This window comes from Mytilus edulis, chromosome 12 (genome assembly GCF_963676685.1).
Source record: "Mytilus edulis chromosome 12, xbMytEdul2.2, whole genome shotgun sequence".
In the NCBI taxonomy this organism is placed as follows: Eukaryota; Metazoa; Mollusca; class Bivalvia; order Mytilida; family Mytilidae; genus Mytilus; species Mytilus edulis.
The window spans coordinates 13,046,525-13,118,613 of NC_092355.1; the positions used below are offsets into that span (position 1 = coordinate 13,046,525).

Below are 72,089 nucleotides of genomic sequence, written 5' to 3' on the forward strand. Positions count from 1 at the left end.
TATCAAAAGTATAGATAAATTTATTCAACCCCACAAACAAAACATTTCATTGGACCTAATATTTGTAAATTACAAGTTTATCAAAAGTTTTTCAGTTTTCCCAGGACATGATTGGTCATGCTGGTCTGGTAAAGATCAACATTAATATTTTTGACAGGACCAAAGGAACTTTTACCAGACCGAGGCTGCAGACAAATCTGAGTCTATTCGCTCTAGTACCTGTTCACACCCAGGGTCAATTGGCCTTGATTTTTATTTTTATTCTTCATGTTGTACAGGTGCATTATGTTTATTATTTGAACAGAAAATATTTTGGTTTTGACTTTTGAGAAAAATTTACTGAATATTTGTTTTGCCACAACCAATTTATTTAATATTTTACCCTAGATTTACATAGATCTACATGTACTAGAATTCTGGAATTCAAAATGTACAATGCATCTTTTTTTTATGTCTCTTAACAACCTTTATGGAAAAGTGTTTCTTGAATTAGTGATTTAGAAAATCACTCATTTCAGTAAGTCTTCTGACTGGTATACAGTTTTGTAATTTGGAGTTTAGTATGTATACATATATGACGTCCATTATCAGTGAAGTTACTGAACTAGCTAGTATATATATTTGTTTAGGACGCGCTGAAGGACGCCTTCAGGTGGGGATATTATTGCTGCATTAGAAACCTATTGGTGACCTTCTGCTGTTCTCTTTGACATATTATGGGCTGATCCATGGACACTCTGGCCACTCTTTCATGGAAAAACAATGGATGATTTATATACATGTATATAGGGTCAAATCACTGTAGAGTGAAGCATGACTGAAGAGGCCCACCTTATGGCAGTCAGCGCCCCCTCCCTTATGAAAAGTTCTGGATCCACCACTTCATATTCCAGGATTCACAATTTCTATTTTTTATTTTTTTTGCATATACTTTTTTACAATTTACAGTTTGTACAATGTACATCATTGCTTTTATTTAATTTCAAGGCCAAAATGACTTGTTTATAAAAACAAAAACAAAAAGAAAGTTTTCAATATCAAACCACAAAAAACAAGTATCACAACAGTCAGTAATCAATGAGAATTATAGTACTCTATACTTCTTCTTCTTTAGGGTATCAGAAGTCCATCATTATCTGAAGATTATTTGCTGTAACAAGCCTTCAACTGTAAAATGTTTCAAATTCGTTTGAAGAATATACACCATATAAAACTCTGAATAAGTTCATTCTACTTCAATTTCGTGAATATTCATATATATTTTTATGTTTTTAAATGTAGGGCGAACGGTGACTCTATACCATGTAGGGGCGAACGGACCTGATATCGCTGCAGTGCAAGTAGGCGATACAAAACATAATGATTCATGCAATATAATGCTTTCATAAACTTAATAAATCTTACCTGTCACGGCTGGTAATCTACACACGCAGAACATTTGGTTCTGCAATGAAAACCGTGAGAGGATTTTCCGGTTGTGCTTGAGTGGAGTAATTGTCACCGCTTCAAAAGGTATGTACATTTCTAAATCTCAATTTTCTTATTCAATTGATCAAAATATTGAAAATCGGAGAATGCTATGCTGTGGTGAATACGTTAACGAAGAGATACATGTATCATTTCCTGTTGTACGTAGAGTTGAACTTCTACAAAATCAGTTGTCCCACGAGAAATTGCCTAAAAAAGTGACATTTCAATTTTGAAAGGGTTCTATTTACAGACCTACAAGTTCAAATTTAGTTTTTTTTCGTGCAATGGGTATGAATGTTGTTTTTGGCGGCGTGTGCGCTGTCCTGTGTTGATAGACGTCTTAATAATTCCAAAAACTACATTTTCCCATGAAGTCATGCGTGAGGGGATCGGTTCTGATTGAGGACATCGTGAATGCGTGAGGGGAAGTACAAACATTTTTTTTAATCTTTGGCTTTGTGACTTTTGTTGATTCAATGAATAAATGTGATCAAATCAATGCTGATTAAAAAGCACAGATTTATCCTTATACATTAATAGACATAAACTGATCACTGATTCAATGAAATCAAACTATTAATTGTTTGTACAATTTCAGAAAATGCCATTGTTCAAAGGAAAAAGGAAAAGAGGACTAAAATTGACTCTCTTCAAAAAGCCATGGAAATACAAGTTATCCCCGCCCTCGAAGTGAACTAAATCCTCTGGGAACTGTAAAAATCAGTTGAAAAAAGCCTGCTTAATGAAAATTCATGTTATACACATTTATGAAAGAAGTTATATCTCCCCTAAAATAGTTTATTTAAAAAAAAAAGATGATTCTAAAAACATAAAATTTGATATTTGTTTAAATATTTTGATTTTTACAATAAATCACCAAATATATATTCTTTATATGAATAAAGTCTAACTTTTGAATTGCAAATCTGTCTCCAAATTTGCAGATGTGGACAAATAATCGGTCTAGTTTTTACTTGTAGCAAGAAAACAAAATCGTTGACAACATTTTTTATCTTTCTTCTTCGTGAAACATTATTAAACCTAGGTTCCTACAATTATTTCATAATCCAACCTCATAAACTTTTTTAAGCACACTCACATATGTGTTTTTTCATGAACAATGTAGCCAAATTTAGGTAGGTTTCAACGACTCATAGCTTGAATATAAAGATATGATTTGTACCTCCCCTCACGCATTCACGATGTCCTCAATCAGAACCGATCCCCTCACGCATGACTTCATGAAAAAATGTAGTTTTTAGAATTATTAAGACGTCTATCAACACAGGACAGCGCACACGCCGCCAAAAACAACATTCATACCTATTGCACGAAAAAAAACTAAATTTGAACTTGTAGGTCTGTAAATAGAACTATTTCAAAATTAAAATGTCACTTTTTTAGGCAATTTCTCGTGGGACAACTGATTTTGTAGGAGTTTAACTCCACGTACAACAGTAAATGATACATGTATCTCTTCGTTAAAGTATTCACCACAGCATAGCATTCTCTGATTTTCAATATGTTGATCAGTTGAATAAGAAAATTGAGATTTAGAAATGTACATACCTTTTGAAGCGGTGACAATTACTCCACTCAAGCACAACCGGAAAATCCTCTCATGGTTTTCATTGCAGAACCAAATGTTCTGCGTGTGTAGATTACCAGCCGTGCCTGTAGAAAGTCATAAGTTTCTCTGTCTTTAAAGGTTACTGATATATCCAATTTATATCGATGGTCTAATAAATATGAGAAATTAATTTTTGTACGAACGGATGCTGAAGATGAAAATATCAAATATGGCGCTTGTTCCTATACCACGTGATTACTGTATGCCCAACAGGAAGGGACCACATACGGGATCTCTTTTTATACAAAGGCTGTCAATCGTATTTTTAAAAATCATTTGTCAAACTAATATTAACAAAAATTCGATTGTTTGATTCCACATGCATGACAATTAAATTTACGCGATAACACACAATAACGGTCTTAATTTTATTATAGAGGTTTCCCTAGTTTCGCCTCAATAGCTAATCATTTGGAAAAGTTTAAAACAATGATTTTTAATAGAATTTTCTAAATCTTTATTTTTTTGGAATTTTTGAGAATGATATCATACAGATAGGAATTTTTAATAGTTGATCACATTTAACCAAACTTATTTTCGATCGTAAAACTTGGTGTTGATTAAATTGTAGATCTCGTAACGTTCTGATTTTTCAAGTAAAAGCTACGCTTCACATTTCTTAAACCGTGCATCAATATTTTAATGTTTTATATAAATTTCTTAAATGTCACGTGTTTTGTTCATTCATTTGTTAAAAATTGTGAAACATGCGACTTTACTTATAATATACGCATTTAACTAAATTCGATAAAATTTGAAAAAAATAAACGACATCAATCAAAGTTGTTTTGCTTGAGTGATTTCCTGTACAAAGCTCTGGTCTCAACGATGTTTAAAACGAATTGATGCCAGTTTGAAATAGTTTAACGGGGGCGTGGCCTATTAGTTTGACGTACATTACCACTAACTTGATTTCAATTGATTCACCGCAAAGAAATCTATTTGACTGGCGTTAAAATGAATTGAAATGAATTGAAATGAATTGAAATTATTTTTTAATTTTTGTCAATCTTTATCAAATGACAATCAATCTCATTAAAATAGCGTTAACACGTTTTTGTCCGTTCAAGCTAAATTCGGGTTACTAGTGATAATTGTAAAATCTTCTTGATGAATTGAAGATGTACAACTTTACTATCGGTATAATACTGAATATCAGACAAAGGTATATCTAACTGGTCGGATATTGTATGTCCTATTTCTGTTGCTAGCAATACTCCACATAGTTCTAAGCGTGGAAGTTTGTGACCGTGATTGGGTGCAACCTTTGCCTTCCCCATAACAAAAAAAAAATTCTTATCGTCATCTAGTTGTATGTAACCAACTGCGGCTATTGCCTTCTCTGATGAGTCGGAATAAATGTGAATCTTCCTTGTTTTCGCTGAACTAAATGAAGTAGATACAAACATCCTTTTGAATTTTACTTTTTCCAAATCAAAGAGTCACGTTCTCCAAGATTCCCACTCGTTGCAAACCTCTTCCGGGAATCGTTCATCCCACATGATCTGTCCTGTCATAACTGTGATCCGTGATCATAGAAATATATTTTCTGTGAATTGACAAAAAAATCAACTCGTGAATCGTGATGAGACACCCCCCCCCCCAATCAGGCCCCTCATTAATAAGATACACATATCACATTATCTACACTCCGGTTTAGGAACTGGTCGAGGACTGAATGCATAAACAAACCAGTATTGGTAAACTGAGAGAAGTTGTCTTGAACAGTAGGTAAACATCAATCCATAAACATTGTCATGTTTGCAAAATGAATGATCCAACTAAAATAATATGGCACACACGTTTTTTTCTTTCTAACAAATACATGTACGTTTTATGGCCAATCTGTTTACCTTCAAGATAATATTAATATGGTACTAAACTTGTATGAGAAACATATGACAGCAGAGACAAACACATATGTAAAATATACGTACGGTGACCTATAGTTGTTAATGTCTGTGTCATTTTGGTCTCTTGTGGACATGTACAGTTGTCTCATCGGCAATCATACCTCATCTTCTTTTTTATATAGAAATCTTTCAAATGGATAACTCGCCATCCAGTTCTGATTCTTAAATAAGTATTGAATTTCAGTCAAACCTAAGGAACATTTAAAATTTTAAATTAGAATATGATTAATGGGCTTTCTTTGGTACAAAGATGAATAATTCAAGATTTAATGTATGAAGCAGGTCATGTGATCAATTATGCATTAACAACTATTATCATAAATTAAAAATGGAAAACCCCATATCAATTAATATATAAAATTAAATAACATTTAAGGTAGATGGGTTGTCTAAATTATAATTCATAGAATATTTTAATAATTTGCCAAAATGTAGTTTATATCATGCTTTTTAAAAAATAAAAATAAAAATAATGAGTCACTGGGCTTATTTTCATACAAAAAATAAGCCAGATTTTGTATAGATTATGTATATAAATATTATAATATATAAATATATGCTATAAAACGAAAACTGCACCCTAAAGTTTTGAGATAAAATATGAGAAGATAGCTTTAATAATATGCTTTCAGATAAGAAAAAGAAAAAAATGAGGTTACTAGACCTGTTTTCTTGCTAAATAATAATATAGAGAAATTCCTTACACACTCTATTGTAAAAGTACCTTTGTCTGAATTATCTGCCCTTACATTTGAGTTGCCTTCCCTTATATGTCAAAGTTTGAAAAAAAAATGAATAAAACAAAAGTTTCTTATTTTTTGTAAAATACAACCATAAATATGATAAAACATCTCATTTTACATATTAAAATGTATTAAAATGAAAATTCTTACACATGTACTCTCAAAATTTTACACATGTACTCTCAAAATTCTTACACATGTACTCTCAAAATTCTTACACATGTACTCTCAAAATTCTTACACATGTACTCTCAAAATTTGCACATTCTATCAAAGAACTAGACCGATGTTTTCTGGTATTTCAAAATCACACATGGAGGAAGACACCCTATCTACCTTAAATATACAAGTGTAACCACAGTTGTGTCACAAGGCTGTATATTTTGGATTTATTAATATTCTTGTAATACCAATTTTTATGGATTTTTTGGGGTATTGGTCAACCAGGAATGTAAATGTTCAACAAGTGCCAATCTGCCAATCATGTGTAGGTTTGAATACAGACTTTGATTAAACAAAAACAAAAACATATACCCACGAACATACAACTTTTACTCAATACAAGAAAAATTGGAACCCACAAAAATGATATGTACCCACAGTTATGACGAAGTTAATATTATAAAAAGTCGCCTAAATGACAGCACATACGTACAACTGTAAAAAAAAAACCAAAAAACATATCTATGAAACTTGAACTTGAAGTTGAACTTTTTAATTTAGATAATAATAACAATAAATATAATAATATCAACTTATAATAACTATTTTTAAAGAATATGTGAATATCACGTATTTTATTTAACTTTGCATCACAACAATATATATCAAATCATATAAATTACTTGTCTACAAATACAATAGTAAACTGCTAACACTCCGGTGTTGACATGAATATCAATAATGTGGTCATTTCTATAAATTTCTGGTTAACCAAACTTTGAATTTTTCAAAAAAACTACGGATTTTCCTATCCCAGGCATTGATTACCTTAGCCGTATTTGGCACCACTTTTTGGAATTTTGGGTCCTCAATGCTCTTCAACTTTTTACTTGTGCTTTATAAATATTTTGATATGAGTGTCACTGATTAGTCATGTGTAGACGAAACGCGCGTCTGACGTACTAAATTATAATCCTGGTACTTTTGATAATTAATTACTAACACAGAGATATATATCGCCTTTTTTATCAATAGTAAAATGCAAATGTTGAAATTAAAATAGCAATTCACATAAACCTTTAAACATGCAAAATATTCAAATTCAATAAACCATGACTGAGGGGACAGGGACAAAACATCTCTCAAAATATGAGATGTGCTAATGCTAATACAATGGCATACCAAATACCATTAACCTATAAACTGACCTAATCAAAAACTAATACATTGTTTACGACACCGCCGCCACCACCACCACATATGCCCAACGACACATTAAACAGAAAACCTATGTCTCGCTTTTTGACCCCGTTAAGGCGAGACAAAAATCATGCACAGTGTAAAGCTGTATTCAGAGTACTATCACAATTTGAACTACTTTATTTGGTCCTCAATGCTCTTCCTCTTTGTTCTTTATTTGGCCTTTTGAACTTTTTGGGATTCGAGCGTCACTAATGAGTCCTTTGTAGACAAAACATGCGATTGACGTAAATACAAAATTTAATCCAGCTGGTATCTATGATGAGTTAATTCAAATGAAAATAACGATCACCATGCAATTGCATAAATGAACTGAGATTCCTACGGTAATTGAAGCACCCCATCCCCTAATAGCGGCAAGTGTACAGTGGAATCAATGTACACTCCTGTTCGGAATTATTAGAGAAGTGTCAATTACATAACCTAAAATCAAAAGCCAATAAGTTATAGATAACGCATATTTAGGGTTTTTCTTATCGTAAAGCACACAGAGGGGTGTCAGGATTGTTCAAACAAAAGACCGAACGTATGCTGATTATTTTATGCCTTGAAGCATATTTCATTGAAACATGGTATCGTCCGGGTTAGTTCTTCGAAAGAATGACCTTTCGTTCTGAAAGAAAATAACTCCATGTAGGTAAATAATTGTACATAATTCAAATATTTGTCCATTCAAATATAAAAAAAAAATAGTTGATACATAATTTATGTTGTGATACAAATTCTAGATTTATTACATGTATGATCTTTTTTATCCATTTACAAATAGGATTTATTTGGATAACCATGCTTTGTCTGACTACCGTAAGAAACCACTGCAGAATACGGTGGAGGGTTTTCTACAGGAGCTGTGGGAAAAGTGTACTCAGCACTTTGATTTTGAGGGTGAAACATGAGATTTCCCCGATTGTTTATTGACGATTGGTGCTGAAATGAGGGTCTTTCTGATGAACTTTGATTTTGTGATCTAAATGCTTGGTTGTCATGAGCATTTGTCTGTTGTGTTGATTCTGTGTTGAAAGCTGGACTTCCATTGGATGATGATATACTGGACTTGGTTCTGATATGACTATAGACACAACCGGCAATAATGACAACAATCAGTACACCGATGACAATACCAGCTATCGCTCCAACTTTTATGCCTCCAGCTTCATCCGTGTTACTGTTATCTTAAAACAAATATTACAAGAATATAAGGCCCTGCTTTTACTGTAGAAATTAATTTATACATGTATGTTAGAGTTAAGTTCATGTATGTTATTGTATTATTACATATAATGGTGATATTACTTACACCACTGGTGGTAAGCGGATGGTCGTAACTAAAAGTTACGACCATCCGGAGATGGGCGACAACTCTAGGGATAAGTTTTTCTTTTCCGATTTTCGTGCACTAAAAGGTTCATTTGAACCATACCGCTTGTCTCGTACATACTATTCGGCAGTCCGGTGATATTAAAACCAAATTTGATGCATTAAAACATTCCAATTTTCGTAAAATAGTCATTCAAAAATTCAAGCATGATGGTCGTAACTTTAAATGTGTGATGGTCGTAACTTCAACTATAGTATTTTGGATGATGGTCGTAACCGACACAAGATGGTCGTAACTTTGAAAAATGACCGTAACTCGAGTATTTAGACAAACTTGTATTAATGTATTTTAATTGTTAAGGTAATAGACTCAGATGTAATATATGATTTGCTACAAACAATACTATTTGTAACTCTGGTAATGATATGCAGAAATCAAGCTAGAGAATTATTAAACATACACATTTCTGATGGATTTCAAACGCACATCTTATAGGAGCAATAGTGAAAACTAATAAATAAAAATAAATAAATAAATAAATAATCTTTATTTCAAGAGGATGATCCCATTAGTTAAAACTAACCTTCCTGAGAGTCCTCAAAATAATAATAACATAGTTATAAGTACACACAGTATTATAAAGTTATATTATACACAATATACAATTATTATTGAAATAATAATGAAAAGGCATATTAATTTGCACAATTGATGAAAAATTTGTAACATTTTGTTTTAAAAGATACAAGTGTATCACTCATTTTGATTTCATTTGGTAAACTGTTCCATATTTGAGAACCTGAATATGTAAATGTTTTCTTTAAAAAAAATGTTTTTGGTTTTGGAAGATTTAATAGTTTTTTATCAGCTGAACGTAAGTTATAGTTTTGATTATCAGTAAAATGAAAATTTTCTTCTAAATAGTTAGGAACCATACCATTAATTGATTTAAATACAAGTATTGCCTTTTGGTATTGAATTCGTTTTTCCACATTTAACCAGTGTAAACTATTAAACAATAAACTGGATGATGTGATTATGTCAGCTTCTACTATAACCCTAGCAGATTTCTTTAATAATTTATTAAGTTTATCTATTCCACTCTCACAACAACTTCATATATTGCAACAATAATCAAATAATGGCAGAATATAAGCATTAAAATAGATAATACGTATATGCATAGGTAAATATTTTCTTATCTTTTGTAATAAGTTGATTCTATTTGATATAGTAATTGACATTTTATCTTTTTGCTGACTCCAATTAAAGTTTTTGTCAATATATAAACCAAGTAGTTTTTCACAATCTACATTTTCTATTTGTTCATTTGAAATATTGATATCAAAACTGTTTCCAGTTAAACAAAGCCATTGTTTTGAACCAATAATCATTGATTTACTCTTTTTTGGCATTTAATTTCATACAATTTTGCGAGCACCAGTTTTCAATTACATGAATATCATTTTGAAGGTTAGAAGCTAACTGAATTACATCATTACCTTTACAATGTAATGTAGAATCGTCTGCATATAAATCTATTAATGAATGTTCTATATTAAGACTGTCTAGTGGTTGTTCCGTAGATAAGAACTCCGATTTGTTTGACCATACATGCTTTTTAATTGGGACATACGGTTTGAACCCCCCTTTTTGCTGTAATCTGTCGTTGTTATATATTATCTTTTTTATAAGTATTGTACATCAATCAGACCGTTAGTTGTTTGAATTCATATTTGTAATTTTGAGAATTAAAAATGATTATGCGGTTTTGGTTTTGCTCTTTGTTGAATGCTGCATGGTGAACTAACTATAAATGTCTAGGAATATAACTTTAACAAACTAAATAATATATTTTAAAAGTCTTCTTCTTCTGTGGGCTTTTTAAGGACGGCTTTCCTACTGGAAATTGCGCCCTATATGTTCCTAATGTTTTTTTTTCAACAACAAAAAAAAAAAGAATTTACTTAATGTTTTTTTTTTTTTTTTATGACTTTTGTTGTGAATTTTACAAGAACCTAGTGTGTCGCTCATTTGTTGTTTTTAATCAGGTGTTACTTATTTGCTTATGAAATATACGACTTAAGTTTTGATCAGTTGCCCCAGCCAGTGGTCCCGTGAGAATCGTGTATACGCACTATCCCACGGAGGTACTAACCATGGTAGTGTAGGTTAATTGCAAACTGGAACCAGACATTGACCTGTTCTCTGTCTGGTGATCAGTCAGGCAGAGGACATGCCACTGTCTAGATTCCGTAATGCAAAAAACTGTTTCATGATATACCCCCCCCCAAAAAAAAGCCAAATTGTATATATATGTATATATATATATAAAGAAAAATAAATTAACTTATTTCTATAATAAAATACGGGACTTTATACTTTTATATTAATTTACTAGGATGCTCAAGGATTCCAGTTTGAATTGTACTTGCTTGTTTTTCCCGTAAGTACATTCGATGTACTTGTGCTGACGCCATTGTTAAACAAGCTACATACACGACAATCTGGTTAAATATTTAACATAATTTCATACCCTGTATATCACGACTACCATGTCAGGGGGTGACCACTGGTTGGCACCGCTAATCTACTTGTCTATATGTTGTGTCGATGACTTAACATGAATTAATACTTGAATAATAAAAAAAAGTGTAATAAATTTAGCAGCTTAAATATGAAAATGAATGTATTGAAAATTAATTCTGTAGCTATGTAAGTAGTGATTTCTTAATCGAGGTCGAGTTGAAAAATTAAAGATATCGCTCTCTTGGTGAGTACTGTTCCTTATCTTCACTGCATATAAATCTATTAATGAATGTTCTATATTAAGTGGTGAATCATTGATATATAAAATAAATAACAAAGGGCCCAGGATAGAACCTTGTGATACACCAGTTTTTTCTGCATTTAGTATTAGACATGACGTTATTGACCTTAACTTGTTGGCTTCGTTCAAACAAGTATGACTTAAACCAGTCAAGTGTACTATTAGAAACATTATAATATTCAAGTTTTTTCAATAAAATTATATGATTAACCAGATCAAAAGCTTTCTTTAAATCTAAAAATATAACTCCATTTATCTCTCCATTATCTTTTTTTGCTAACCATTCATCTACTAATTTAGTATGTGCAGTAGTATACGAATGTTTAGTTCTGAAACCTGACTGTGTAGTATTAAGAAGGTCATTACTATTTAAAAATATATACAAACTATTAACTATATGTCGTTCTATGATTTTAGATAGACAATCCAAAACTGCTATTGGTCTATAATTATCAGGATTACAGGCATTGCCACTTTTAAAAATTGGGCATACTCTTGCAGTTTTAAAAATACTTGGAAATTTACCATAATTGATGTTTAGATATATGTCAAAGCTGGTAAAATGACATTGCTGCACATACTCAAAATAATTGGTCCGACATCATCTAAACCAGTTGCTTTCGACTTGTCAAGTTTTTTTAAATACATAGTTTAAATACATCTAAAATGCTCATTTCTGGTATAATTTATTTTTCACTACCCCTTTGTAACTTTGATTTTACAAATTTATTAAGTGCATCAATTTAATCAACTCGCATTAAGCCAAAAAGTATGTTAGGGTTGAGAATTGATATATTTTTTACTGTACGTTAAGGCATTAAATTATTAAATGCACGTGTATTCCCTTATATTTGTTTTTAGTATTTTTTATTTACGACTTTTTTTTTATATCTGCAATCATGTCGGCAGATGAAATTATTAAACGTACAGTCTGAACAATCATCTTTAAATCATTTATTGCAGCTCTTATGTCTTAGAGTTTTTGAGTCTTTGTTTACTCCTTGACTTTTTTAAAATTGTTATTGTCTTAAAAACTATTGGCCTTCAAATATTCGTCTTTTGGTCGTTCATGAGGAAATAGAATCCACAAATGCACTTCTGAGTCAGGGTTGAGTTCAATATCGTAGCTGCTACGTAGTGCTACGTAGATCTTGACGATTGAACATGCAGCTATAGACTAGTTGTTACATAGATATTGATAGCAGCTACGTAGCCGCTACGATATTGAACTCAACCCAGGATTTTATTACGTGTTGTTATTTTTTATCGATTACATAACGATTATATATTGCTGTATAGTATTGATATTAGTTCTAAGTATTGGTACGGAATGAAAACTGAATCCATGGTGTCGCAATGATCATTGTGTTAACTTCGAAAGTAGGAAAATTGTTGATATATATTTTACACTGCTACATGCACTGAATTTAAGAGTAAAATAAAATACTTGTTTGTAGCCAGGATAATGTTACAAAGACTTAGGTCAAACTAAATGTACTGCGGCAATTATTACATACAAATCCCGGTATGCAGGTTGAAAATCATGTGTAAGTTATATGTTTACATTGTATGAATGGCTACAAGCTACTCATGGACTTCGTCATTGGGCATTACTGTGCACCTGATTATCAGCTTGATTTCACCAAACAACAATATGACGTCTAAGCATCCAGGCTAAAAATAAAGCGTATGTTCTTTTTAAAACTCAGGTACGGACCTGCGAATGCGCGGGTATGCTCTAGTCTCGATAACGACCTTCATAACCTATCAATATGTTAAGCTTATTTTGACTCCTTATTAATACTCTTTCGACTTAATGTATCATTCTTCAATTGAAGATTTAAAAAAATCAACTAGTAAGTACACCCTTAAAAAGTTTATGTTTGCAATAGATGCGAATTCCAATCGGAAAAAAAATTAGGATACTGCTATTTCATGTGATGTCCAATTTGTTAATTTGTTTCTTAAACTCATTTATTTTGTAATTAAAACAATTAAATGTATTTGATACATTTTGTGCTTTTTATTTCTAACAAAGAATGATCATAACCAGAGCTGTGTTTCTTGTTTTAAAATGATTTCTCCACTTTTGAGAAATTTACATTGTTAATGAATTTAACCGCTTACATTAATTCAACTATTTGCCTCTTTATTAATTTTATACATTATATTTTAAGAATATATGACTGTTCATTTCATTTTATATTGTTTCGTTCGATTCGTTCCAATTTTCTTCTTTACAGGTATCCCTCTCTCCATCTAGTTTTTATTATTTGGTGAAAACAACTTCACAAATATATAATATGATATATGATATATTCATATAACAGAAGACACGTTTAGAACTCTTGACTGGTTCGGTTACATTTGAAAAATTTGGAATTTTAAATCGAACTTTAATCAAAATTCCCCAAAACTAATATTTGAAAACTTTTAAAATTTCTGATAAGTGTTACACGCATTGAAATTTCTTTATTTTACATTGTATGTAAAAAATGAAAAAAAAATCTTCAGAAGTACATCATATGAAATACTAGTATGCATATAATAAAAGACACGTTTAAAACTCTTGACTTGCCTTATTCGGTCTTATTTAAAACAGAGTTACGACCATCACAAATTTAAGTTACGACCATCCTCAATATTTTGTTTTTTTAGTTACGACCATCATGCTTGAATTTTTGAATGACTATTTTACGAAAATTGGAATGTTTTAATGCATCAAATTTGGTTTTAATATCACCGGACTATCGAATAGTATGTACGAGACAAGCGGTTTGGTTCAAATGAACCTTTTAGTGCACAAAAATCGGAAAAGAAAAACTTATGCCTAGAGTTGTCTCCCATCTGCGGATGGTCGTAACTTTTAGTTACGACCATCCGCTTACCACCAGTGTTACACAGACAACTCTGGTTTACTAAATACTGACGAAACAGATGTTCATATACTGTTTTAGCATTTTTGTTAACTTTTTTAATTATACATAAATAAATTCCACATATACCAGGATTGAATTTTGTGTTTGCGCGCGACATGTCTTTTGTCTATAAAAGACTCATCAGTGCTGCTCGAATAAAAAAAGTTAAAAAGGTCATGCAAAGTACGAAGTAAAAGGAAGTTTGATGATCTTTCAGTTGGTTCATGAATTTTATTATAACTTCTGTATATTGGTCAACATTGTTGCTGTGTAAATTTATGAAATAAAACAGTTTGATGAATTTGATAACTTTTTTAATGTGGCAAATACTTTGTTTGTTTGAACATTCATCGTTTTTAAGTTATCCAAGCTAAACATAATGCACATAATGCACATGACTTTTCGTCACCTTACATGACAAGATAAATAGGACAATCACTTTAATCACAACAACCTTTCCATAATTATTAAAACATGTTTTCCCTTTTATAAGTGTCATACATGCAATGTCAATTAGCGTGTTGTAATACCTGTAAATCATACATGTCATAGTCGCCGTTTTTAATAACAATAAACAACTTCGACACAACAGACAATATTACCTCCAACATTATTTCCATATGGGTCTTCAGATCCAACTTGTCCAAAGTAACAGACACTCTGTAAGGCACAATATGGCTGCTCTAGATCCTGGTCTTTAGAACCTCTAACACACCAACTGCACCCTGCCACACCAAAACAATCCCTAGAATACGTATAATAAACAAACATCCAATGTTAAAAACACTTAAAGTTATTGTGTACTATGTTCGCAAGGACTCTCTACCAAAACACAGGAAGACAACAGTGGTGTCCACTGCAAAGAGGTATCTTTCAAATTTTTAAATTAGTTTGATCATTGAACATGTTTAGTTGAAAGCCTACTAATTTTTAAATAAAAAAGCGATATTTTTTCACCAATAGTTTGATTAAAAAAGAATTTTCTTCCGTAGTTGTTTATAATCCACGAAAATATATGGATCCGCAACTTTTTGATGTGAAATTCTATCACATTAACTTCAAATAATTTTTTTTCCATTAATAATCAATGTAAAAATAAGTATTTTTTTTATGAAATTATATAAACACATGGCAAAATATTCAATTCTGCAAAATATTAAAAATATTCTATCTGAGGAAATATGTACAGACGATTGACCTTAAATACTTGAATTCAAGAGAAAAAAAAACCCGATGACTGCTTTACATTGGTTTCAGTTTAAATATATTTCAGAGTGTTATTTCGGTAAATTCCAACATTTAACCAGCATTTTTGAGATTTACATACAATTGAAAAAAATGAGAGATTATTAAAAATTAAGAGGAAAAGAATTCTATCAAAATATAAAAAAGTGCCTTTTAAAAAAAACTTATTCTGTTTCTTTTCTCATTTTGCATATTGAATAAAAACACCTAATACATTTCAGCGATGTAAAATAACAAATGAACAAATAAATTTTATTATCATATCCAAATTGTTAATTAAACAAGCAAAGTTATTGGAATCACAAAAGAGTACAGGAAAACTGTAAAAGATAAGTCATTTGTAAAAGAAAACTTACGATTTTTGTGTTCTTGTGGAGCATTTAGGATCAAAGCAAAATTGAAGATTTTTAATCTTTTCTTCGTCATTCAAATTTTCTGTCTGTAGTTCTGGGTCTCTAGGACTACATGTTTGTGCAGCATCACTGCAAAAAAGCAGTAGAAAAAGAATTTATATATCAGAGTTGCTAAATATAAAAACATATGTATTGTCAATCATTGTTTAAAAAAAATTATAACTGTTCAAAAACTAATTGAAATACGGAACACATATTCAACAAGCGAACAAACAACACATCATTTGATTATTAGTTTTGCTCTGTCAGAAGTATTTGAAAGCAGAAAAAAAGATAAAACATTTCTTCGAATTGTTTAAAATCACCTAAATTTCTTCGTTTTATCAAAAAGTTTGCAATGTTATTTTTAATCAGTCTGTCAAATGACTCAAGATAAGTTATTTACTAATAATTTTAATAGAATAAGGAGCAAAATACTTGGTTGAAAAGGAAATCAATTGTGTATCTATTCAAATGGTACTTCAGAATGGCTTATTCTTAATATTATAATGAACATCAGAGAGAGGCTATATACTTAAATGTCGGCTGTGTTGTTTAAAAATAAATTTCTTTGCTTTATAAAAAATGATGCAATGTTATTTTCAATCAGTCCTTTCGAATGCCTCTGGATAGGCATTTGTTTTTAAATAAAATGAGAATAACAAGACAATAAAATATTTGAACATTTTTTTAATTGATTGCAATTATTTCTTAATTCGAATGAAAATATTCAGTAAAAAAAAAAACTTTTTCAAATAAAAAAAGAGGTTTAGCTTGGTGTCTAGTACGTTAAAGGGTCGATCAGCAGGAAACACAATACTGGTTTTACCTCTTGGAATTTTCAGTTGTTTCCCTTAATTGAATTCCTTTTGAGTCTATCTGCAATTACAAGCAATGTTATCACTGGTTAGATATGATCTAGTGTATACTTACCCTAACAGAGTATATGCATTAGTGCAATAATCAAAATCGGCATCTTTGTAACACAAACAGTCACATGATCTGGAGCTGCATTTATGGGAATCAGGTGATATTCCGTAAATCTATAAAATTTAAACACGATCATGATAACAACATGATATATCTATTTGCTTAAATAATAGATATATAGCTACAGAAACAAGAATGCATCTGTTTTTGTACCAAGCATAGACTGCCATGGAATTCAAATTGTAAGAAATAAGAAACTATGTGTGATAAACATAACGGTCTGAAAAGCGCACACATGCTACGACTTACCAATCTTGAGCTGGTGACATCATATGAAGTTTATCAACCTGCTCGTGCATTTTTCATTGTTATTCTGTTAACTCAAAATAATTATCTCAGATACCTGGGACGAACTCATTTCACAAATGATTTCTTTTGTCTACTTATTGTACCTCGAAGTTAACCCAGTGTAGGTCTTTAAGTTGAGATTCAATTTACTAAAAGTTCATAAGGCATGACTTATTAGATAAGCCCCCAAAAACTAAGGGAGTCCGAAATAGGATCTTGACACCCAGCCAGATACCATAATTTACAATTTTGTTTATTCAAAGTGCTTTTGGTTGCTTGAAAATCTACGGTCAATAATCAAACGGTATTTTAGAGGAAATACTAACCTGTCCCGAACCGGGAATTTTACTAAAGAAGTCCATATCTCATCTATTTTTAGTGGCCGTTAATGATTGTAAAGTAATGTCTTTTGATATTAGCATTCGTCTACCATGGAGAAAAAAGAGGAACGGGGGGCTAATTGCTAAACTTTTGACATAAGATCATGGTTCAATTTTTTTTATAACGGCATATATATATTACTTCTAGCAAACTCTCTGCCTTATTGTAAAAAATGCCACTCTAAAATTATAATCATTTGCTTCAGGTTGACCTACTTTTCATCTCGTCGTGAATTTGCATGCCATATTTGCCACTGGACATAAAGGAGGAATTAATTTACTAGCTTCATTTAGTTATGTATAATCATTTGCCTTCAGTTGATAATTGTCTCAAACACTTTTCCAATTTTTATATATGTCTTTTTTTTTATCTACATTTGAATTTTAAAGCGTAAATCTCATATAGCATTTCTTCCATCATTTTTGTCGAGCCTGCGACTTTAATCGCAAATACCAGACATAGCTATCCTACATTCAATAATATTGATTCACTCTAAGGGTCTTTGCATCGTAAATAAACACATGTATTCCAAAAACTGTTGTTGGCATGATACGTATTATGTTCTTCTCATATATTTTATGATGGTATAATTTTAAATCCCTAATATAACGGGAAGGATTGTACTTGATTTTGATGTGAATTGTCTATTCTGTTTTATTTTCTATGAAGTGCTTTATTTTTTAAACTGCATGTAATACCACTGAATAAAGATTGGTATTTTAAATTCGCTTTCTTGCAACACAAGGTAAACAATTGAAATGGAAGAAAATGACGAACTCCCAAACTCGTATGACTTTGACCTCGGATTAATAAATAGATATGTCAGGTCCCTCCAATTTCAAGAGATCAAGGTGCGACTGTATAGGTATTACTCTTTGTTGGAGGCTGTACGGAGACCTATAGATGTGTTTATAATGACTTACACTGCAGCACCTTGTAGCAGTTGTGTAGACTCTCTGTTTTATGACAATAAATATATTGCTGTTAGGAACTGGACTTATCTTGTATTTAGCATATGAATTCATTCTATCAATATCATTTGTTACAACCTGAAAAAGACAATAGGTATAAAAGTAATACACTTGATTGTTTGATTTTTTGTGAGTAGGTTTCACTTTCAGCAATATTTGCTATTTTGTGGAATCCAAGTTTTATAAATGGAGGCCGGAACTACCGACCATAGTAATCTAGTAATCATAGTCAATTAAAATTAGAGTCAAATGCACCTACCCCAGTAGTTGATGGAACGAACTGAAAACCTCATTGTTGACAGGCTATTATAATAGCAATTGCCTGAAAAAGGAGTATAATTCACTTTCGTCCATTTTAAAGATATTTGTCATTTTTTTCAACTACTTTTCATTATTCTATAAGTGGCGCGTCTCCTTCCCATTGAATTCCTGTTGAGAAGTTATATTGTATATACAAAGAACATTTCAGCAAACATATTGGTCGGCGAAAATCAAGATTTACCCTGTATGTAAACTGCTCCTTGATAGTTTCAAAATCTATACATGATGCTTTATTCATCATATTGTTGTTAATAAGGTCTTCAGCTATTGCACTTTCCTACAATAGAACAACAAACAAATGATTTATGCATTTGTATTCAAAATATAAACTTAAATGCCAGGTAGATTAACTGCTTTTTAATAATTAATGATAAACAAAACTTTCAGCACTTACTTCTATTTATTGGCATCCCATGTTTATTAATGGAGGAAGCGGGAGTGTCCAGCCAGAACCACCGACCTTTCGGGAAACTTATAATCCTTGTCATTAAAAATTAGAGTCTCATACAACTTTCACATTTGGAATTTGAACTCACAACTTCGGTGTTGGCATGCTACTGATAATTAGTGTAGGACTAGTTTGATTTCATAACAAGAATGTGTCCCTGTACAGGGATGTCTCATTCGCACTATCATTTTCTTTGTTCAGTGGACAGTGAAATTGGGATAAAAAGTCTAATTTGGCATTCAAATTAGAAAGATCATATGATAGGGAACATGTGTACTAAGTGTCAAGATGATTGGACTTCAACTCATCAAAAGCTAACTTGACCAAAAACTTTAACTCTGCAGCGGGACAGATGAACGAACGGACGCACAGAACAGAAAACATAACGCCCCCTTCTATCGGAGTTGGGGCATACACAATAGGTATCGTAGTATCTGACAGATGTGACAAGATCTCAAATGTTACAACTTAAGCTGCTGGTCAAATACAACGTCCAGTGTAACATGTGTAATCCGACAAACTGGGGGACCTGAAAAAAATTTCGGATTAAGCAGGGTGTCGGAATACTCCGGTTTTTTCTGGAAGTATAGGCATATTTTGGGACCACGAACATGTGTCGGTTAAAGCAGGATGTTTGAATACTCAGGTGTCGGATCAGGCAGTTTGCACTGTAATTCTCATTAGTAATTTCTGAGAAAAGTGTGACGAAACATAAATGTTTTTTGGACAAATGAACTGACAAATGGTTAGACTGCCAAGATGATTGTAATTTTAGGAGTATTATATTCAATATAAGAGGGCACTGGTTCCCAGATGTTTCCTAGAACAAACACTTGTAATTATAATATAAGTAACAGACAGCATGTGCCCTCTACACACATGTATACATTTTTTAATTTCATATTATTTTTTTATTAATTTTTTAAATGAAACTTTCAAAAAGGTTTCTATAGTGAACTCAAGCCTTTATGGTTTAGTTTGATATACAAATTACCAAAATAGTTGACTTTTTTACAAAGTTGCAGACCTATTACATGTATTAAGTCTAACAAATGTACGAATTCCTTATAATATTTTTCTGACTGTGTCCAAATTAGTCGTTCTATACCTATTAGCTTACCTTATAAATAACATGGACATTTTCTATTTCGGGTGAGGTAGAATCAGGATTAGCAAAGTCTTCATGTATAACTATGTAACCACTGCTGTCTAATACAAAACAACTGAAAAGTAATAAGATCAGGATATAATTTGGATAACCACAGCTATCTTTTGCAAAAGGACAAAGGACACACATTATAGACATAATTTTCTATACTGCTGATTGTGACTTTTTACCCAGTCAGATTTGCTCTAAATCCTTTAGTTTCAGAGAAATAAACCTAAAACTGCATTTTACCGCTATGTTCTATTTTTAGCCTTGTCGGCCATCTTGGTTGGCGGACTGCGCCATCGAACACATTTTGTAAACTTAACACCCTGATGATGGTTGTGTCTAAGTTTCGTTAAATTCGTTTTAGTAGTTAAAGAGGAGAAGAATTTTGTAAAAGATTACAAAAATTTACGAAAAATTGTTAAAAAAATTACTATAAAGGGCATTAACTCCTTAAGGGGTCTATTGCCAATTTAATTATGTTAACTTATTTGTAGATCCTACTTTGCTGAACATAATTGCTGTTTACATTCTATCTGTATCTATGATAATATTCATGAAAATAACCAAAAACTGCAGAATTTCCTTTAAATTACGAGTTCAGAAGCAGCAACCCAACAACGGGTTGTCTGATTTGTGTGAAAATTTTAGGGCAGATAACACATGACCTTATGAACAATTTAGTCCATGTCAGACTTACTGTAAATGCTTTAGTTTCAGAGATAAAAGCCAAAACCTACATTTTACCCCTGTGTTCTATTTTCTGGTGGACATCTTGGTGGATGGGCCCGTTCCTCGGACATATGTTAACACAAGATACACCAATAATGATTGTGGTCAAGTTTGGTTCAATTTGGCCCAGTAGTTACAGGGGGGTGGTTTTGTAAAATTTTTGGACCAGGTGAGCTAAAAACTTTGTACTTGTTTGGCTATTTTGATCTCATTTTCACTGATGAGTCTTATGTAGACGAAACGCGTGTCTAGCGTATTAAATTATAAACCTGGTACGTTTTGATAGCTATTATTCTTGTGTTTCTCTGTCCTATCTGATCTCCCATGCACTTGTATTGTAGTCCTGTCGTGTAATGTTGTCAGTTTAATTTTATATTTAACATTGCCATACAAGTGGGAGGTATTGCTAGCCACAAAACCAGGTTCAACCTACCATTTTTTTTTCTTAAAATGTCCTGTAGCAAGTCAGGAAAATGGCCGGTTTAGTTTGTAACCCGGATTTGTTTTTTGTCAATCGATTTATGAATGTCGAAGAGGGGTATATTACTCTTTTTTTCCTTTTTTCATACAAAATGAACCAAGATGCAAAGCATTTTGACATTCCAGCAAAAAAGGATAAAATTTCATTTTTTATAGTAGAATTTGATGACCTAGAATTTACACTCACTAGGTCGATACCACTAATGGTGAATATTTTCTGCGCATGAGTATCACCAGCCCAGTAGCCTGCACTTCTGTGAAGACATGAATTTTCATTCATAATGGTCATAATTATAAATTAACTGTAAACAAATATTTTGATTTTCAAAATACTCAAGATTGTCTATCCCCGGGAATAGCATGATTGGATGACCTTAGCTGTATATGGCAAGACGTTTTGGAGTTTTGGGTCCTCAATGCTCTTCAACTTGCACTTTATTTGGCCCTTTTAACATTTTAAATTCGAGCGTCACTGGTGAGTCTATTGTAGAGGAAATACGTGTCTGACTTACAAAATTTAAATTATTGTAACCATGATGAGATATTTTGCAATACATTGAAAGTATTATCTAGTGATAAAAAGGGTGGAAATAAGGTGATTTTTTGTCAAAAAAGGGATATTTTGACTGTCTCCCAGGTAACTGGTTCATACAGGAGATTTCAAATTTTGTCGATAAAAGTGTCGTATCCCGTCTAAAAGTGCATGCATGCTATTAGTGAAAGTTTGAAAAATTCAAATCATTTTACGAATCTTAACAGTTAAGAAAAAAAAATATAAACTGTTAACAAAGAAATATGTCTCGCCTTTTGTAATTTTCAATGCATAAATGCAAATATTGAATCAAAATGTCAATATTTAAACATATAAACCACACAAACTACTCAAAGTCCATGTACTATGATCTCAGATGCAGAATCTAATAAAGTTATTGGAAATGATAAATGTCAATGCTTAATGAAGAGCTGCGCTATAAGCGCATGATATGTCCGTTGCCCTTTTCGCTTGTCTTTATGCTTTAAATGATTAAATTTTTTGCACATTAGTTAGGCTGTTAGTTTTCTCATTTGAATTGTTTTACATTTGTCATTTTAGTGTCTTTTATAGCTGACATTGTGGTACGGACTTTGCTCATTGTTTAAGGCCATACGGTGACCTCTATTTGTTCATTTTCTTTTAATTTGTAAAAGGTAGCTTAAGTCAACAGATATAAACATTTCACCTAAGTTTCATAAAATTTTGAGAAAGTGTTAGAGTGATTGTTCGAAAACTGAAAAATCCAACCTTTTTTAAGCATACAAATTCATAACACGGAAACGTAAAAATCTGAAATTTATAAAAATCGAAAGGGAGCATAAATCAATAGATATAAACAATTCACCAAAGTATCATTAAAGTAGATGGAAGCATTTTTGAGATATTGTCCAAAAACTAGAAAATCCCCCTTTTTTAAGGATAAAACTTTATAAAATGGAAACGAAAATCTGAAATTTATAAAAATCGAAAGGGAGCATACGTCAATAGATATAAACAATTCATTAAAGTTTCAAAAGTTGAAGGAAGCATTTTTGAGTTATTGTCCAAAAACTGAAAAATCACCATTTTGTTTTTAAGGAAAAAGCTCATTAACATGGAAACTAAAAATCTGAAATTTATAAAAATCGAAAGGGAGCTTACGTCAATAGATATAAACAATTCAACGAAGTTTCATAAATGTTGGTGGAAGCGTTTTTTTTTAAATTGTCCAAAGTGTGGACGACGGAAGGACGGATGGACGGAAGGCCAACTGTATACCATAATACGTCCCGTCTTAGACGGACGTATAAAAAAACTGTATACCAAATACCATCAACTTCTTATAACTGGTTACCTAATCACAAACTTTGACTTCGATATGGTCTCCACTGAGGTGAGATGCACTAATGTAATACAAGTGCATACCAACTATCATTGACCTATCACTTATGGTTCCCAATAAACTGAACTAATCACAAACTGCCAAGGCCGCCGTCGAAAACAATATTCGAAAAAGACCTGAAGTAGACCCTTTCATGTTTTCATTTTATTTTTCAATGTTCACTCACCTATACTGTTGTATATTTAACTTACATGAACTGTTGTGCTTTTTGACTTACCTGTACTGTTGTATATTTGACTAACCTGTATAATTGTATATTTGACTTACCTGTACTGTTGTATATTTGACTAACCTGTATTATTGTATATTTGACTTACATGTACTGTTTTATATTTGAAAGAGGGACGAAAGATACCAAAGGGACAGTCAAACTCATAAATCGAAAATAAACTGACAACGCCATGGCTAACATGAAAAAGTCGAACCGACACACAATAGTACACATGACATAACATAGAAAACTAAAGAATAAACAACACGAACCCCACCAAAAACTAGGGGTGATCTCAGGTGCTCCGGGAGGGTAAGCAGATCCTGCTCGACATGTGGCATCCGTCGTGTTGCTTATGTGATTACAAATCCGGTAGGTCACATTCATGAAAGGGAAGGGGTTTGTAGTTACGACGTGAGGAACATATCCGATAGCATTTGTGAAACGGTTATTCCATAACGGTCAACCAACTCGTGATGGCGTCCGTAAAATTTACGAAGTGATGATTTCAAATTCACCATTTGGAACTCTTGGTTTAATAACTTCCTTGTGAGCAGCAAACCTCTATCAAGGAAATCATGATAGGAAATGCAAGCACGGGAATATCGTATCAATTGGGAGCTATATACACCGTATGCAGGTGCTGCTGGAATGTTGCTATTTAGAAATGGAAAGTTCACAATTGGAAATCTGAAATCATCTCTTTTATCGTAAAGTTTTGTTTTCAACCGACCCTCATTGTCAATTTCTAGATGTAAGTCAAGATATGAGGCCGATTTACCTGTAACTGTTTTGTAGTTTGCCTTACCTGTATATTTGTGTACTTTGCCTTACCTGAACTGTTGTGTATTTTGACAATCTGAGTAAGTGTTTTGCATCATCTGATAAAAATAGTTGATTGTAAAATCTGTCCCAATCACTGCTACAGTCTGATCCGATCCTACCCCACTTCCACTAAAAAAAGTGTAAATGTAAATTTCACATTCTAATACGCGCAGTAACAACTATTTCAAACATGTTAGCAAGAAATCTATTATTTTGTGACTTCATTCTTAAAGGTATGTTCCGATCTTAGCAACATTAGCTCAAGAGTTATAATCTGTCCTCTACAATGCTCAATGAAAAATATCAAAACTAAAATAGTACAAACAATTCTATCTTTATAATGCATTCTTCATGTTATTTGTGTGACCCATGTTGAAATGCTAATGTTCAATTTACAGACACAATGTGTACTTTCTTGGGTTCTAATACAAACATATGTCCAAGTATGCGATGGTGTAAGTCGTCCGTGAACATCTGTTTGAGACTGTTATCATATAGATGTATTGACTGGATTTATTATGTTTGGCTGCTGCTTCATTGATGAATAACACTTCAGCTCTTTTTATAAATACGTATTAGACAGTTTTGAGAGAAAAACTGGTTGTGTTTAGCATGTGATAAAATGATATGTGTATTGAACGTAGAAGATGGCTGCTGATTACCGGATTCATACTTGGTTTAAAAGACTATTTCCAGATATCTAATAGTTATTTGTGTCATTGGGTTGCTGTCAAATCAACCCCTTATGTCTTTTTTATATTAATATTTATTTTAGATAACAAAATCAAATCATCCAATATAAAAACTGCTAAACATAATTGATAAATTCCTTTTATTAGGATTATCTGCCACATTTTGAAGTTATTTTCACCTGTGGTATGGTAAAGACAAAATGACTTATCTCTATTTTGTAATATTTTTACTAAGTATAATCGGGTACCCATTCTGTAATACTTTTACACAGATCCCCAAAGATTTAATTAGGATGCAGTCACCAAATCCTTGCCTTTTAGTGCTGCAGGTTTTTTTTTCCAGTGGTTGGTACATATTCAATGACTTTCCTCCATTCTGTAACAGTATTACTTAGTGTTATCAGGTAACCAGATATCCAAAGATCCAGGTAGGTAGCAGACACCTAATCCTTTCTTTTAGATCTGCAGTTGTTGTTTTTACATGTGGTTTGGTACAGATTCAATGACTTACCATTTTATTATAGTTTTACTTAGCGTAATCAGATACCGAGATTTCAAAAGATTCAAATAGGAAGCAGACACCTTATCCCTTCCCTTCAGATGCATACTTCTTTTAAATATGTGGTTTAGTACATATACAATGACTCTTCTCCCTTCTCTTCTCATCACATTCTTTCTTTTCAGAGCTATAGTTCTTTTATACCTATGGTTAGGTATTATAAGCTACACTGACTTACCTCCCTTCTGTAATAGTTTTACTGAGGGTTATCAGGTAACCAGATCCCCAAAGATCCAGGTATGGAGCAGACAACACAATATGTCCTTTAAGAGCTAAAGTTCTTTTATACCTATAATAAGATAATTATAAGCTGTGGACATGATGTTGATCTGTTCATGCATGCAGAGGTTTAAGAGATAAGTGTGACAAAAATACGTGTTGGGTGAATGCACAGAGAGAGGGACAATGTCAATTCAATATTCAATATAACACTATTAAAATGAAGGTTTACTTTATATGTAACTATTAAACAAATCATACTAGTGAAATAACAAAATCAAAATAACCCTATATAGTTGGTAGTGTTTATAGAAATGTCTGCATTTACCTTTATCAAAACGTTAAAAAAATAGAAATCATAGATGAACAGCTACTTAAACGCGTAACGAGTTATATGCTCGAAAAGGATATAAAATAATAACTTGATTAATATGAGGTCAAAGAGAGGCGAAAGATACAAAAGTGTCATTCAAGTTCATATTAAGTCGTATGTAAACTGAAAACGCCATGGATTAAAAAAAAAACAAAACCAAACAGACAGACAGACAGACAGACAGACAAGTAGCAGTACACAAAAAGCACATCATAAAAAAAAAAAAACTCAGCATCAAGAACCCCACCAAAAACTGGGGGTGATATCAAGAACTTTGAAGAGGGTAAGGAGACCCTGCCCCATATGTGGCACCCGTCGATTTGCTCATGTAAGTACAAACTCGTTGATAAGTATAATTTGGTAGTCACATTCGCGGAAAAGGTGCTGGGATTGTAGTTTCGACAATTGGAACATATCCGTTGTCATCTGTGCAACGGATATTCCATAACAGTTAACCAATATGTGATGAGGTCTATAAAATTAACGTAGGGACGATTTTAACTTCACCAATTAGAACTCTTGGTTTAATATATTCCTTGTGAGCTGTAACCCTCGATCAAGGATATCATGATCGGAAACAAAAGCCGTGAACTATCGTATGAACTGCGATAAATATCTTTCGTATACAGGCGATGCTGGAATGTTGCTTCATCGCCATGGAAATTTCAGATTCGGGAAGCCTACGAAAGTTAGAACCTTAGTTCAATTTCTCAATTGAAGTCAAATAAATCAAGTTTTTGTGAGTATAATGTTATGGAAATTATCGAACCACTGCTGTATTTATACTTAACTATGTCCACTCTGTACATTTTAATGTCAAATTTATTACATATAATCAAAGAAAATTCAATCATTAAATTTTAACCTGTTGGTTACCTCCGGTAACCAAGCGAAACTTTATTTACACGTGATAGCCAATTGTGGTCTTAAAAAACAATCAGCAGAGATTCATGAAAAAGTTGAAAAATAAGTGAGGTAAAAAAAAGAGAAGTCTATTCGTTTTTTTTAAATTTAGTTTTTGAGTTCCAAATTGTTGATAACACCTTGCCACTTCATGCAGTTGTTAACTGATTTGGTGCTTCAATATATCTTTCAGAATCAACAATACTCAATGTTTGTTTAACTTATCTGAATACGGTTGTTCCCTTCGAATTTGTACTCTGTGGTTACTGAATTTCGATCGAAATGGTCAAATTAAGGTCATTTCATACAGAAAAGCTGTCGGGGAAGTAGAAATGGGGACAATAATTCAATAGCAGTATTTTTTGTGTAGACGTGGATAAAACAAAGCAGTTTTTTAAAGAAATTTCACATGTGTTATTGTAAACTTAGTCATTCATGTAAATGTATACAACAGATATTCGACTTTTTTTTTGTTAAATTTGAGGTATCAAATGAATTGAAAGGAAAAGGCAGGTAGAGGAAGGTTTATTGTTATCAGAGGTACCAGGATTATACTTTAGTACGCCAGACGCGCGTTTTGTCTACATAAGACTCATCAGTGATGCTCATATCGAAATAATGTAAAAGCCAAACAAGTACAAAGTTGAAGAACATTGAGGATCCGAAATTCCAAAAAGTTGTGTCAAATACGGCTAAGGTACAACATATATAATGTAATGATAACTAAAATGATACCAACTAACCATGCCCTTCTTGTATGGTCATAGTTTTTAGGTAGTTCAACACCAGGATATAGCCTCATTACGCCATCTGCTGTACCGATATATCTCCATACAACAAATTCAGATAACTCTTCACTAGACTTCCAGATACTTTCAGCAGGGTAAGTCGAGGAAACCGAATTTAATATGGATTCCTGCAAAATAACGAATGCCTTAAGTATAATTCACATTAAAGAACAAGAAGATTTACCTTTTCATATAAACTGTTAACAAAGAGATATGTCTCGCTTTTTTGTTATTTTGATTGTAAATTGCTAATGTTGAAATCAAAATTGCAATAATTTATCATGTAAGTAATGCAAATATTGAAAGTCAACGAACCATGACATGTACCAAGGCTTATACAACTAATATCAAATATCATTGAACTACCGCAAGTGGATTCCAAATAACTAAACTAAATGTAATCACAAACTAATACCTGTTGACTAAGCAAAAGTTTCTAAGTCAATAGACAATGACTGAGGCAGCGGCGCCAAAAAAAGATAGCAAATGTGAAAAGCTTTATAATATCAAACTAGATGCATGATGTTTTTATTAGTTGTTAGTGGCTTTGAACTAGCTGTCAGTAAACTGCAATTACTCTCAGATCTGTACCTAGTGTTTTTTTGTTGTTAAGATGTACAAGTACCCGGCCACGTCAACTTGTATTTTTGTCCATCTGATGAGTTAAGCTTTTTTCAACTGATTTGTATAGTTCTTTCTTATGTTATACTGATTAACCAGTGTCTCAGGTTAGCAATGGTTATGGGGAGGGTTTGGATCCCGCTGACAGGTTTAACCCCGCCACATTACATATGTATGTGCCTGTCACAAGTAAGGAGACTGTAATTCAGTGGTTGTCGTTTGTTAATGTGTTACATATTTGTTTTTCGTTCATATTTTTGTATATAAATAAGGCCTTAGATTTTCGTTTCAACTGTTTTACGGTGTCATTTCGGGGCCTTTTATAGCTGACTTTACGGTATGGGTTTTGTTCATTGTTGAAGGCCGTAGGAAGACCTATAGTTGTTAATTTATGTGTCATTTTGGTCTCTTGTGGAGAGTTGTCTCATTGGCAATCATACCACATCTTCTTTTTTATACTGACGCCATTTTTTTCACATTGGAAGAAAAATACTTAATTTAAAAAAAAATAATAAATGTTTTAGGAATTTGTTGTCCTCAATGCTCTTCGTAATTTATTTTGCATTTTTTTAATACCTTATTTTTATATCATCGTCACCGATAAGTCTTTAGTAGACGAGACGCACGTCTGGCACAAATACAAACTTTCAATCCTTGTATTTATGATGAGTTTATTTGAGAGGTTCAAATACTATTGAATGGAATTGATCTGAAGACCTGCCAGCCCACCTTCGTCTGTTTCTTTCAAATAGTTTCGGGGTTTCCACCAAAACATTTGGTTTAATCTAAGCACAAATGACTTGACATATACTGACCTTTAACCCTGGATTATTTAGGACATTTTTCCCTGTTAAAAAATCTTCATACTTGGTAATCATTGCTTTAGTTTCATCTACATCTAAGTAATTAAATGGCTCTAGAAATGCACCAGGAGTCAACATAACAACAGATTTATCTGTAGAATAAAATTAATTCAATTAGTATTTCATTACTTCTCCACAACATATAAATCAGCAATTTTAGATGAATAGGAAATTTTACTCAGCCAGAACAATTTGCATTTATAGAATCATTTATCCAACGACTGACATTTTAGTTATCTGTAATTTACCTTCAGCATCTAACGGATCATGTTTAATTTGAAACAACAAGACAAATGCATTATCAGTAAAATTAATGGGTATATAATAATCCAAATTACATACGTTGAATGGAACATGAATTGACAATTACATTTTTCATGTTTTTAGTTCATTTTTTTCCTTTTTTGGTACTGTATGTTTTTGAACATGCTATTTTTATGATGTGCTGTCTTAAAAATATTAAAACTTTTATTTTAATTCAAAATGTATAAATACATAACTGTCGCTAAAATTGGCATTGTTCATTTCCATTTTCTCTAAAGTTAATAAAATCAAAGCATGGTCAGAACTATGAATCTGCTAATTTTTAGCTTATCAAATATTTTGTTTCTAATTTTAATTTCAATATCGTTTTTTTTTTCATTATACCAACTCCTGAAAATCATTTCAAGATAGCCAGCACAACTTTTGATAAGTGATTTTGGCAAAAGATGAAGACTTTCTCAATATTGATGAATTTAAAAGTGCACTGACTTTGCACTTCTGCTTTCTTAATTTTTGGAATTTATTAATTTTGATCTGGATTGAAAAGAATTTCCAGAAACATGCATAAAAAATTTTACACGAACTTAACATAATCAATGATCCATAAGGTTAAGGTTTATATTTATCCTGCAAAGGAAACATGAGAAAATCTCAATTTACAATAAAAAAACAGTACCTTTTGTCCCAAATCGTGTAAAATGACGACAGTTCGACCCTTCTACTGTGGTATAGTCCAATCGATGATAAACAAAACTGTCTTGTGTAACAGTCTGGGGATCTAGTATAGGCTGTTTATCGTTATCACCAACAACAATACACACCGAGAAATTACTCTGACTGACCTACACCAATAGAAACAATAGAGCATAAAGTCTGAAGCTGTTTTTTTCTTCATTAAACGGTTATATGAATTCATTATGTAATGACAAAGCAGGTGACTGTAATTTATTAGACCGCCAAACTCTAAAATGTCATACCAGAAACTTTTTTTTACATCAAACAGTTTGTTATGATTACCAATTGCAACAATTAATTAACGTTTCTAGTAAATCAACCAAAACAAATCCAAGTTTTGGTTCATTATTAGAAAAATTTACTTAAATCTCACAATTAAGGTCACATAACTCTGGAACCTCAACCTAGAACATTTAAAATTTAGTGAGCTTTCGTCTTACAATCTTAACAATAAGTTAAAGATTGCAGGACAATAATCCAGAACAACTATGGAACGTGCGCGATATGGGAAGAGTTCCCTTTAAACTTAACGGTTAAAATCCAATAACTTTTAAACAAGAAAGCCTATAAATTTAAAAATAAAACAAAAGGATTTTTTTTTCTGCCTATTCTCAGGCTTTTAAATAATCCAATGAGAATTGATTAGCAAATTTTAGTTTTTGAACAATGTGTTGACTAAGGGGTTGACCGACATCAGTATACCAGAAAACATCGACTAGTGTATTAAAACCACTGTAAGACAAAAAATATTGTTTTAGAATTCTTATAGTCATCTATATTAAAAATTCTGATACATAAGTATTTGCCTCCTTCAATAATTTCCAACAAAAAAATCTTCAAATATATGTTAAGTTACTTACTGGTTTCCAATAATAATGTGACAGTATGTTTTTAGTTTCAATTCCTTCATACAACATGTTACCCAGTGGAACTGTCCTTTTTGAATAAAATGTTTCATTTCCTGTTTTTCCACTACAAAAATAGTTACAATAAAACAATAGTATTCTTATTTTCCCTGTCAATGGACATATTTTATCTTTCTAATGGAATTAACTACTTTATAAATAATTTGGTTTTTTCATACTTTTCATAATGCCCTACAAGATTTGTGAGTGATCAATAATAATGCAATTTACTACAAAAATCCTTATTCCACGGGGCATAACTTCTGAAAAAATAGGATGGTTATTCAATTGTCAAAAAATTGGCAAATAAGATAAAATCGAAATAAATTCATGAAAATCTAATATTGAATACTGTTAACCAACTTATTTTCGCAGATACTTAACTTCACGTTTAATCCTTCATTTCGCGATTTTCTTATTTACTTGATAAAGTTTATTAAGGAAAGATTCATGTTTTACATATTAGTGACGATTTGTATTCGTCTTAATTGTCTCCTCGCGAAATTCACGAATAAAAAAAAATTCGATCTCGATTAGAAGTTGTTTTCCAGAATAATAAAGCAATACAGTTTCCAATAGTTTGTACTTTGAAAGGACATACACAGAATTGATCAGCACTGATTTTTCACTTCGTTGAAATAAATGTTATAATATTTTTGCGTGCATAAATTATTGAAATTTGGAAGGAATAAACACAAATGGAGTTACTGCGATTTCGGAAAGATCTGCATACAGCTATATATATCGGATTTTAGAATGCGAGTTCTTAGTATTTTAATACCCAGTCAATCGAATTTTTTTTCATTATATAAAACCTCGCAAGAATGTCCGAAAGTACACCATCTACCGACGGATAGTACCTGACACAGGTGAGCTTCAGCCACATGATAGTATCTGACACAGATGAGTTTCAGCCACATGATAGTATCTGACACTGGTGAGTTTAAGCCACATGATAGTATCTGAGACAGGTGAGTTTCAGCCACATGATAGTATCTGAGACAGGTGAGTTTCAGCCACATGATAGTATCTGAGACAGGTGAGTTTCAGCCACATGATTGTATGTGACACATGCTAGTATATTAAGACACAAGCTAGTATCTGACACTAAATAGTATCATACACAGGCTAGAATTTGACACAAGCTAGTATCTGACACAAGAGAGAATCTGACCAAACATAGTATCAGGCACAGGAAAGTATCACACACTGGAAAGCTTCTGACTCAGGATAGTATTTTTATCATAAAATAAGCTTTAAAACTAGAGTATGCATGAAAGGTGAAATACCAATGAGACAACTCTCCACAAAAAACTGTAGGACACCGAAGTCGTCACCAACTATAGGTCACAAATATTACATCCCACACCTCAACCAGCTACAGAAGGCCCCGAAATGACCAATGCAAAACAACTCAAACGAGAAAACAAACGACCCAGTCCATTTGAAAGCAATGAACGAAGAGCAAATATGACACACATCAATAAATGACTTAACTTACATTTTCATTGATTCTATAACGTTGGTAGCTGATGACGAGCGTTCTAAATGCTCAATGTTTACATATATTGGGTCGTCCTTCACACTATCAGGTAATGGTAACAATGGATGAATGAGAGTTCTTCCTGTTCCATCAATAATGAATGCATATGATAACTCTCCTTGTCTGAAGTATGAAATGTCTGACATAATGTCACTCACAGTCGCATCAGAACAAGCCACGCCAACCAACTCTCCACCACCAGGTTTATAGACAGGCAGGCATATAGATGTAATCAAACCTATAATTAAATTATAATTAAAAATAGAAAATTATAATTATACAATAGGAAGGTTATCATTGTTATTACTTTGGTGAGTCTAAACCAATTTATTTCGTATCTATTCTATTTTAAATTGAGCTCTTTTTGAACTTGTCGATTTGCACCGCAGGAATGAAGTAAATACACCCAATTGTATGATAAAAAGGAAAACTTCTGATATGTGCAACAATGCCAAGAACATATAACAGTTTCCAATAAACAGGTTGGAAAAAGTTTCAGATCGTTCATTGCGTTAGGCACTTACATTGTTCCTGCGAAATTTTAATAATCTTCTTATGGGGTGTAAGGCACAAGAGGACATAAAAATAAACGATACAAGTATTTTCGTACTTTATTAGATATTTTGTTTCGTTCTGAAAGAGTATAAACATGATTGTGTTGAAACTTTTTACCCCTCTGAAAACCTTTTTAAAAGCATTAGGTCTTAACAATTGAGTTTTTTAAAGGCAAGTTCAAACATCTCATGTTACAATGTATTTACCAAGCATAAGTATTGTTACGTTGCTGCGAAAAATTTTCAACTAGACACTAAAATCATTTAAAGCTTACATTAAACATGGCAAAAATTCTCTTAAACATAAACATACCTATCCCAAACAAATCCTGGTATGGTACAGAAAAGATAGGATTCTGAATTTCTTCACTGCTACTGAAACGATTGTAATATGATACCATCGAAGATCTGAGAAAGTCAGGATTGGAAATGTGCTTGAATTCACCAGTCTTAAATCATGTGAAAAGAAAAAATAAAGATATTGGAATTCTCATGACATGTGCACTTAATCAAAGCTTTTTATTTAAGTATAATTTGAGCAATTCAATATTCGCAGGTAATTCATTTTGTCCGATGTATCCAGTCGTTTAACGTTTTGTCAACGATTATAGATTTTTAAAATATCTGGTTGAAAGATTTAACCTGGCTTCGTAGATGTTAATTCTTTATGTTTAAATCTGTTTTATACATCAAATAACATAGTTACAAACCTGATTTTGAACACATTTTAAATTTTTACCTATGCCATCACAGTTCGTGCTTTTGTTTTGCTATTTTAAGTGCTATCCTATGTTGTTTTACGCGTTTGTTTTTATTCTATGGTAAGCATGTCGAAATGAACTATTGTATTGTATATTTGTGTATTTCGCTGTCCTGTATGTTCTTGCATTTATTTGTACTGTATTCCTGTCATGTAATGGTGTTATTTTAGTGTTACAATGTATATTTAACATTGCCATAAAAATGCGAGGTATGGCTACCAACAAAACCAGGTTCAACCCACCATGTTTTCGTGAAATATCCTGTACCAAGTCTTGAATATGGCAGTTTTTATCTTATAGTTTGTTTAAGTGTGTGTTGCATTGTTGTTTGTTTTTGTTCACTTCCGAGTTTCAGTTGTTTAATTATTTAACTCTTATAGATGATGTGTTTTCCTCTGTTTTAGTTTGTAACCTGATTTGTTTTTCGGTCTCAATCGATTTATGACTTTCAAACAGCGGTATACTACTGTTGCCTTTATTTATATTGAATAACACACTTGACTCTATTAGACTGATATATTTATTCAGATCTGAAATTACGGGGCGCCGAATGGGACTCTTGTGGTTTTGTACTCGAAATTCAATTTTGTACGGACAAAAGTGACTTTTGTTCAACAAAAATGAGTTCAGTTTAACAAAATTTGTATCATACTACAAATTTAAAATTTTGTCATACAAAATTATCTATCAGCGGACAAAAGTCACTTTTGTTATGACAAAATTCATTTTTGTTACACAGACTTGAGTTTTGTTACCTAATTTGAAAATTGGGCGACAAAAGTCAATTTTGTATTCAAATTAGTTTAGTTTGGATTCTGTGACCTAATTTGCATAAAAAATCGACTTTTGTTACACAAAATTGACTTTTGTGAGACAAAATTGACTTTTGTGAGACAAAAGTGACTTTTGTGAGACAAAAGTGACTTTTGTGAGACAAAATTGACTTTTGTGAGACAAAATTGACTTTTGTGAGACAAAATTGACTTTTGTGAGACAAAATTGACTTTTGTGAGACAAAATTGACTTTTGTGAAACAAAATTGACTTTTGTCTCAACAAAATTGACAAAATTGACTTTTGTCTCAACAAAATTGATAAAATTGAATTTTGTCTCGACAAAATTGACAAAATTGAATTTTGTCTCAACAAAATTGATTTTTGTCTCACGAAAGTCAATTTTGTCTCATAAAAGTCAATTTTGTTCTTACAAAATTGAATTTTGTCGTCACAAAAATGAATTTTGTAGTCACAAAATTGACTTTTGTCTCAACAAAATTGACAAAATTGATTTTTGTCTCAACAAAATTGACAAAATTGACAAAATTAATTTTTGTCTCAACAAAATTGACAAAATTGACTTTTGTCTCAACAAAATTAACAAAATTGACTTTTGTCTCAACAAAATTGACCAAATCAAATTTTGTCTCACAAAAGTTAATTTTGTCTCACAAAAGTTAATTTTGTCTCACAAAAGTTAATTTTGTCTCACAAAAGTCAATTTTGTCTCACTAAAGTAAATTTTGTCTCACAAAATTGAATCTTATTTCACACAATTGACTTTTGTGATTTAATTTCAATATCAGGTAACAAAAGTCAATTGTGTATGCAAATATGATTATATTTGCATACCTTTTAGACAAAATTGACTTTTGTCATGACAAATATGAATTTTGTCTACAAAAATGAATTTTGTCATGACAAAAATGAATTTTGTCATCACAAAAATGAATTTTGTCTACACAAATGAATTTTGTCATCACAAAATTGAAGTTCTCATAAAACAAGTCTGTAGCACATAGTTTTGTAAGACAAAAATGATTTTGTTATGACAGAATTGAATTTTGTACAAAACCACAAGAGTCCCATTCGGCACCCCGTAGAAATTGCCTTAAATGTAAACAACGAAAACCTAACATGAAGCACTCTTTTGAAAATTGAACCAGCTATCGCATGATAACATTGTCTGTTTCGTATTAAACATTCATAATTTTAATTAATATAAATTTGTTTAAAGTATGCATTTTACCAGGTATTCAAATACCGTTCTTATGTTTAATCATCATCGCTGCAATCAGTGACAACTGGTTTTCTTTTTCTTAACTATATTCGATCGAATTGTATCATATTGTTCAATTTGGTGTCTTTCTTAGATGACTACAAATGTATATGGTATTGTATTTTTTTCTTGTTTTTAGAAGGTCATACTGTGACTTTTAAAGATAACAAGATAGTCATTTGAACCCTGGATTAAGTACTATAAAATGTATTAGTATTAGCACATTCAAATTAAGAAGATAAAGTATGAGTGCCAATACGACAACTCTCCATCTAAGTCACGATATGCTCAAGTTTACAATTATAGGTCAAAGGACGGTCTTTAACACGAAGAATTGACTCAATCCGCTTAACAGCAAACAGCAAGCTATAAACAGGCCCAAAACGACGAGTGTAAAACAATTCTAAAAGTAAAACTAACAGTCTTATCTATATAAAAAATGGAGAAAAAAAAACACTTATGAGCCACATCAACAAACAAAAAACAATGAATAACATTTTCCTGACTTAGAAAAGATGCAAACAAATGCAGCCGATTGTAATAATACCTGTATTTCACCATAACTAGCATCAGTCCTTGTCTGAGCGGCCATATCTTTCAACTTCTGTATGGCATTAAAATCTAATTCTGAAATAAAATTATAAGCAATGCAATAGATTATATTGTTGTAGAAAAATGTTTGTAGTGTTTTTGCCAAAGCGAACATAAATTTTTTTGTAAGTTTACATTAGTTTATTTTTTTTATTATTTGTAAAGAAGTCTACGGAACTCATATTTTGTGTGTTATTGACATTCAAAAACTTATTGCTTTTTATATCTATCAATAATTGGTGTTTTTTGTATTACCCTGTATTAAATTGCAATATATTCTACTGGCATAGGAACAAGTCTGAGATACGTTTATATTCTGAAAATTCAGAAATTAAAGGTCAAAGTAAAGGTCAGCATGATGCTTCTGCAACTAAAGTTATGTTTCCTCAGACAAAAGATACTGGTATTGCTCTTCAATTCTGATATTTCTTTTTTTAAATTAAGAAAAACACTTCTAGTTAAGTTTCGCATTACTCACAAAAAGAGGAATCGAAAAATTAAGCCAATACTTACGTTGTCCAAGACCATATGTCAATATTACAACGCGGTTGTTCATTTTTCCATTTTCTTCCTTTATAACATCAAGTGGTTCTCCTCCAGCAGTTTGTTCGCCATCAGTTAAAAACAGAATAACTTTTCCTGTAAAATAAAATTTAAAAGAACTACAAATTTGCGTTTTTCAATACTAAAAGCATACCTATTTGACAAATGCAACTCGTATTTTAAAGTCATGTGACCGTGACGTCAACGTTTTTTCTTGATTTTCTACTTTTTTAAATGTAATTTAGAATTAAATTATAAGAAATGACTGTAATATTTTTTCTGTCTATTCGAAATAACATAAAAAATGTGGTGCACACTGTAAATAACCCGCTACGCGCGTTATTCAGTGAGCACCAAATTTTTTATGTTATTTCTTCATAGACAGAAAAAATATTACAGTCATTCCTTAAATGTATTCTTCTAATGAAAGGTAATTTTCCAAAGTAATTCAAGGTACAAATATTTGCAAAATATCCTGTATATATATATAATAATTTACTAATTAATTGGTGTTTAAGGCATCTTTCAGCACAATGGTTCTAGATCCTAGCGGTCAGTTTTTGTTGGTGATGAAGTCCACTGACCTGCCATAGAAAAACTGACAATTCTAGTCAATAAACATTGGAGTCGGGAGTTGCAGGATTGAAACTCAAAACATTAGTGTTGACAGAGTAGTGAAACCGTAGTTAAACTACTTAGACCACCAGGTCACCGACCAAGGCCACACGTAGTTAAACTACTTAGACCACCAGGTCACCGACCAAGGCCACACGTAGTAAAACTACTTAGACCACCAGGTCACCGACCAAGGCCACACGTAGTAAAACTACTTAGACCACCAGGTCACCGACCAAGGCCACACGTAGTAAAACTACTTAGACCACCAGGTCACCGACCAAGGCCACACGTAGTAAAACTACTTAGACCACCAGGTCACCGACCAAGGCCACACGTAGTTAAACTACTTAGACCACCAGGTCATCGACCAAGGCCACACGTAGTTAAACTACTTAGACCACCAGGTCATCGACCAAGGCCACACGTAGTTAAACTACTTAGACCACCAGGTCATCGACCAAGGCCACACGTAGTTAAACTACTTAGACCACCAGGTCACCGACCAAGGCCACACGTAGTAAAACTACTTAGACCACCAGGTCACCGACCAAGGCCACACGTAGTAAAACTACTTAGACCACCAGGTCACCGACCAAGGCCACACGTAGTAAAACTACTTAGACCACCAGGTCACCGACCAAGGCCACACGTAGTTAAACTACTTAGACCACCAGGTCATCGACCAAGGCCACACTCTTGTAAAGAATGAATTGTCCACTAAACACAAACACTCGGTTGGTAAATCACCATGAACATTCTAGTCATGTATTTTTGAAACTGGTGCGATGCAGTGTTGCACTATGTATTTTTCAATTTTGTGTTTTTACATCTACATGTTTATACCATTTAAAACTTTGTTTTTAAAATGATTGTGGTGTCATTTCTGGTTGGATTTTACGACTTTGGTACCGATCAAAGAGAAGAAAAGTCACATATTTATTTGTTTATTTTATTGTACTCTTGTTTTAGAGAAGTTTAATTTTCTGATGTTATAACTAAACTATTTTTGGTTATTAAATTTGCGCTCTTTTTCAACCAAATCAAATGGTATGAAAATACAATATGTGTTCACATCAGGAGTGTACAAAACCAACGGAAGACAAAACTATGAACATATAAACAAGTACAATTAATTATTATTGATATCATAGAGTATTTTTAACTAATCATTATATTATATGAAAATTACCCTAAGCGCTTTACAACATAATCGGATAATATCAATTCACATTTATACGTCAAGTGTCAACAGTAAAATATGAAAGCCAATAATAAAAAATTAGAAATCATTAATAAATATTTAAAAGATAAAACATGAGATGTTTAAGATAATTCTGTATAATTCAACAGCTGATTTTTAAAGATCCAGGAATAAATACCGTCAAAATATATATTTCATGACAAGTTGAAAAATAAAGGCAGCAGTAGTATACCGCTGTTCGAAATTCATAAATCGATTGAGAAATAAAATAAAAAAACAAATCCGGGTTACAAACCAAAACTGTAGGAAACGCATTAAATATAAGAGGAAAACTACGACACAACAGAAACACAAAATTAAAATGTAACTCACACAGAAACGAACTATAATATAAACATGGCCATTTTCTTGACTTGGTACAGGACATTTTAAGAAAAGAATGGTGGGTTGAACCTGGTTTTGTGGCATGCCAAATCTCCAACTTTAGTTTAAACATATTTGTTTTGTATGTTTTGAATTCTATTCAATTTATATTTATAGACAGTGTAGACTTATATTGTTATCTTCTTGTATTTTTGTATGACCACTCTCACTACTTAGTTGACCATTCTGGTGTTACATAATGGGTATTGGAGTCGATCAATATAGAATGAGAGTTGGTCTTTTTGTACATAACATATGTGGTAAAACAAATAATCTATTTTGTAATACGTATGAGGTATATCTTTTCTACTTGTTGTATTTTTCAAAAGAAAAGGTTAACACTTTTAGAGTTATCACAATGATTTGGTTTTCTCTTGAATTGTCTGTTTTAAACCTGCTTGTTTGTCTTTTAAAAGAAAAATATGGTTATATAAGCAAGGTGATTTTGATGAATATAGACGCATATTGACCAAAACCAACTGGGATAGAATATTTGCTCTAAATGATGTTGATAAAATTAATTCAGAAATTTCAAATCGTATCCTTGATGCAGCTGAAATTTCCATATCCAATAGAATCGTAACTTTTCGTAAAACTGATCCTGCTTGGTTAAATAACGATTTAAGAAAACTCATAAGAAAGAAAAACCGTTTACACTCGAAAGCTAAGCGGTTTAACCGACCCGCCGATTGGAATAAATTTAGACAAAATAGAAATAAAGTGACCACTTTAATAAGACTAGCTCGCGAACAATATCAAAATAATCTTATACAAAAATTGTCAAATAGTAACCTATCAGCAAGAACTTGGTAGAAAACTTGTAACCAAATTTCTGGTATCAAACCTACTCACTCGGGTATTCCTCCCCTGTTTAAGGATGATAATTTGATTTTTAATGATATTGATAAAGCGAATGAATTTAATAACTTTTTTGCCATGCAGACAAACATAGATGATACCGAAGCTGTTATTCCTGACTTAACCGTTCCAGACTATACACTAAGTGACATTACACTTAAAGATAGTGAGGTCGAAGATGTTTAAAAGATTTTAAATCCAAATAAGGCCTCAGGTCCAGACTTGATAAGTCCAATTTTATTAAAAGAGGCTGTATCACAGCTAAAATTTCCACTTTGTAAACTATTTAATTTATCTTTATCTAAAGCTATATTTCCGGCAGATTGGAAAAAAGCAAATGTAACTCCTGTTTTTAAGAGTAATAATTGTAATGAAGTAAAAAATTACAGACCAATCTCGTTGTTAAGTATATTATCAAAGTGCATGGAGCGATGTGTCTATAAACATGTACACAACTTTCTAATTGAAAATAGGATAATCACCCCTAATCAATCGGGTTTTACAAAAGGCGATTCTGCCATAAATCAACTTATAGATATTTCTAACTACTTTGGTAGAGCTTTAGATAACGGAAAAGAGATTAGGGTGGTTTTTTGTGACATCAGCAAAGCTTTTGATCGGGTTTGGCATAAAGGGTTATTATCAAAACTTAAACAATATGGAATTTCTGGAAATTTACCTAATTGGTTTTGTGATTATCTATCTGCGAGGAGTCAACGGGTGGTCTTAAATGGAAGCAATTCAACATGGAGACAGATAAATGCAGGTGTCCCACAGGGCTCAATTTTAGGTCCGCTTCTTTTTCTTATCTTTATTAATGATATAGTATCTGATATTAAAGCTACTATCAAATTATTTGCAGACGACACTAGTATTTATTTGACAGTAGACACCCCTGAAAATACTGCTGAAATTCTTAATGGAGATCTGAATAAAATTCATATGTGGTCCTCTAAGTAGCTTGTAAACTTTAACTCACAAAAAACAGAAACCATGATTATTTCAAGAAAATCAATAAAACCTAGTCATCCGATCTTAAAAATGAATGACACTGATCTTCAAGAAGTTTCTACTCATAAACATTTGGGTATTATTTTTTCAAATAATGGATTATGGAATATTCACATTGAATATATAGTTAAACGTGCATACAATAGAATAAATATCCTTAGGAAGATGCGTTTTGTACTGAATAGGTTCACTTTAGAAAAAATGTATTTTTCATACATTCGACCAATATTAGAGTACGGGGATGTCATTTGGGATAATCAAACACAATACTTGATAAATAAAGTGGAAAATGTTCAAATTGAAGCTATGAGAATTGTAACAGGTGGGAATAAATTAACTTCGATACAGATGCTTTATAAGGAAACGGGTTGGGAAACACTTTCAGAAAGAAGGGAAAAACAAAAGCTCACTATGTTTTATAAAATGGTGAATAAGGAAACTCCATATTATTTACAAAACTTGGTACCAAATCAAATTGTTAATTTACATAACCATTTCACTCGTCAGACTCAAAATACTTCGGAAATTCGTACAAGAACCAATCTATACTCCGATTATTTCCTTCCTTCGTCTATTAAATTGTGGAATAAGTTACCAGACCAAACGAGAAATTCTACGTCTTTAAGCATTTTTAAAAGTCGTATAAAAAATCCAAATAATAAATGCCCAAATTTTTACTACACTGGTACAAGAATGGGTCAAGTATTACATGCCAGATTAAGGATGAATAGTAGTTCTCTAAATGAACATTTGTTCAAGCGAAATCTAGTAGATTCTTCAAACTGCTCGTGTGGTTTGATCGAGTCTACAGCTCATTTCTTATTGCATTGTAAAAAATATGACGAATTGCGTAATGACATTATTTTCTCAATTAATTATCCAGTCACACTAAACACGAATTTACTTTTATTTGGATCACAAGCTCTAAATTTAGACCAAAATAAAGATATTTTTGGAAAAGTACAAAAATTCATACTAAAGTGCAAGAGATTTACAAGTTAAATTGTTATTCACTATTCTCACTAAGTTGCATTTCATCTAAACATGTGACTGTGTAGTATTTCGGTGTAGTTTTCTTTTTTCTTTTTATTACTTTTTTTTCTTCTTTTGTTATATTTATTTTCATTATTTTAAAATGAGTTTTTTTTTTTCTTTCTTTTCTTTTTTTGTTATATAGTTACTTAGTTTATACTTGTTCCATATCATAGTAACATTGCATGCTATATTTATGTAATAGTTAACTGGAGTTGGTATTTCAAGGAAACGGATTAATATAAGCTATATATAGCTTGTTTCCGAATCCTATTATTATTGTGTATTTTGTATGATGATATATTTGTATTGATGATGAATACATATGTTTAAACTAAACATATTTATTTATAGTGGATTGGGAAACAAGTTTTGCAACTTATATTAATCCATTTCCACTTTGCGGGTGAGAGGGCTGCCTTGTAGCGGCATTAACCTACTCTTTTTCGAAATCTACAAGGGTGTCTTTAACGTGCAAGAGATATGGCTCTCTCTTAACACGGATCAGACATTTATCGTCCCCTTCCGACGGACTATCATCGTTTCCTCAAGACCATACTCGCCAATGGTGTCAAGGGAGAGCCGAAAACCAGGAACCTTTGTGTTAGTAGTCCGATGCACTAACCACCCCACCACGGCTCTCTCAAAAATCTCCAACTTTAATGGCAATGTTAAATATAACATTAAAATTGACAACATTACATGACAAAATAACAATACAAATAAATGGGAGAAAATATAGGACAAAGAAACACACGAATAATAACTAACAAAAGGTATCAGGTCTAAAATTTAAATACACCAGACGTGTGTTTCGTCCACACAAGACTAACCAGTGACGCTCAGATGAAAAAGCTCGAAAGCCAAAACAAATACAAAGTTGAAGAGCACTGAAGACCAAAAGTTCCAAACAGTTTTGACCAATACGGCTAACACTACAAACTCCTCAGAGTCTGAATTGACCGGTTTTTTGTGCTCGACCAGTAAAATCGAGCACACATTTTACTGGACTAGTCTCGACATTGTCTCGACTGTACTTAACTGTACTTTAGTGTACTTGACTAGGTCTCGACTTTACTTAATTAGTCTGATTCAGTACTTGATGATCTTTGTGTAGTCTGAAATGGTCTTGACCAAGACTCGACCTGTCTCGACCTGTCTCGACTAGTCTCGACTCAGTCTCAAATTGATTTGAAAAAGTTATTAAAAAAATTAAAGTGTACTATCTCTATTTTGTTTGAACTGCAAATTCAAGCTTTTTTGACCTAGATTAATTTAATTCTTAAATTTGACAGCAATACAACAAAAAACAAAATAACCTGGGATTCAGTCAGCTTAATTTATATGCAAGATAGCTGCATAGTTTGATGCAAATCCAAGTTGATTTGAAAAAGTTATAAAAAAAATTAAACTATACTACCGGTATCTCTATTTTGTCCGAATTGCAAATCCTAGCTTTTTTTACCAAGATTACTTTAATTCTTAAATTTTACAGCAATACAACAAAAAACTAAATGAAATGGGATTCAGTAAGCTTGATATATATGTAAGATAGCTGCATAGTTTGATGAAAATCCAAGTTGATTTGAAAAAGTTATTAAAAAAATTAAAGTGTACTATCTCTATTTTTTCCAAATTGCAAATCCTAGCTTTTTTAATCAAGATTACTTAAATTCTTAAATTTTACAGCAATACAACAAAAAACTAAATGAAATGGGATTCAGTAAGCTTGATATATATGTAAGATTGCTGCATAGTTTGATGAAAATCCAAGTTGATTTGAAAAAGTAATTAAACAAATTAAAGTGTACTATCTCTATTTTGTCCGAATTGCAAATCCCAGCTTTTTTTTACCAAGATTACTTTATTTTTAAATTTTACAGCAATATAACAAAAAACTAAATGAAATGGGATTCAGTAAGCTTGATATATATGCAAGATAGCTGCATAGTTTGATGCAAATCCAAGTTGATTTGAAAAAGTTATAAAAAAAATTAAAGTGTACTATCTCTATTTTGTCCGAATTGCAAATCCTAGTTTTTTTTACCAAGATTACTTTAATTCTTAAATATTACAGCAATACAACAAAAAACTAAATGAAATGGGATTCAGTAAGCTTGATATATATGTAAGATAGCTGCATAGTTTGATGAAAATCCAAGTTGATTTGAAAAAGTTATTAAACAAATTAAAGTGTACTATCTCTATTTTGTCCGATTTGCAAATCCTAGCTTTTTTTACCAAGATTACTTTAATTCTTAAATTTTACAGCAATACAACAAAAAACTAAATGAAATGGGATTCAGTAAGCTTGATATATATCTAAGATATCTGCTTAGTTTGATGAAAATCCAAGTTGATTTGAAAAAGTTATAAAAAAAATTAAAGATGCCTATCTGAATTTTTATATAATAATTTTTATTTTTACATATTGTAAAATTAAATTCTTTCATTTCACAGCAATAAATCAAACTACCTAATAAGCTTGAATTTTGTAAGATCAATATTTAATTAAGTTAGATGGGCTGATTTACACCAGTCAAAACTAAATTTGAAGGTCAAGACTAGTCGAGACAGGTCGAGACTGGTTGAGACTGAGTTGAGACTAGTCGAGACAGGTCAAGACTAGTCAAGACAGGTCGAGCCTTGGTCAAGACCATTTCAGACTACACAAAGATCATCAAGTACTGAATCAGACTAATTAAGTAAAGTTGAGACCTAGTCCAGTACACTTAAGTACAGTTAAGTACAGTCGAGACAATGTCGAGACTAGTCGATTAAAATGTGTGCTCGATTTTACTGGTCGAGCACAAAAACTGGTCAATTCAGACTCTGAGGAGTTTGTAGTGTAAGGTTTTCTGCTTGGGATAAGAACATCTTGGCTTCGCCGCGGTTGACAATGTTTTATCGGGGTAACAATCTGCTCTATCGCCCTCTCCCCTATGTGTTATTTGTATATAATGTCCTCACAGATTATGCAGGACTCGGATACGACGTCACACGCAAGAATACGGTTCTCTATTAGTCATCGGAAAAAAACGGTTCGCTACGAGGTAATTTGAGTGTTATACCACATATTCTCAATCTTAAAAAATAAAAACAATTAGTGAACTGTTCTTTTCTTTTCTTCTACTTTTTAATCGTCATCATATGGTAATTTAAAGGATGTCAATTCTGCAAACACCTTTGTACAGTGAAAACTGTACAAGGATACGGTTTTTACTTTCCCATTGTGAAATTGGTATATTTCTTGCATAAAGTCACTAAATACATTACCAATTAAATTCAAAACTCAGTCTGTATGGATATTATGATTGTATGCAAAACGAAATGATGAGAAGATCACCCCTCAGATGCGATGCAGCCGAAAAACCATCCAGAAAAAAAAAAAAAAAAAAAAACTAACAAAAGAAAGATCCAATTTGATATTGAAAGTGATTCATTTTACAGATCTCAAGAAGTTTTAATAAATATTTGATAAGCCAAATTATAGAATACCTCTATCGTCAGCCATGTCTACCGTATTTACAAAAAACTTGAAGGCTACTTTCATTGCTGCTTCATAATTAGTAGAACCGCCGCTTCTGATAACACTCACTTGACTCTTCATGAATTTGATATTAAGGGGTGTGGCTTTTGCTAATTCTGTTCCATGACACTCTCTGCCAACTGTGCCAGATCCTGGTATGTTAGCAGAGGAGCTGAAAGCTACTATCCCAAACTGAAAAAAAGTAATGTTCAAAATTAGAATACATGTTTAACAATAGGAAGAAAAATATAACAATAGTGGAAAAAGTCGATAATACGATTTTTTTTAAAGGTGCAATTTCTCCGTACTAACCTTTGCTATTTTCATTATGCCATGATAATATTGAATTTGTTTAACCATGATAAGCTGACCTTTATATATGTGCATTATCTGAGCACTCTGTTAAGTCTGTATGTCATGGGTTTCCTGCACAGACATGCTTACATGGCTTACATGAAGTAGATTTTGAAATAACTAAGCAAACATATGCCAGATAAAAAACAATTTCAATACTTTGAACGACAAAATTATTTTATGATATGACTCTGTACCTATGTATCTTGTCATACTTTGAATGACAAAATTATTTTATTTATTAATATTTCTTCTACTGTTAAATCTGTCTTTTGTGATATGCATATGACGTGACTCTGTACTTATGTATCCCGTCATACTTTGAACCACACTATCATTTCATTTATTATTATTACTTTTACTGTTAAGTCAGTTTTTGTTATATCTATTTTAAGTGACTGTATTTATGTATCACGTCATACTTTGAATGACAAAATTATTTCATGTCTACCTGTGAGAATTTTAAACGCGCAATTGTACACCAGTACTTAAAACCCTCCATCCTTGATTGGTGCATTTGACATAGATAAATAAAATCATATAATATAAGCAAAATGAGGATGTTAAATTTGACGTATGCCTTTTTGTGCTTCTTCGTTACATTTGTTGTTTTTATAGTGATTAAGATGATAACACAATGTTGACTGCTGTACCTCTATTTTTGACATTTTTACCGATTGTGTCTGTTTGTTTTGTTCACGCATCGGTGACAATATAATGGAATTTGATGCGACTGTCATACAACTGGAGGTTTAGCTAGCTATAAAACGAGGTTCAATCCACCATTTTCTACATTAGAAAATGCCCGTACCAAGTCAGGAATATGACAGTTGTTATCCATTCGCTTGGGGTGTTTGAACTTTTGATTTTGACATTTGATTGGGGACTTTCCTTTTCCTTTCCTTGGAGTTCAGTATTTTTGTGATTTTACTTTTTCATACAACATTTCATGATATTGATATCTCAACTAAGGGCTTATATATAAGCCAGACACCTAGTTACTCTAGTAAAAAGTCAATTGAAGTACTCAAAAATTATTGTTTATTTTTCGGTGGCTTCAGCAAGGTATAAAAGTAACATGAATTTAAATTATGATACATTTGTATTTTCTCATAAATGGTTATATAAAACAAATGCGAGACCACAAACAAAATGTATACTTATTTGCAAGTTTGATATAGAAATTATTAAATGGCAAAACAAGTATTTGCCCCCCTCCCCCCCAAAAAAAAAGCAACACAAAACAAAACAACAAACAACAAAAAACAAAACAAAAACAAGACATGTTGACGTCTGACTAACTGTTTAATTGATGTATACCTCACTACTCATTTGGCTAATTGTTTTTATTCAGATATTCTATAATTTCATATGCAAACAAAAGAATATTAAAAACAAAAGTATACATCAGTTAATATTTCCTGTCAAACAATCATGAAGTGCTTCGCTGGAGGACATGCCTTTAATCACAAGTTCATGTTTTGAAATACCTCGTGTCACTTAAATACTTCGTGTCACTTTTAATAATAATAATAAAAAAATCACTGAAGCCCCCCCCCCCCCCCCCCCCCGCCAAAGTGGCAGGTTAGATTTGACATGAATGTAGAAGCCACAATCACAAACACCTATATGACTTTTTTTATCCCCTTCGGATCTACCATTTTTAATAAAAGATACTCTTTGAAACTCCTTCTCTCTGACTTTCTCAAACTATTAATAGCTATTTCGATTAAGCTCTACAGATTATTTCTACATTATCCTGTCATTTGGATTAGGTGTTCCAGAGTGATAAAAGTGATGCTACCTTAATTCAACTTGATCTATGTATTGTGGTAATAACCATTGTGTTTAATGTTTAGTTGTGGGAAAGGAAAGTCAGAGACCAGAAACAAAAAAAAAGTAAGCAAATTTTACATTTGTAAAGGGTCATAACTCTGTAACAGTAAAAGTTAGGCCACCAAAAATCAATCTTAATCTGTGTTTTGTGGTAACAGGCATTATATATAACATTCATAACATTTGGCTGAGGCAACCGCAAGTTAAAGAAGGAAACCAATTTAAGACAAAATTGTAGACAGACAAGGGTTAATCGTTATGCCCCCTCAGCTACGGCTTGTGCATACAAATATTTGGGTTAACTTTAACTCTTTGTAACTATCTCTCTTTTCTCTTCCTTTTCTATGTATTCTATTCACTTCTTCCTAATCTTATTATTTCTACATTACGTACCCTGTCATTTGGATTAAGTGTTTTTCCTACTTGCCAATAGTTTGAACTTTTACAACACTCATTGTACAAGGAAAAAATTCGGCAAAGTTTTCTTGACTGTATGCTATTGACGTGAATGATTTTAACATTTATAGTCAAGGAATGATAAGTTATGCTCCGATATACATGATACCTCGAGTAATTCAATTGTAATGCTCGTCCTGAATACGCAATATTTGCCACTGGACGTTAAGCAACAAACAATCAATCAATTGTAATGCAAGGTCCTGTTTTTTCTCTGATTGTTAATGTCGCTTTTACATTAAAATCAACAGTAATTATTGGATTTTAATATATAAGGCTTAGACGCATGATTTTTTTATTAATTGTTATTGGCTTTAAACTATTAAGGTTTAGGTAGATATATGTTTTTTATATACATGTATATTACGGTGCATTACGTTTGCGCGCATTACCATTACTTTTGCGCGCAGCTTTTGATTACATTTGCGCGCCTTTTTTTGACAAGTAAACTCAGGTGAAATAAGGTAATAATACTTATTTATTTATTTATTTATTTATTTGTTCAATTATTTACAAGTATCAGACTGAGTACCCTCTCTTAGTCTAAGTCTTCCAACGCAGGGAAAAAGGAGATAAAGCCGCATATTTTTTTTTCGATTTTCAGATACAATTTAACAAGGCAAAAGTTTAAGAAATCTGTGTGTGACATAACCCATTTATTATAATTTAACCTTCAGCTATAACGGGGTTTAAACTTGGTTTAAGATTTCAATATGAACAATATATAATTTAAATTAACAAACTATTCTCAAAATTAATAATTGATAGTCATATCTATTATAAAAATACCAACAAAAAATATTCATTTAGAATTTAAATATATTTTAATTTCTATTTTTACCTGAGATTACCTACAAAATGAATGCGCGCAAATGTAATCAAAAGCTGCGCGCAAACGTAAGACATTTTAATCCCCAAATGCGCGCAAACGTAGTGCGCCCGTAGATTATATCGTTGATTTCCCCGTTTGAATGGTTTTACTCTGACTAGTCATTTTTGGGGTCCTTCATAGCTTGCTGTTTGGTGTGAGCCAAGGCTCTATGTTTTATAAACTGTGACTTGAATGGAGAGTTGTCTCATTCATTGGCACTTATACCACATCTTCATCTATTCACTTGTTAAATATGAACTAGCTTTCAGTTATCTAGGAGTACTCTTATACTGTATGTTGTGTCTTTTGTACTCATGTTATCGTTTTAATGTGCGTGTAATCGTTTAGTTGAGTCCATTAAACTGATGTATATAGTTTGTTTGTTTGTCATACCGTTACACTTATGTGCCAGGTTAAGGGAGTGTTTGGCACCAGTAAGCATGCTTCACCTGACACGTTCAGAATGAGACTGTCCCAAGTAAGTATGACCGGACGAAAAGCATGCTAATTATTTGGACTATCATCTTTCTGACTTTAATTACTATATCTTTCAATTGTCATTTTTAGCTCAAATATTCCTACACAATTATCTTTGGTTTAAACTGTATGTTTCTACTAATCCGATAATGGACTTCGTATCTACGTGTCAAAGACAGTTTTTAACAGATTATCTGAACAATGGACAATAATTGCCTAATCCGTTGTTACATGTATTTCTAAATTATTCTGTTTTATATACTTCTTAAAAATAATTTATATTCAGTTTTGGATAGGTTCTTAAACCGTGAACACCGGACTCAATATTGTAACATCGTTTATATTCTTGTTGGATCGTTTATTAAATTGTTAAACTTTATACCGAATTGAATCTTCATTTTAATACCCATCAAATAGTCTGGCTATACAAGGATCCTGTAATTCACGGGTTGTCATTTGTTGTTGTATATTATGTTTGACAGCTAGTTTTCACGCTTGAATCTTGGTTTCATATTTTTATTTCGGGGACTTTTTTTATACATTTCTATATTTATTGTATCAGATTCGCTGAGATCAGATATTTATTATATATATATGTATTTCAGAGAATACTAAATAGGTCACCCTAAGTTAGTTACATTTTTGGGGTTGAAAATACAAGTTAAACTAATTTTTTTGTTACTATTTCCAGATAAATAATTCAGCTACATATATACATAATGAAAGTATATGGTTTATACCTGACAAAACACTTGACTATATTAGTGTGTATAAACAGTGTAAGCCATGCAGTAAATGTTGATGGAGGGAGATTTTCACAAGTTCTTACAGACATAGCTAATAACGCTTTAGGAGTTAATAAAATACAGGTGTGTTGATTAATCTTTTTCATTGTTTACTGGGTGGATTGAGTGAGATGCAGATGTGTGCATGCTATATCCATAGTTTAAATTTGAGAAAGGAAAGGGGAATATGCCGAAGAGACAACAACCCGACCAAAGAGCGTTATGTACAGCCGAATGCCAACAATTGGTCTTCAACGTAGCGAGAAAATCTCGAACCCAGAGACGGGCCTCAGCTGTCCCATAAATAAAAATGGACGTCAAATCAAAATCCAAAACACATCAATCAATCAAAATTATTAAACATACAAAACAACACAAAGGCCAGAGACTTCTGACTTGAGACCTGCGCAAAAATGCGGCGGGGTTAAACATATGTTTTGTAAGATCTATCTATTTACATTTTCCTCATGTTGGTCACTACCATCAAATACAGTATGCAATGTATGTGGTTAAGATTGCATGGGAATATGTAATTGCTAAACCCTTGCAATGATATTATAGTATATTTATTTTTTTTAATTATAAAAAAGATGTGGGGGATGATTTCAAATGAGACAACTCTCCACAAGAGACCAAAATGATACACAAATTAACAACTGTATGTCACCATGCGACCTTCAACAATGAAAAAAAAAACATACCGCATAGTCAGCTATAAACGGCCCCCGAAATGACACTGTAAAACAATTCAAACGAGAAAACTAAAGGCCTTATTTATGTACAAAAAAAGGACGAAAAACAAAAAGGTAATACATAAACAAACGACAACCACTGAATTACAGGCTCCTGACTTGGGACATGCACATACACAATGTGGTGGGGTTAAACATGTTAGCTCTATCCCAACTCTCACCCTAACCTGGGACAGTGGTACAACAGTACAACATAAGAACGAACTATAAAACTCAGTTAAAAAAGGCTTAACTCATCAAATGGACAAAATTACAAGTGGACGTGGCCGAGTACATGTACATCCCAACCACAAAAAGACACTAGGTACAGATCTGAGAGTACTCGCAGTTATCTGACAGCTAGTTCAAAGCACTAACAACTAATAAAAAAAATCATGCATCTAAGACCAAATTATCAATCCGTACACATCCAACATCCAATGGATTTAGTATAAAGACGTCATAAACAGTCAGAGAAAAACACGACCTTGTGCAATGCCATGATACAGGTATCGACAGATTGTAGATCCATGAATGTATATATATATATATATATATATAAAAGTCTATAAAAAGGACCAACCAGCAAATTTACTATGTACCGGATCGTCTAGAATAGGCGATACTATGCAGATAAGGAAAAAATTATATCAGTCTAAAGATTTGCACAACGGTACTGATATAAGGTGTTATTAAACGAAAATGTTGTTATAAAATCGTGTTGACAAATATTTCGGCTCAACAAATGGCCTTCTTCTTGTGTCACAAGTTTTAACAATACTGATACATAATGTATAAGGTGTGAAAATAGATCAGGTGATAATACAGGTAAGTTTTGGTCGATTGATTTTAATCCTGAATATCATAATTTAAACAAAACACTATAAATCAATATACGTGACTGTGTATATTAACAATAAAAATAAGTGAAAACAAAACTGTTAGTATTTCTTATTGATGCCGTTTGGGTGATGTACATTAAGTTCCTTTATCCAAAAGCTTTCCCGAACCTGTCGCTGTGCATCACTCCAGTGAATGTTCTGTTCAATCACTAGAATTTTCATGCGGTTAAAGTCATCAAGTTTGTGATCTGACTGTCTGAAGTGCTGAGAGACTGGAAGAAGTGGCTTCTTAGATATATCACTCCTATGGCCATTGAGGCGTTTGTGGAAAGGCTGCTTTGATTCACCAACATATTGGAGGCCACAAACCGAACATTCTAGTATGTAAATAACATTCATACTTTTGCAGGTAACATTGCAAAATATCTTATAGTTATTTTCGGTTGCCTTACTGTGAAATGTTGACGAATGCTGCATCTGTAAACAGCATTTGCAGCGTTTTTCTCCACACGAACGACATTCTCCAGAAGTACTTCTATTATCAGACACTTCAGCCCGCACTAGTAGGTTCCGTAGACTACTAGGTTGCCTAAAAGCTATCATTGGAGGCTCAGGGAAAATCTTGGACAGTTTGGAATTCTTTTCAACTGATTTCCAATGCTCACGAATGACACCAAAGCTGTTTTTGAGAGATGGGTGATAAGTTAGAACACATGGAGTCCTTTTGCTTTTCTTTTTAACTTTGTATTCCAATAGTTCACTCCTCGGAATTGACTCCGCTTTCTGAAAGCTTTTTTTGATATTTCTGTGTTTGTAGCCCCTTTTCTTCAAGCGAGTTTCAAGTTTACGCAGTTGTCTTTTAGTTGTTTCTGTGTTGGAGCATATTCGCTTGACTCTAAGTGCCTGACTGTATGGAATGCTCTTGGTAAGATGAGCAGGATGGCAACTTTTAGGGGACAAATATTGATGAGTGTCAGTAGGCTTAGAATATAAATCTGTAGATATGATGCCCTCTGTGAGCGAACTTGAAGTATCGAGGAAGGCGATTTTGGATTTAGACTTCTCATGAGTAAATTTGATACTTGGATGTATGTTGTTGGCATGAGTGATAAAAGTGTCTAAATCCTCGTCGCTTTTATTCCATTTCATATCCACATCATCTATAAATCTAAACCAGGAAAGCGGTTTTTCGATGGAAGTTTCAAGGAGTTGTTTCTCTAATTTGCCCATAAATATGTTGGCATATGACGGAGCCATTTTGGTGCCCATGGCAGTTCCATTTACTTGCAAATAATGATCTCCATCAAAAGTGAAGTTGTTTTTCTTAAGTACCAGCGTGAGCATTTTGACCAGGCATTCAGTAGGTGGATATTTCACTGGTCTGGAATTCCAAACTTCTTTGCATGCATCGATGCCATCTGCATGTGGAATATTAGTGTAGAGGGAGGTAACATCCATGGAAACAATATTGTAACATGTTACAAGAATGGCATCGATGCATGCAAAGAAGTTTGGAATTCCAGACCAGTGAAATATCCACCTACTGAATGCCTGGTCAAAATGCTCACGCTGGTACTTAAGAAAAACAACTTCACTTTTGATGGAGATCATTATTTGCAAGTAAATGGAACTGCCATGGGCACCAAAATGGCTCCGTCATATGCCAACATATTTATGGGCAAATTAGAGAAACAACTCCTTGAAACTTCCATCGAAAAACCGCTTTCCTGGTTTAGATTTATAGATGATGTGGATATGAAATGGAATAAAAGCGACGAGGATTTAGACACTTTTATCACTCATGCCAACAACATACATCCAAGTATCAAATTTACTCATGAGAAGTCTAAATCCAAAATCGCCTTCCTCGATACTTCAAGTTCGCTCACAGAGGGCATCATATCTACAGATTTATATTCTAAGCCTACTGACACTCATCAATATTTGTCCCCTAAAAGTTGCCATCCTGCTCATCTTACCAAGAGCATTCCATACAGTCAGGCACTTAGAGTCAAGCGAATATGCTCCAACACAGAAACAACTAAAAGACAACTGCGTAAACTTGAAACTCGCTTGAAGAAAAGGGGCTACAAACACAGAAATATCAAAAAAAGCTTTCAGAAAGCGGAGTCAATTCCGAGGAGTGAACTATTGGAATACAAAGTTAAAAAGAAAAGCAAAAGGACTCCATGTGTTCTAACTTATCACCCATCTCTCAAAAACAGCTTTGGTGTCATTCGTGAGCATTGGAAATCAGTTGAAAAGAATTCCAAACTGTCCAAGATTTTCCCTGAGCCTCCAATGATAGCTTTTAGGCAACCTAGTAGTCTACGGAACCTACTAGTGCGGGCTGAAGTGTCTGATAATAGAAGTACTTCTGGAGAATGTCGTTCGTGTGGAGAAAAACGCTGCAAATGCTGTTTACAGATGCAGCATTCGTCAACATTTCACAGTAAGGCAACCGAAAATAACTATAAGATATTTTGCAATGTTACCTGCAAAAGTATGAATGTTATTTACATACTAGAATGTTCGGTTTGTGGCCTCCAATATGTTGGTGAATCAAAGCAGCCTTTCCACAAACGCCTCAATGGCCATAGGAGTGATATATCTAAGAAGCCACTTCTTCCAGTCTCTCAGCACTTCAGACAGTCAGATCACAAACTTGATGACTTTAACCGCATGAAAATTCTAGTGATTGAACAGAACATTCACTGGAGTGATGCACAGCGACAGGTTCGGGAAAGCTTTTGGATAAAGGAACTTAATGTACATCACCCAAACGGCATCAATAAGAAATACTAACAGTTTTGTTTTCACTTATTTTTATTGTTAATATACACAGTCACGTATATTGATTTATAGTGTTTTGTTTAAATTATGATATTCAGGATTAAAATCAATCGACCAAAACTTACCTGTATTATCACCTGATCTATTTTCACACCTTATACATTATGTATCAGTATTGTTAAAACTTGTGACACAAGAAGAAGGCCATTTGTTGAGCCGAAATATTTGTCAACACGATTTTATAACAACATTTTCGTTTAATAACACCTTATATCAGTACCGTTGTGCAAATCTTTAGACTGATATAATTTTTTCCTTATCTGCATAGTATCGCCTATTCTAGACGATCCGGTACATAGTAAATTTGCTGGTTGGTCCTTTTTATAGACTTTTATATATATATATATATATATATACATTCATGGATCTACAATCTGTCGATACCTGTATCATGGCATTGCACAAGGTCGTGTTTTTCTCTGACTGTTTATGACGTCTTTATACTAAATCCATTGGATGTTGGATGTGTACGGATTGATAATTTGGTCTTAGATGCATGATTTTTTTTATTAGTTGTTAGTGCTTTGAACTAGCTGTCAGATAACTGCGAGTACTCTCAGATCTGTACCTAGTGTCTTTTTGTGGTTGGGATGTACATGTACTCGGCCACGTCCACTTGTAATTTTGTCCATTTGATGAGTTAAGCCTTTATTAACTGAGTTTTATAGTTCGTTCTTATGTTGTACTGTTGTACCACTGTCCCAGGTTAGGGTGAGAGTTGGGATAGAGCTAACATGTTTAACCCCACCACATTGTGTATGTGCATGTCCCAAGTCAGGAGCCTGTAATTCAGTGGTTGTCGTTTGTTTATGTATTACCTTTTTGTTTTTCGTCCTTTTTTTGTACATAAATAAGGCCTTTAGTTTTCTCGTTTGAATTGTTTTACAGTGTCATTTCGGGGGCCGTTTATAGCTGACTATGCGGTATGTTTTTTTTTTCATTGTTGAAGGTCGCATGGTGACATACAGTTGTTAATTTGTGTATCATTTTGGTCTCTTGTGGAGAGTTGTCTCATTTGAAATCATCCCCCACATCTTTTTTATAATTAAAAAAAATAAATATACTATAATATCATTGCAAGGGTTTAGCAATTACATATTCCCATGCAATCTTAACCACATACATTGCATACTGTATTTGATGGTAGTGACCAACATGAGGAAAATGTAAATAGATAGATCTTACAAAACATATGTTTAACCCCGCCGCATTTTTGCGCAGGTCTCAAGTCAGAAGTCTCTGGCCTTTGTGTTGTTTTGTATGTTTAATAATTTTGATTGATTGATGTGTTTTGGATTTTGATTTGACGTCCATTTTTATTTATGGGACAGCTGAGGCCCGTCTCTGGGTTCGAGATTTTCTCGCTACGTTGAAGACCAATTGTTGGCATTCGGCTGTACATAACGCTCTTTGGTCGGGTTGTTGTCTCTTCGGCATATTCCCCTTTCCTTTCTCAAATTTAAACTATGGATATAGCATGCACACATCTGCATCTCACTCAATCCACCCAGTAAACAATGAAAAAGATTAATCAACACACCTGTATTTTATTAACTCCTAAAGCGTTATTAGCTATGTCTGTAAGAACTTGTGAAAATCTCCCTCCATCAACATTTACTGCATGGCTTACACTGTTTATACACACTAATATAGTCAAGTGTTTTGTCAGGTATAAACCATATACTTTCATTATGTATATATGTAGCTGAATTATTTATCTGGAAATAGTAACAAAAAAATTAGTTTAACTTGTATTTTCAACCCCAAAAATGTAACTAACTTAGGGTGACCTATTTAGTATTCTCTGAAATACATATATATATAATAAATATCTGATCTCAGCGAATCTGATACAATAAATATAGAAATGTATAAAAAAAGTCCCCGAAATAAAAATATGAAACCAAGATTCAAGCGTGAAAACTAGCTGTCAAACATAATATACAACAACAAATGACAACCCGTGAATTACAGGATCCTTGTATAGCCAGACTATTTGATGGGTATTAAAATGAAGATTCAATTCGGTATAAAGTTTAACAATTTAATAAACGATCCAACAAGAATATAAACGATGTTACAATATTGAGTCCGGTGTTCACGGTTTAAGAACCTATCCAAAACTGAATATAAATTATTTTTAAGAAGTATATAAAACAGAATAATTTAGAAATACATGTAACAACGGATTAGGCAATTATTGTCCATTGTTCAGATAATCTGTTAAAAACTGTCTTTGACACGTAGATACGAAGTCCATTATCGGATTAGTAGAAACATACAGTTTAAACCAAAGATAATTGTGTAGGAATATTTGAGCTAAAAATGACAATTGAAAGATATAGTAATTAAAGTCAGAAAGATGATAGTCCAAATAATTAGCATGCTTTTCGTCCGGTCATACTTACTTGGGACAGTCTCATTCTGAACGTGTCAGGTGAAGCATGCTTACTGGTGCCAAACACTCCCTTAACCTGGCACATAAGTGTAACGGTATGACAAACAAACAAACTATATACATCAGTTTAATGGACTCAACTAAACGATTACACGCACATTAAAACGATAACATGAGTACAAAAGACACAACATACAGTATAAGAGTACTCCTACGTAACTGAAAGCTAGTTCATATTTAACAAGTGAATAGATGAAGATGTGGTATAAGTGCCAATGAATGAGACAACTCTCCATTCAAGTCACAGTTTATAAAACATAGAGCCTTGGCTCACACCAAACAGCAAGCTATGAAGGACCCCAAAAATGACTAGTCAGAGTAAAACCATTCAAACGGGGAAATCAACGATATAATCTACGGGCGCACTACGTTTGCGCGCATTTGGGGATTAAAATGTCTTACGTTTGCGCGCAGCTTTTGATTACATTTGCGCGCATTCATTTTGTAGGTAATCTCAGGTAAAAATAGAAATTAAAATATATTTAAATTCTAAATGAATATTTTTTGTTGGTATTTTTATAATAGATATGACTATCAATTATTAATTTTGAGAATAGTTTGTTAATTTAAATTATATATTGTTCATATTGAAATCTTAAACCAAGTTTAAACCCCGTTATAGCTGAAGGTTAAATTATAATAAATGGGTTATGTCACACACAGATTTCTTAAACTTTTGCCTTGTTAAATTGTATCTGAAAATCGAAAAAAAAATATGCGGCTTTATCTCCTTTTTCCCTGCGTTGGAAGACTTAGACTAAGAGAGGGTACTCAGTCTGATACTTGTAAATAATTGAACAAATAAATAAATAAATAAATAAATAAGTATTATTACCTTATTTCACCTGAGTTTACTTGTCAAAAAAAGGCGCGCAAATGTAATCAAAAGCTGCGCGCAAAAGTAATGGTAATGCGCGCAAACGTAATGCACCGTAATATACATGTATATAAAAAACATATATCTACCTAAACCTTAATAGTTTAAAGCCAATAACAATTAATAAAAAAATCATGCGTCTAAGCCTTATATATTAAAATCCAATAATTACTGTTGATTTTAATGTAAAAGCGACATTAACAATCAGAGAAAAAACAGGACCTTGCATTACAATTGATTGATTGTTTGTTGCTTAACGTCCAGTGGCAAATATTGCGTATTCAGGACGAGCATTACAATTGAATTACTCGAGGTATCATGTATATCGGAGCATAACTTATCATTCCTTGACTATAAATGTTAAAATCATTCACGTCAATAGCATACAGTCAAGAAAACTTTGCCGAATTTTTTCCTTGTACAATGAGTGTTGTAAAAGTTCAAACTATTGGCAAGTAGGAAGTGATGACACGACAGATGTATAGATTGAGTACTAGCTACAATTCAACATTATCAAAATGCAGATCAAATATTAAATTATTTCCTTTCATTAAAGCCAAGAAATCTTTGACCAAAAAATTTCTTTGTACGACGAATATGTTAATATCGAAAAGCAGAAAGTTGTTTTACGGGAGATATAAAAAATGCCTATTCACTACATCTGAACATATAAAACTGCATACCATATATAAAATCATTCCTATGTCATCCTTTGTTACAAACAAGCCAAGCAAATTTTGATAAAAAAATTTCTTCCTTTCAAACGGACGGACGATTGACAGCCATAAATAGACCAACTGCAGAACAGTAGCTCAAGAGTCCTTTAGGTATGTTTGCAGACTGTCCGCAAATAGTAAAAAGATCAAATAAGGACATAAAAGCGACGGTTCCTCAGCTATAAATAGACATACTTCCGCATTTGGCAACGCAGGGGGGTTGTAACAGGAACGTAAATGCTGAAATTAGGAGATAAAAATGTTACCTTTAAATTAGTTCAAATACATATCCATCCCATCATGTTACAAATATTATATAATTATATGCTTTTAAAGACGCTTAAGTCAAATAATGTCTATCCTGTTACTGAACCTACAGTAATCACAGTAACCACAATAACCACAGTAACATGATAGACACATTTCATCATTTAAGATTGCTATTTTAAAATAACTACTCCCTTTGATGCAGCGATAATGTTTTTTTTCTGCTGTGATTTTGGTATCCAATAAGTATTTTTAAATTTTGCACTATTTACAACGTATGGATATAGTAAACAAATTTGCTGGTATAACATGTACATGTAAAAGCATAGACATGATAAAATGGTACCCCCTTTTATCCTGTGTTGGACCCCCCCTTTAAAATGGCTGGATCCGCCCCTGCAGTATGATAGACATGTATTTCATGTACGCCGATTGATTTTGTTTGTACAGAAAAAACTTTACATATAATAATTATGATTTTATTAATTGTGATTAAACATTAACAATGTGGCAATTCAAATTTAAACAAATAATAAACAACAAAATAAAATTAAAGTGAGATACGAAAATTAATCCAATAAACACACAAACATAAGTGATACATTTGTAATATTGCAATATTTATAATATAATATCCATGTTACAATAAGACCACTGTTCTCAGTTTTAATGACCTTTTTAAAAATCCAATAATTCTAACATGTCTAAAGGAAGCACGGTTTAATATATAAACTATTTCTTGATTATCAGGGAAATCAATGAAATATTTTTTCCTCTAATTGTATATCATTACATAAATTTTGTCTGATGTTTTCGTTTACCTTTGCATGGGGAATGAAATGAAATTTTATTAAGAAAGCTTTGATCCTTCGTTAGAGTTATTATCAACGTTCTAAAACAGCTCCTTTTGCAGAAATAAAGGCAATCAAAAAGTAGAAAAACAAATCATTTGAAATATGTTACCCTGACCCTATACCCACTTAATAAGAATAAATCAAACTAAAATATATTTAAATCTTATCAAAACATTATTATCTTAATAGTTTCATTGATGTTCCGATTCATAAATACTACAGACTTTTATTCAAACAGTTACAACTGCATTTTCAATTAAAAACTAAATTTAAGCATAAGTGTACCGAAATTCAGCATATTCAAATTACCCGTGCATAGCTCAATAAAACAAGGGGGCAGAAAAGCTCACCCCTCTCTAAATTAAATTCTGTAACAATATACGTACATACCATTAATTGACTATGTTTGTTGTAATATCGCAATAAATGAATGTTTTTTCCCAATGCTTCGGTTTTTCCATGTTGATGAACAACCCGGATATGTAATGTACATTATTTGTAAACAAATTTTTCCATGATAGGCTTCATTAATTAATTACAATAATGGAAAATAACTCAGTCAAGCTATCAAGGATCTGCTTTTAAAAATCGATACGTGTCACGCGAACTTCTCAGGTAAAGAAAAAATAAAATTTAATGATAATGTACAGTGGCAAATATTACATGCATATTCTAGCCGGTATGAAGACAAAACAAACTTATATTTTAGGTTCTATTCGAGCTGATTGATAAATCAAAGTACTGTGTACTGAGCTGTCATTTCTCTAATCTAGTTCAATCTTTTTATATAGCCGTAGTGTAATGCATCGGACTATGACCACAAAGATTCCTGGCTGCCCCGTGTTAGGGACCGTTCAATATTTATCAGATGGATGGGCCGGTGCATTCTTAATATTGTTTTATTAAAAAAGTTATTGCCCATCATTTTAAATTGTGAAAAAAAGTCTTTTTTAAAATATAAAAAAGCAGGAAAGAGATTTCAACTAAACAATAAACTCAGGACAACCTTTGTCATCCTAGCCACACCCACTATGTATACATATCAAATGGTAGCTCCCTTAGTGTGTTGTATTGGCGTCCATATGTACTAATCCATTGGTCCATTGTTCCCGACGGTCTGTAGTGGTACAATCACAAATATGATTCAATGTCAAATAAGCCTACATACATTGTACTGGATGTGCATACTCAAAACTATAATAATTCTTAGTATGTATAAATGTTTGAATAATGTTTTGCTATTTTACTGAAATATTTTTTTATTTGTAAACATGTTTCGAAATATTTAACCGACGTATTATGAGCAATGATACGGAGACAGCACAAATTAACCATCTGCTACTAGTGGAGAGACCAAGCCAACAATTTTAACTTTAATGGACCACCCTGCCTGCAGGCTAAATTATGAGTTTTTGGAAAGATAAATGTTTATTCTTAAATTTTCGCCTGGTCGTAGAAATGAAATATGGTGCAATTTAAAAAAAAATAAGGTGAAAGGTTAGAATGCTTTTGGGTGTTTCAGCAAATCAATTTATTTCACAAGAGGTTATAAAAAGTCACCCAAAAATTTCTGAATTGTTACTCAACAAGAAATTTATAATGAAACACACTGTGACACTTCATTTTCAACTTAATTTGAAAATAATGAAACCACCAAATGCACATTTTAATGGGAATTCAGAATAGCAACAAAATAGAAGATGGAACAACCGAATCTCAATTCATTTCTTTTTTTTGCATTGCATGTACTTCTAAAGATTTTTTTTTATAAGATTTTACGGCATTTATAAAAAGAAGTCAATTTGGTTTTGCTTTGATGTATATTTATTGACAGTCACAAATATTTCACAAGGCAATTAAATCAAATGAGTTTATTGATGGAATTAAGTTCCAGCGTATATTCTAGCTCTTTGAACTTTATAGGTTTTATGTGCCTTAGCCTAACAAAAGCACACTTGGACCCCTTAGAAAGAGTGGTTGTATGGGGTATTTTAACAAACAAAGGGCATGACAAATTTCGAAAACCTGGCATCAGTCATAGTTTTCATCGTCGTCTTCTTCCAATATTGCTTGGTGAGTTAAATAATTTCTACAACCATCAGACCCTTCACATGCCCAAATATTGGTATACGCAGATTTCTGTTGGTTTTATACACAGTTGTTATTGCAAGCTGTTTTCCCTTGTCCATATACGTAAAAACAAGCTTTAAGTTCTTGAAGAAATCTACTGACATGGGTCCCTCAAAGAAAATCGTGAAAAAAACGTTTTTACCCTCTTACCAACCAGAGTCTTTGGAAAGTATGATAACTGGTTTAGCAATATGAGAGTTTATCCAAACTTGCGTTTGAAGCATTGCACGTGGGATGTTCTGTAAAAACTTGTTTTCACATGAAGGAATTTTCACAAAACTGGCATCCTTTGTGGCGGCAAACTCCACCCTTCTCTGGTTTAGCTCATCACGAAGATACCTGAACTTTTCCTTCGGATCATACAATGAGACGATAAATGCACTTCCAATGAATGTAAGGGACCAATAGGATAAACCAATATCCTGACTACAGTCTCATACTCACGAACATTAGCAAGAACTAAAGCACGACGAACTACTTTTACTGGGTTTATATGGGCCTTAACAAAGTCACCTGATTTACACTTGAGTTTTGAGGTCTTGGTCGTATCATCGAAAGTATTGAAAGGAGACCTCGACATATAGCTGTAGAAGACATGTGTTTCAGACTCATTAGAGCAGCCTTCCACAGAGGATTTTACCATCTGGTTGCCACGTTCAAAAGATTCATGAACATTTATTGAGGCTTTGATTTCTGTAGAAATACTAGTATTCATCAATGGCTGAGGATGATCGGCAACGTTAAATGGATCGGTAATATTTGAATGCATATAGCCTATTAAATCAGAGACATTCTGCTTGTCTCGTGTCATTGCTGTTTGCTTGTTTTCTACGTGTTCAATTTCTGCATCTGTGGCTTATCCCGATCTAGATCTCATTTCAGAACTAAAATGCGTAAGGATGTGTCTTGTAAGCATCCATCGAAGTACAGCGTTATTTTTCTTGTCAGTCCTATAATGCCTCTACACCCTTTAGAATCTTTAACACTAGTTTTCTCTGTAGCCATATCACTACAGATACTATTTAAGGCTCCATGTTTATGTCTGATTGAAAACTCATCTGACATAAAGACTGATTTTACCGTTTCAGACAGATTCAACATATCCAATTTGTTGGCTGGTGTCCACCTAGCATAGTTCGTCCGATTCGTAATGAAAAAGCATCGCAACATTGCAGCTACCATTTTCAAATGTAAAAGCCACAACCCATTTCGTTCAGCCCTAATGTTTTGTAACAATATCTCAACTGCACGAAGAAACATATTCCAAAATTACGAAGGTTGGTGATAGTTTACAGGAGTGTATTCTGAATTCTTCAAACAATGGCAACATATGTTTTCAAAAGTAGAAAAACACTTTCTGCGCTTTTGGGTGTTTCAGCAAATGAATTGTGACATACATTTAGTTCAATATTAATTAAAGATTTTCGTCTTAACACCAATTGAATGCTTTTGAATCAAACAAAAGAGCCATGAGAGCTATCTTCATATACCAAAGTTCATCATCGAACACGTCTGGAATAGACCATTTTACATTTGGACAACAGCATACAATTTATTGTTGACCAGCACGTTTTGACATATCTAAACATTGTTTCATAGTTGTAAATACTATTGTCATGTCGAGGCTTGGCATATATAACTGCAGCATAGACTACAGACGAAATTTCAGATTTAGCTATTTGTAAGAACCGGTCCCAAATGGAACGATTTGTTCAGTGCTTTCTGTAGAAGAGGTAATCGAATCTAAGTTTTGTCTCGAAAGAAGTTACAGAAATACCAAAGACAAGACATATCTCGGTTTTCGATGAAACAAGACACAACTTTCCAATAAACATTAGAATAACGAGGTGGTCCATACCGTTCGGCTGGCTTGTCGAAAGGTAAACATGCCATACGATTGGTATTCGAATCATTCAACGTCAAAGATCTTTCTAGTCCGCATTTAACCTTTATGGAAGTCATGTGGGCGTTTGATGATTCGTTTTGATACTGAAATACAACTCTAAATATTGAGTGAAATGTATTTTTACAATGGGTTGTTTCAGCATTTAAGTCAATATCTTCTGCTCATGTCTGTATAATACGACTCCCTGTTCTACATACAGCAATGCCATTAATTCCACCATACGCCTATTTGCACACGACATTATTTCTTATCTGGTAATGAAATCTTACAGAGGAAGCGAACAGTCCTACAACACTAGGAATATTTAACAGACATGGAAATCGACATTTAATCCTGACAAGCGTAAGTTGCGTCCATCAGCCGAAATAAATACGTATTCGTATACAACAGCACTTTACATATTGACAAGGCAAAATACCTACATGACCTAGGCGTGACAATTCGATCAAACCTAAACTGACAGTGCTACATAAACAACATCAGTAACAAGGTTACCAGCACACTTGGTTTTCTCCGATAAAAACTTAATTTCAGCTCAAACTCAATTAAGGGACAAGCATTTAAACCATCACTAAAATACGCTTGTTTAGTCTGGGACCTTTTCATACAGGAGTGTGGTCCTAACGCAAAAACTGTTCCAACAAAGTTATGAGACGGACAGATTAAAAATGACACTCCGTCAATTTTAACGACACCATCGCGCATTGGTTGTTTCGTGCGATGTGTCTTTGTCTAAACAAAGTAAGGACATTTTTACCATAAAAAAATCATATACGTTCAGGTATTTCACATCCAATCTTATATGACATATCATTAACAACATGTACAAACCACAAAAGTATATGAATATATAATACTAAACCCCGAACGAGAGGGATTTCACTTGATATTCCTTTGGAAAAGGAATATTTTTTAAATCAGTTTAATTGAGGTCTGGAGCTGGCATGTCAGCAACTGATAGTAGTTCTTTGTTAATTTATGAATCGTTGTCAGTTTCTTTAGTTTCTTTTGTTACCTATTCTTACACCGGACATCGACTTGTTTTAACTGAGCTTTACCGTATGTAATGTTTGGTGTTTGTTATCGACATTCGCAAAGGTATAGGCGAGAGGCAAATCTCACAAAACATGTTTAACCCTGCCGCAATTTTGCGCCTGTCAAAATTCAGGAACTTCTAATATTTGTAAGTCTTGTATGATTTTTAATTTTATTTCATTTTTATATTTCGGAGTTAGGTATGACGTCAATTTTCACTTAACTAGTACACATACGTTCAGGGACCAACTGAAGCCCGACTTCGTGTGCGTGATTTTCGTGCTGGGTTGAAGACCAATTCAGCTGTTTTCTTCTTTTTGATCAGGTTCTTGTCTCTTTGGTGCATTATTCTTTTCCATGCGCATTTTTAATCTCATAATGTCAACAATGTTTCAATGTGTACGATGTGAAGATAAAACTAATTCTTGAGATTAATCTTGCTTTGTAAAAAAATGTACACTTTAATCGTAATGTGTACTTAACGTACTTCGACACACATCACTTTTAAATAAACTCGAATCAGCAGTACATTATGTGTACAATTAGTTTCCACTGTTAATTAGCGAAAAAAACACCCAAGTTTTTTTTTGATTGCATAGACGAAATCCCCCATTTATAAAAGTCAAGCAAACATGAGTTTGTAAGTTTGTAATTCTGTAACACTATTCCTACACCTGATATATGAATGGAACATGTATAGATAAAGCCGGTTAACCATACTCGAAACCATATACTTTCTAATAATTTATTTTTGGGAGGACATAAAACACGATGATGTCTGAATACGTTTTATCCCCATATCTTCATTATGTTATAGTTATTGACCAAGCAAGTCGGTATATTGGATTGAATCTGCACAGCTTGGTCGACCCTGATTAACCCGAACGACGTAGGAGTTCGGGTTAAAGGGTCACACGAGCGTGCAGATTAAATCTAATATTCCGATTTGATTGGCCAATAACTGTTTTAACACATGACGCCATCAATTCAGGTAACCGTTATGGAAATATGCAAACAATATTCCGCAAATGCACGGCTCCTACAAAGTTTCTTATAGGGTAAAGAAAGGGGGAAATACGACTTTGGTAAGTTTTAAATTAATAACTTTTTTTATATTTAAACTTATTCTAAAATTGCGATTTAATAGTAGATTTTTTTTTTATCATTTCTGTTAAAGTTATTCCTTAATTGCTTTTGAATTTCTTTCCCTCAATGATATGCTTAGACAAATATGAATCGAGGAAGATGTTATATTAACGAAATTTAAAACGTTAAATAAACAGAAAACACGGTTTCTCTTTCCAATCTTTTACCATCCCCCCAATTTCTTTTTATCTACTGCACTAATTTTTAAGACACGTCAATCAATCTAAATGAAGTCTGATTGATTTGCAGCTCCCCCTCCCCCAAATCCCCGTTTTGAAACAAACTTAAATATGATCTTCATTAAATTCGATCCAAATATATAGTCACTTTATAGGAATTGATATTCAAAAAGTCGTTATAAATTTCATTCAGTCTAAAACTATTTTTATTTATTCGGATATACATAGATACATTTCGTTTTTGATAGAAATTACCAGAAGAACTATCGTTCTGACTTTTAAACACTGCATGATTTAAGATTTACGTTGTACACAAAATGTACTAACATATTTGATGTCCCAGCTTATTTAAAAAAAAGGGAAGATAAATCATTCTTTTTTCCTATTTTGAAACTACGATGTACAAAGTTCAACTTTGTCGTTATTTTAAGGCAGATGGCGGATTTGGGGGTGAGGGCGAATAGGTCGTTCAGTCACCCTTGGATTGGAAAAAGTATCGTGCTTTAGCATAATATCGTCAATATTGTTTTTAGTCTCGCTTCACTCGGTGATTTTTAAAAAAAAATATAGAATAACGCCCCTTTTTAAATCTAGGAACCGCCCCTGAAGGTAAACATAGATTTCAACTGTGCAGTATATCTGAGGTAGTTTATGCACACATTGGCTGTGCATTATCCAGATTATAGCACAGTAAGAACAAAGAGATTTTACCCATGTCATGTGCTAAGATTATCATAACGACAAATGTACAGGGTGCAAACATGTCAACCGTATTTTGACTAAATATGATGCACATACAGTATTTAAACTTCAGTTTTGTATTCAATTTGGTAATTTCTAATTTTTCTTTTTCAAAACATAAACATGTCATGGAACATATAAATTATAGACAATAAAAATAAAAATAAAAACGATTCCAAGAGCATTTTAGTCAACGTCAAATGCAACCAGTTAAACTGTTTCAGGCATTGACACATATTTATTATCAAAGTCAACAAAATTGCTGTCGGATGTTTATTATTAGAATAAAGTATGCAGACGGAGAAGTGTTGCTTTCAACTGCAATACCGTTTGCCCGCGGAACAAAGCTATCTATCCCCGCAGCATGTTTATGCACATGTCCTGAGTCGGGACCCTGTTGTTCAGTGGATTTGTCATATGTTTATGTGGTCTAATTTTCTCCGTTTGTATATCTGTTAGTCGTTCCTTTTTCTGTTTGAATTGTTTAACATATAGAGTCCTTTATAGCTTATGGATTGTGTGAATTCAGATTTACATGTATATTGTTAGGTATTGAAAAAAATATTGAAAAACTTTATCAAATTGAATGCGTTTTGCATGAAAAAATTTGGTCTCAGACAAAAAAAAAAACATATCCCCCTTCCCCCACACACACATTTAAGTTAAATTGTTGCCTAATATAAGAAGTCATAAATTTGTTTCAATCAGAAGTAGGCACGCCGCCGGGTGCGGGAATTTCTCGCTGCATTGAAGACCTGTTGGTGACCTTCTGCCGTTGTCTGTTCTATTGTCGGGTTGTTGTCTCTTTGACACATTCCCAATTTCCTTTTCCGATTTTATTACATGTCTTGGTGAACAGGGAAACATTATTGGAATTGCTTTCAACATGATTTTTTACTAATCATAGATACATGAATTGAAATCTGATATTTACACCCTACGCGTGCTTCGTTTACAAAAGACGTTCGAATCAAACAAAGTTAAAAATGCCAAATAAAGTATACATTTATAGAGCATTGAGTGCCAACATTCCTTAAAGTTTTGCCAAGTACAGGTATATTTGATTAAATAAGAAATGGTTATGTTTGCTGCATCAACTATTAATTGATTATTTTTATTGCAATCAACATTCAGTGGAATCCAATGATGTATCTATCAAGGAACTATATAGCTACCACTGATACTGGCACTGGTATTATAGTCATACTCGGTTCACTTCCGGTAGACATTGGGATAGATGATGTTGTTGTTTTATCTAAAATAAACAAAAATGAAGCTGGTACATTACAACAACTTATTATGCATTAAATAATCTACCGTACATTTCTTTATACCTGATCAATCTATTTTCCCAATGACTCAATTAGATTGGGGCTAAGTCGGATACAAATCTACACCACTCAAGTTTACGTATACATGTACATGTGTAGGAATTAGATTTTATTTTGGAACGAATCTCATGTGTTGATATGCTTTTAATAATCATCTAAACAAAATGTAAACTCCATCGTGTTCAAGAAAAATTTAAAACGAAAAGTCCATCATCAAATGGTCAAATCAAAGGCACACATCAAAGGAATGGAAAACAACTGATACAAGCGATGTGTTCTGTAGAAAATGGTGGATTTATAGCTTACTCTCACTTGTATGACAGTCCAATAAAAGTCCATTATATTGATTACGATGTGCGAACAAAATAAACAGACATAATAGGTAAAAATATCATTAGTAGGTTTACACTTTTGTCAAACTAGTTACGCATACTTTAAAATAGTTTCGTTGCATTGTCTTTTTTAACATAAAAACTCTGAAGATAACTTCAAAAATAAAGGATCTACATATATTTGCCAGACATCTTTATAAAGTTTTTAATAAGTAAAGGAATAAGGAAAGGAGATTGAATGTGATATCCCGTGCATGTTAGTTCATTACAATTCCTTAGGGCGTGTATATAACAAGTGTATCCTAGATGATAGTTTTAAGCGACATTTTTAATTTTATATTGTCCTTATTTGATGGTATTTCTCTTTTAGACATATTAGCTATATATAGATACAACTAGATAACAAAAAGTAAATTTGTGTTTTGTTTTTGAACATATATATTAAATATTCATAAAAGATGGGCGAAGTATACAAAAACTAGACATCGATTAAGGATTACCGCTATTTATCTAAAGCTATAACGATGACAGTAATATTTTAACAAAGTTTTGTTACATACCTGTTCTAGAATGACTTCCACGAGAGCAGGATTTTGAATGATGAAACAATTTCCTTTTTCCTGAAAGATGTTTATAAACATAATTAGTTATCAAAGGTACAAGGCTTATAATTTGATACGCGTTTTGTCTACATATGACTTGTTAGTGATACTAGTATCAAAATAGTTATAAAGACAAACAAGTATAAATAAAGGCAACAGTAGTATACCGCCGTTCAAAATTCATAAATCGATAGAGAAAAAAACAAATCCGGGTTACAAATTAAAACTGAGGGAAACGTATCAAATATAAGAGAACTAAGACACAATAGAGACACAACACCGAAACATAACACACACATAAACGAACTATAATGTAACAATGGCCATTTTCCTGACTTGGTACAGGGCATTTTATGAAAAAATGGTGGGTTGAACCTGGTTTTGTGGCATGCCAAACCTCCCGCTTTAATGGCAGTGTTAATTATTACATTAAATGACAACATTACACGACATGATTAAAATAAATAAACAGATAAATGGGAGAAAATATAGGACAGAGAAACAAATGAATAATAGCCATCAAAAGGTAACAGGTTAAAAAATATTTTTATTTTTTATTTTTATAAAATTGAAGAGGATTGATGACATAAAAATTCAAAAACGTGATAAATACGGCTAAGAAATAATCACAATCATTAGGACAATATCTAATATTTTTCTAAACTTTTTATTAAGATTTCAGAAATATAAATATAAACTACACAGGACTGCTATACTCTTTATTTTTTTTCAAATAATCGTGAAATCAATTATTTGTCAATTTCAATGCCTTTTTATAAATGCAATACATTAAACAATAAAGCAAATGACAAAGAAAAACAAAAAGTGATACACATCAATTTCGCAGCGACATAATGACTAAAAATAATGAAAAGTAAAGTGACAAAAATACTGAATTCCGAGGAAAATTCAAAACGGGAAGTCTCTAATCAAAATGGCAAAATCGACAGTCCGAACACATCAAGCGAATAGATAATAACTGTCATATTCTTGACTTGATACCGATATTTTGAAGTAAAAAAGGTGGATTAAACATGTTAAACCTGGTTTAAAAGCTAGCTAAACCTCTAACTGCAGTCGAATTAAATTCCATTATATTGACAACGATGTGTAAACAAAGCAATAGCCAAAATAGATATATAGGTCAATCAGACAGCGACCTAATGACTAAAAATAGTTAATTTAAGGTATGTTATTGTTTGCAAATTGTACTGATTATGATTCTGAAGGAGTAAATCAACCAAATTACATTAAATATAAATTCGAACAGAAATAAGGAAAATTATCTACTATGATAAATAATCAAAAAAACGAATGCAAACGATGCAAACCATTCAATTTTCATGTTGTGAAAACCAAGACTGCAAGGAAGTATTTTTTGAAAATAACACTTTATAATTTTGACAATTTTACGTATAATTTATGTTTTCTTCACGCATCATTGTAAATATAATGGGATGTGATGCGACTGGCATACTAGAGAGAGGTTTGGCCTATAAAACCAGGTTCAATCCACCATTTTCTACATTTGAAAATGCCTGTACACCATGTAAGGAATATGACAATTGTTGTCCATTCGTTTGATGTGTTTGTCATTTAATTTTGCCATTTGATTAGGAACTTTCCGTTTTGAATTTTCCTTGGAGTATTTTTGTAAATTTACTTTTTTCATAGGTAAACTCTCAAACCAATTTATTTGAAATTCAAAGAAGAAAAATGCGTAGACACAGGTCTGGTCTGGGGCAGACCTGTCCTCAGGACTGGTCAAAAGCAGACTTTTCCACAGGTCTGGTCTGGAACAGACCCGTCGATAGGTCTGCAGCAGTCATAAAAAAGCGGACCGTAGGTCTGGTCCACCGTAGATGAAGTTAACTTGCTGGTCTGCTTAAAAATTCTCAGGTTAACTTAAAAAGCAGTCAACAAGTTAACTCTAAGTTAACTTTTGTCAAGGTTAGGACCGCACCCATTTGTATGTACGTCCAAACGAGACCATAAGATAAAATTATACTCTGACAATTTTGTTATGCATTTTTTACACATTTCATGTCATTTGTCAAATTTTAAGACAAGAA

At 32.6% G+C, this 72,089-nt stretch overlaps 1 protein-coding gene and 1 long non-coding RNA gene across 2 annotated transcripts in view; both read right to left on the bottom strand.

Annotated features, from left to right (window-relative positions):
• Positions 1-6,455: 6,455 nt before the first annotated feature.
• LOC139497436 (VWFA and cache domain-containing protein 1-like) lies at positions 6,456-53,847 on the bottom strand. Its single transcript, XM_071285658.1, has 20 exons — positions 53,043-53,847; positions 48,822-48,847; positions 46,208-46,430; positions 37,537-37,662; positions 36,980-37,059; positions 33,930-34,065; positions 33,021-33,300; positions 31,475-31,586; positions 30,556-30,721; positions 29,568-29,707; positions 28,087-28,259; positions 26,027-26,137; positions 24,607-24,726; positions 20,401-20,503; positions 19,014-19,109; positions 18,464-18,589; positions 16,815-16,924; positions 15,846-15,971; positions 14,847-14,989; positions 6,456-8,350 (listed from the first exon to the last, which is right to left on the bottom strand). The coding sequence occupies exons 1-20, from the start codon at positions 53,845-53,847 to the stop codon at positions 7,938-7,940; spliced, it is 3,615 nt and encodes a 1,204-aa protein (XP_071141759.1). The 3' UTR covers positions 6,456-7,937.
• Positions 53,848-68,831: 14,984 nt separating this feature from the next.
• The window catches only part of LOC139497115 (uncharacterized), a 3,773-nt gene continuing 515 nt past the window's right edge, over positions 68,832-72,089 (bottom strand). Inside the window, exons 2-3 of the long non-coding RNA XR_011657683.1 lie at positions 69,976-70,035; positions 68,832-69,007 (exon numbers count right to left, since the gene is read on the bottom strand). This is a non-coding gene — a long non-coding RNA (uncharacterized lncRNA). The remainder of the gene's footprint in view (positions 69,008-69,975; positions 70,036-72,089) is intronic.

Excerpts from the sequence above, each read along its gene's own strand:
- LOC139497436 (XM_071285658.1), bottom strand. The coding sequence starts at position 53,847 with ATGGCTCCGTCATATGCCAACATATTTATGGGCAAATTAGAGAAACAA. Across the intron at positions 26,138-28,086 it reads GACCATACAAGAAGGGCATG|GTATAAAAGAACTTTAGCTC; the intron begins GTTAGTTGGTAT and ends ATCTTATTATAG. Across the intron at positions 14,990-15,845 it reads TCCACAAGAACACAAAAATC|GGATTGTTTTGGTGTGGCAG; the intron begins GTAAGTTTTCTT and ends TACGTATTCTAG.